Source organism: Erinaceus europaeus, chromosome 8 (genome assembly GCF_950295315.1).
Source record: "Erinaceus europaeus chromosome 8, mEriEur2.1, whole genome shotgun sequence".
In the NCBI taxonomy this organism is placed as follows: Eukaryota; Metazoa; Chordata; class Mammalia; order Eulipotyphla; family Erinaceidae; genus Erinaceus; species Erinaceus europaeus.
The window spans coordinates 81,934,922-82,007,010 of NC_080169.1; the positions used below are offsets into that span (position 1 = coordinate 81,934,922).

The 72,089-nt window shown below is 36.3% G+C and overlaps 2 protein-coding genes and 1 long non-coding RNA gene across 7 annotated transcripts; 1 reads left to right on the forward strand and 2 right to left on the reverse strand.

Moving 5' to 3' along the window:
* Positions 1-23,931: 23,931 nt before the first annotated feature.
* GPR85 (G protein-coupled receptor 85) lies at positions 23,932-29,353 on the reverse strand. Of its 4 annotated transcripts, XR_009551209.1 has the most exons (4): positions 27,904-29,277; positions 27,449-27,574; positions 26,446-26,535; positions 23,932-25,334 (listed from the first exon to the last, which is right to left on the reverse strand). XR_009551209.1 is itself a non-coding variant. In XM_060196443.1 (3 exons), the coding sequence occupies exon 3, from the start codon at positions 26,363-26,365 to the stop codon at positions 25,253-25,255; it is 1,113 nt and encodes a 370-aa protein (XP_060052426.1). In that variant the 5' UTR covers positions 26,366-26,535; positions 27,449-27,574; positions 27,904-29,353; the 3' UTR covers positions 23,932-25,252. The 4 variants fall into 4 exon arrangements, 3 of the variants coding, with proteins under 3 accessions (XP_060052426.1, XP_060052427.1, XP_007516203.1); XM_060196443.1 differs by having other exon boundaries at positions 23,932-26,535; positions 27,904-29,353; XM_060196444.1 differs by lacking the exon at positions 27,449-27,574 and having other exon boundaries at positions 23,932-26,535; positions 27,904-29,353.
* Positions 28,094-42,742, forward strand: LOC132539919 (uncharacterized). Its single transcript, XR_009551210.1, has 5 exons — positions 28,094-28,231; positions 30,943-31,081; positions 37,044-37,098; positions 39,819-39,935; positions 42,640-42,742. It is a non-coding gene; the product is annotated as an uncharacterized LOC132539919 (long non-coding RNA).
* Positions 42,743-54,581: 11,839 nt separating this feature from the next.
* On the reverse strand, positions 54,582-56,330 carry SMIM30 (small integral membrane protein 30). 2 transcript variants are annotated; one of them, XM_060196445.1, is made up of 3 exons: positions 56,258-56,330; positions 55,833-55,927; positions 54,582-55,467 (listed from the first exon to the last, which is right to left on the reverse strand). In XM_060196445.1, the coding sequence occupies exon 3, from the start codon at positions 55,423-55,425 to the stop codon at positions 55,249-55,251; it is 177 nt and encodes a 58-aa protein (XP_060052428.1). In that variant the 5' UTR covers positions 55,426-55,467; positions 55,833-55,927; positions 56,258-56,330; the 3' UTR covers positions 54,582-55,248. The 2 variants fall into 2 exon arrangements, with proteins under 2 accessions (XP_060052428.1, XP_060052429.1); XM_060196446.1 differs by having other exon boundaries at positions 56,263-56,285.
* Between the last annotated feature and the right edge of the window lie 15,759 nt (positions 56,331-72,089).

The window sequence follows — 72,089 nt, forward strand, 5'->3', positions numbered from 1 at the left end:
TTTAGTTTCCCTTTCAGATCTTCTTACTCAACTTCTGTTGATGAGTGGGATCATCCCATACTCATCTTTATCTTTCTGACTTAGCTCACTTAACATAATTCCTTCTAGCTCTGTCCAAGATAGGTCAGAGAAGGTGGGTTCATTGTTCTTGATAGCTGCATAGTATTCCATTGTGTATATATACCACAGCTTTCTCAGTCACTCATCTGGTGTTGGGCACCTGGGTTGCTTCCAGGTTTTAGCTATTATGAATTGTGCTGCTATGAACATAGGAGTACACACCTCTTTTTGGTTGGGTGTTATGGAGTCCTTGGGGTATAACCCCAGGAGAGGAATTACTGGATCATATGAAAGGTCCATGTCTAGCCTTCTGAGAGTTTTCCAGACTACTCTCCACAGAGGCTGTACCAATTTACATTCCCACCAGCAATGTAAAAGGGTTCCTCTGTCCCCACATCCTCTCCAGCATTTGTTGCTGCTATCCTTTTTGATGTATGCCATTCTTACAGGAGTGAGGTGGTATCTTAGTTTTGTCTTAATTTGCATTTCTCTGACAATCAGTGACCTAGAGCAGTTTTTCATATGTTTGTTAGCCTTTTGGATCTCCTCTGTAGTGAATGTTTTGTTCATATCCTCTGCCCATTTTTGGATGGGGTCATTTGCTTTTTTGGTGCTAAGTTTGCTGAGCTCTTTATATATTTTGGTGATTAGTTTCTTATCTGATGTATGGCATGTGAAGATCTTCTCCCATTCTGTGAGGGGTCTCTTTGTTTGTTTAATAGTTTCTTTGGATGTGCAGAAGCTTTCCAACTTGATGTAGTCCCATTGGTTTGTTTCTGCTTTAGTCTTCCTTGCAATTGGGTTTGATTCATCAAAGATGTCCTTGAGGTGTAGGTGGGGACTTTTATCTTTTCTAACATTGCAATGCATGTTTAATGGACAGTTTTTATATAATTACAGATACTACAATATGAGGATGATTTAAAAATAAAGATAAAAAAAATCAAGGCAAATTCTTTCCTGTCATCTTCCATGTATACTTGCAACAAGTTTCAGAAATCATTTTATATAGAAATTCACTATTAGAGGGTTGGGGGGGTAGTGCAGAGGGTTAAGCACACATGGCATGAAATGCAAGGATCCCAGTTCGAGCCCCCAGCTCCCCACCTGCAGGGAGGTTGCTTGTCTCATAAGCAGTGAAACAGATCTGCAGGTGTCCATCTTTCTCTTCCCCTCTCTGTCTTTTCTTCCTCTCTCAATTTCTCCCTTACCTATCTAATAACAACAGCAGTGATAACAATGATAAACAACAATGGCAACAAAAGGGAAAAAATAGCCTCTAGGAGCAGTGGATTTGCAGTGTAGGCTCTGAGCCCTACAGATAACCCTGGAAGAGGAAGAAAGAAAGAAAGAAAGAAAGAAAGAAAGAAAGAAAGAAAGAAAGAAAGAGAGAGAGAGAGATAGAGAGAGAGAGAGAAATTATCGTACTAAATGGCAAGACTTGGATCTTGGATATCTTTTGAGAGATTTCTTGGAAAATCAGACACAAAAGATGAATATATTTCTGGATTGCTAAAAACCTTTATTCTTTGACTGTTGCCAGTTTTTACTGAAGGATTATTATATACTAAGATCTTTCCAAAATCTATTCCTGGTCTCTTAGCTCTATCATTTATTCTACTTTTGAGAAATGTCTTCAATAAAAGACCATTTTTCTTGAATAACTTTTAAATCTTGACATGTTTTAATTGTGGTTCATCATCCTAATATTGATTATCTGTGGCCTGAGATTGAATTTCTTTTTCAGTTTTGCAGAGAAAATGCCAAGGTAAATTCACCAGAGAATGTTTGTTTTTCATATTATCATATTATAATTTTGCCGTCTTTGCATTATTCTCATTTCTAAACTTTGCACTTGAGTGACTTGTATACAGTCAATTTTGCAGACAGCTATATGAAAATAGGTTATGTTTCTGAATATATGGATGTCTAAGCATATGGACAAAAGGTTAATACTTCAGTCAATTATCCAAAGGCTTTTATTTGTACAAAATTAATCATGGCAGAAGTTGGCTTTCACTTGCTTCTTCCCTACTGTTGGAAGCTATGAGAAGTCCAAATATAGTTGCTAGGGTAGTGGTTCTCACAGCACCAATTCAACTATCATTTTGTATTTAGTCCATCACTTAGACACATCATTTCTGAGATATTTTTATGAATTTCTAGGGTGGCCTTTCCCTGTTTAACTTAGCTCTACGATTGTCTTCTAATTATTTTGTTGTAACTTCTGCCTCATTCTTGTTGCCTACTTTAGGTGAAAGATGGAAGCAGAGTAATTACAAATGAATTTGTTTGGAGTGACTTATTTGAATTTTTTACAGTTTTGAGCCAAATATTGTTGGCTTCAAAAGACTGTTCACTGGTTACTGGTGAATATAGCATGTACTTTTTAATGTCTTTTAAAATTTTTATTTATAAAATGGAAATATTGGCAAAACCATAGGATAAGAGGGGTACACTTCCACACAATGCCCACCCTCAGAGCTCTATATCTAGAAATATTTTCTATTTATCTCTCTGGGAATATAGACCCAGGATCATTATGGGGTGCAGAAGGTGGTAATTGCTTCCCTGCTGAACATGGGTGTTGTCAGGTTGATCTATACTTTCGTCCTGTCTCTCTCTTTCTCTAATGGGGCAGGGCTCTGGAGAGATGGGGCTCCAGGACAAATTGGTGGGATCATCTTCCCAGGGAAGTCAGGTTGGCATCATGTTAGCATCTGGAACGTGGTGGCTGAGAAAGAGTTAAGATATAATGCAGAAAAAATTGTTGACTAACCATAAACCTAAAGGCAAGAATACTGTAGGTGAAGATTTGGGGTCTTCATTTTGGAAAAAGCTAGTATGTCTATTTTAGGTATATTCCAGAGGTCCCATGACTTTACTAATTTTTGCCTGACTTTAGCAACTAAAATACAGGTGAACTCAAGGTATTATCTGGGGAGATAGTGTCATAGTTGGATAAAGAACTACAAAGCTGCATCAGGGAAGACAGTAGCTCCCCAAAATTTGGAAAGTATATAAATATTGTTAAGTGTAAACCCCACCAATTTGATCTGGGGCTTATATTTAGCACAGGAGCCCTGGCCCATTAGAGAAAGAGACAGGCTGAAAGTATAGATCAACCTGACAACACCCATGCATTCCTGTAGGTCTGAGCTGGCATTCTGTGGTCACAGCTAGAAACATTGTAGGCTACACTAATTTCAGGACCCATTTTTCTCTAGTGGTAGAGTATATTGTCCAACCTTCTTTGGAGAACGGAACATTCCCTATCATTGTTGATCTACATTGAAGGCAAGGTCCTATATGGGCCCACAAAGGGGTCCATTCTGTTGTTCTTGGTAGAGATGACCAGTGACAGTGCTAGAGGTCTAGGCCCATCATGTCTGTGTGGGAACCCTTACCACTTATCCCCAGTAACTCTGAGCAAATTTCTTAACCTTTTTTAGTGTCAATTTTCTTATTTTTGTAAATAAGATAACATTTACTTTAAGACTGAAAAAATAATATTGTATGTAAAGTAGATAGCACAGTCTGGGACATAGTGTTTAATAAATGCTAGATATTATTTTGTTCCTTTTTAAGTAGACTTATGTTCAATTACATGCAACATTATGTTCAGGTAGAGAGCACAGCAAGTTACACAATGAATGTTTGTCACTGAGACTTGGAGGTCCCAGAACTAATTCCCAGAACCACCATTAATAAGAGCTGTTAAGTTCTCTGGTCAAAAAGGATATAACACAAACAAACAAACAAATACTTAAATATCACAAGTTTCATTGCCCCTAAAATTTTATAATACTGACAATTTGTCAATATGAATCAACCTTACTTTATGTTTGCTCTATTATTTTGCCTTCTCCCTTCCTACTTCTGTTAGTTTGTTGTTGCTGTTGCTTGCCACCAAGATACCTCTGAGACTTAGTGCCAGCATGATGCCTCAACCTTTTTCCCCTTTTATTCTGATAAAGATCATATAGGGAGAGAGATCAGTGGAAAGAGCTGTAGAAAGAGACACATGTAGTACTGTTCCACTGCTCATAAAGCTTTCCTTCCCGACTCCCACAGTGGGGAGATTGAGGATTGATCGTTGCTGGGTTCTTACACAGGGTAAATTGTGCACTCTATTGGGTGCATTACTACCTGATCTCTATTTTGTTTTCAGATAAAACAAATGGAAAGTTAAATCATTGAAGAAACCAACTATGCAAAAAAGTTAACATTTACACCTGGTTACTACCTAAAAACATTGGAAATTTCAAATAGAATCAGTGTTACTATTTTTGGATCATACTGAATTGCTACATCATTTGAATACTAGAAATTATCTTTTGCATTAAGAAATAAATTAATTCATATAACACATCACTTAAGGAATAGGAAAGGAAATATTCATATGATGACATCAATAGATGGACAGGAAAACCTTTGACAAGATTCAATATCAATTTATAATATTCTCAATAGATGGGACTAGAATGAACATGTTTTCACATAGTAAAAGCTGTATAGAACAGGGACTAGGTGATGGTACACTGGGTTAAGTGCACATGTTATAGTGCACAAAGGTTCATACCCCAGGTCTCCACTTGCAAGGGAAAAGCTTCACAAGTAGTAAAGCAGGTCTGTAGATGTCTCTGTCTCTGTCCCTCTTTATCTGCCTCTCCCCTCTCAATTTTTCTCTGTCTCTATCCAAACAAATAAATAAATAATAAATAAAGTATAATAAATCTAATGAAATATTTAAATAAATAAATAAAAGATTTTTAAAAAGCAAGAAAAATATGTATAAAAGAAACCAACGGTTAACATCATACTCAATACTGAAAAACTGAAAGCTTCCCCTCTATGATCTGGAATATGACAAGGATGCCCAATCACACCACTATTACTCCACATAATATTGGGAGTTTTAAGCACAGTAATTAGACAACAAGAAAAAACAATATGGATCCCATCTGAAAGAGAAGTAAAACTATCACTGTTTTCAAATATATATGACAATATAGGGCTGGAGAAACAGCACAGTGATCTACACAGCAGAATTTCATGTAAGACATCAGAAGGCCAGTGTTTAATTCCTGGCACTATCATGAGTCAAACTTAGCTGTGCTCTGGATTTTTATTTTAAAAAAGACTATAAATATATAAAACTATAGAAATTGAACTAAAGAACTATAAAACTATAAAACTATAGAAATTGAACTAAAGAACTCTTAGAAATAATAAATCAATATAGAAAACTCTTGGGCTACAAAATCGATTTACAAAAATATATCATCTTTGTATAAGTAAGCAATGAGCTAAAATAATGAAAACAACTCCATAATTACATAATATATAATTAAAGTGAGATAACTATACAGTGAAGACTATAAGCTACCGATAAAATAAATAGAAGACAGAAGATAATAGATATTTCTTGCTTACTGATTAGTATATATTGACAAAAAGATCACTTTACCCAAAACAATATACAGACTCAATATAGTCCCTATAAAAACTCCTACATTCTTCAAAATATAGAACAAGATTTAGTAAAATATGGAACCACAGAAATACATGAATTATTATAGTAACTCTGAGATAAAAGAGCAAGAATCAAGATCTAATTCTGTCACTTAAAACAACACTGCAAAACACTAGTAATCAACAAAATTTTCTATTGGTATGAAACGAGACGCAGAGTTCAATGGACTAGAATGAGAGCTAAGAAAGGTAGGATATATATATATATATATATATATATATATATGCATATGTCTCACTATCTCACACCACATACAAAGATTAGCTCAAAGTAGATTAAAGACTCTAATGTTTCACCCAAGACCATCGATGGGATTTACAGTCAACAATATTTATACACCTTTTCCGTATTTGGGAGTTACTCTCTTCCCTGATCCAGCTTTCTGGTCCTTTTTCCAGTCATGCCATCATCTCCCCAGACAATAACTTGGATCCACCTGCATATCAGATGTCAGGCTCAGAAAAAAAGAAAAAAAAAAAAACCTAGTATAGTCATGGGCTTTTTGGATTATAACTAAAATAGGACTACTAACTATCTATAAAACAGAGGACCCCCCCCCCCAACTCTTCATATAAACTATTCCAGCCTTTAGGTTCATGATTAGTCAACAATTTGTTTGGCTCTATATGTTAACCCTTTTTTCAGCCACCAAATTCCAGACGTTAACATGATGCCAACTGGACTTCCCTGGACAGACAACCCCACCAATGTGTCCTGGAGCCCACTTTCCCAGAACCCTGACCCACTAGGGAAAGAGAAAGACAGGCTGGGAGTTTGAATCAACCTGTCAACTCTCATGTTCAGTGGGGAAGCAATTACAGAAGCCAGACCTTCCACCTTCTGCACCCCATAATGTCCCTTGGTCCATACTCCCGGAGGTTTAAAGAATAGGAAAGCTATCATGGGAGGCGATGGGATAGGGAGGTCTGGTGGTGGGAATTGTGTGTAGTTGTACCCCTCTTATTCTATGTTTTTTTGTGAGTGTTTCTTTTTTATAAATAATATATATATATATATATGTAGTAATGCAACTTCTCTCATAGCAGTCTTGATTCTAATTCAGACTAAGTACATTAACATTGAATTATCTCCTTACAAAACAGGAAGAGTTGCTTCTGACTATCTTGAGAAAAATCTTAAGTGTCAGAACCTGTTTTTCTAGGTGACTGATGTTATAAAATTTTCAAGAAAAGGTTTTCATTTGTTACCAATAAAGTTTATAAAGGACATCTAATAGTGGATACTATTGATTCAACACTTCTTCTTCTAGCGTTTCCCTTCTTCCGTAGCCAGTCAACAGTGTCAGGTTGAGCCTGATGTAAAGTTTCGAGACCTCCTTAAAAGTATCAACAGATTTACTGATGTTTTATACTTTCATTTTCAGAACAATGTTATAGAGTCAGATTATTTTTAAATGTTCCAAAACTGAACATGAATTTTAATGTTATGGCTATAGAAACATTTAGCCAGATCACCAGGTTGATTGATTATTCATATTTATGATACTATTTCTGTGAGAATGAATGTACAATGTTTTTCTGTTTTCTTATTGCCTCTTTAATTATGAGGGCATCTGAGACTGTGTATACCAGCCACACTTTTTATTTAAAAATTTAGTTGGCCATTGTTTTGTAAATTTATAATTATATCTGTGCATCTAATTAAATAATTCTAATTCTTTCTAAAGATCTATTTATCTATTCTCTAGCAGAGTATTTAATATGACACAGCCTATCACATTATTCTTCTCTCTTTTTAAGATTTTATTTATTTATTAGTGAGAAAGATAGGAGAGAGAGAGAGAGGAAAAAGAACCAGACATCACTCTGGTACATGTGCACCAGGGATTGAACTCAAGACCTCATGCTTGAGAGTCCAGTGCCTTAGCCATTGCGCCACCTCCCAGACCACTATTGTTCTCTTAAAAATAGACTCTAAGTACTGGAAAATTTCTTATTTTTCCCAACAGAAGTTCATTTAATCATAAGGACTCTGTGGTTAACTTGCTAGAATTAAGTGTTACTAGCTAGTTATAACAAAAAACTGCTGATTCCATGCATGCTGAGATCATGAACAGAAGCTATAAAATCTGCTTTAGATAAGAATCAGTGAATTTAGTACCCATGAATGATGCCAGATTGACAACCTTTGAATTATGCCATATGAACATGAGAGCTTTTATTTTGTTTAATGAACAGAAAAGAGAAGCAGATGCTACAGGACTACTTTACGGTGTCAGGTGTGGTGGTGGGGTAGGAGAGCATCATTGACTTCTATTTCCATTCTAATATACTTACTTGCTTAGAAGCAACTAAAGACCAGGTATTGAAGGAAAGGACTGAATGATCACCAATTGAGAAATCATGTGATCATATTTGTTAACTTAAGTATGACTATGTTGTAGTAGGCTCACAACTAGTATTTCTATATTCAGATACTTAACATATTATAACAGTTAAATCAGTTATGATCGCATAACTATTTAGAACTGAAAAGAATTTTAGCAATCCACTGTTCCAGCACCTTATATTTACAGATGAGACAAAAAAGTCCAAAAGAAGTAAGATTATTTTCCCCAAACTGGACAATTAATTAGGGGTACACTCATAACTCATTGCTAATATCTGACTTTGAATTTTATTGCCCTTGCCACTATACTATATTGTTTAACTCTGAATAAGAGGGAGAATAAAAATATAAGCTAACCGTGTCAAAGTAAGGACTACAAAAGCTGAATGGGGGCAAGAGACTGGCATACTTTAAAGATGACTTTTTAAAAAATTATTTTCCCTTTTGTTGCCCTTGTTTTTTATTTTCATGTAGTTATTATTTTTGTTATTGATGTTGTTGTTAGATAGGACAGAGAGAAATGGAGAGAGGATGGGAAAATAGAGAAGGGGAGAGAAAGATAGACACCTGCAGACCTGATTCTCCTGCTTGTGAAGTGACCCGCCTGCAAGTGGGGAGCCAGGGGTTTAAATCGAGTTCCTTACGTCAGTCCTTGTCCTTTGCGTCATGTGTGCTTAACCCACTGCACTACCGCCGACTCCCATGATGACTCTTTAGTCACAACCAGGCAACCCCATCACCTGGGGCCCTAGTCAGGGAGCGCTGGGCTTCCCACACAGACATGATGGGCCTAGACCTTTAACAAATCCCTCTCACCACTGTCACTGGTCAACTTAATGGACCCCTTTGAGGGCCCATGTAGGTCCTTGCCCTCAGTGTGGATCAATAATGGTAGGGAATGTTCCATTCTCTGAAGGGAGGTTGGGCAACATACTGTACCTACTACAAGAGGAAGATGGGTCCTGAAATTAGTGCAGCCTGGAATGTTCCTAGCTGTGACCACAGAATGTGAGCCCAGACCTACAGGGATGCAGAGGTTACATAGGCTCCTGTGCTGAATATGGGCTCTAGATCAAATTGATGGGGTTTACAATTAACAATATTATATACTTTCCCAATATTTGGGAGCTATTCTCTTCCCTAGTCCAGCTTTCTAGACCTTTTTAAAACTATAATACCATACCCCCAGACAATAGCTTAGGTCACCTGCATACTGGTTGTCAGGCACTGATCATTTATTCTAGGATGGTGATTTTCAATAAGTATTTTGAGAATATCTCGCTAATCTTTTGAACTGTCAAGACAGAAAAAGGAGAAGTGAGGTTAAAAGTATCAACTCTAATGAAGACTCTTTAGTCACCAACAAGCCACCCCTATCATCTGGGGCACTAGTCAGAAAGCCCTGGGGTTAACACACAGACTTGATGGGCCTAGACCTCTAACAGATCCCTCTCACCACTGTTGCTGGTCATTCCCATCAGGAACAGAACAACACAATGGAGCCCTCTATGGGCCCTTATCAGACCTGGCCCTCAATGTGAATCACATATGGTGGGGAATGTTCCATTCTCCAAAGGGAGGTCGGATAGCATACTCTGCCTATCACCTGAGGATAAGTCCTGAAATTGGCTCAGCCTGGAATGTTCCTAGCCATGACCACAGAATGTGAGCTCAGACCTACAGGGATACAGAGGTTACATAGGCTCCTGTGCTGAATATGGGCCCCAAATCATATTGGTGGGGTTCACAGTTAACAATATTTATATACTTTTCCCATATTTGGGAACTATTCTCTTCCCTGATCTAGCTTTCTAGTCCTTTATCCAACTATGACACCACCTCCCCAGACAATAACCTGGGTCTACCTGCATGTTAGCTGTCAAACTAAAGCAAAAACTAATAAAGTCATGGGCCCTCTGGAATATACTTAAAACAGACCTACTAGCTTTTTCCAAAACAGAGACCTTAAATCTTCATCTATAATATTCTTGCCTTTAGGTTCATGATTAGTCAACACTTTGCTCTGCATTTTATCTTAACTTTTTCAGCTGCCAGGTTCCAGATGATACCATGTTCCCAACCCAACTTCCTTGCGCAGAGGATCCCATCAGGTGTCTTATAGCCCTGCCTCCTCAGATCCTTGCCCTACTAGGGAAAGAGAGAGGCAGGCTGGAGTATGGATAGAACTGCCAATTCCCATGTTCAGTGGAGAAGCAGTTACAGAATTCATACCTTCTACCTTCTGCACCCCACAATAATCCTGGGTCCATATTCCCAGAGGGATAAAGAATAGGGAAGTTATCAAGGGAGGGGACTGGATATGGAACTCTGGGGGTGGGCAATGTGTGGAAATGTACCTTTCTTATTTTATTGTCTTCTCAATCTTATAGGTAAAATAATAATTAAAAATTATATATAATCTACTGACTCTCCCACTTTTGAAATGGGTCATTTGATTTTTTTGTTGCTAAGTTTGGTGAGCTCTTTATATATTGTGGTTATTGGTCTCTTGTCTGATGAGTAGCATGTAAAGATCCTCTCCCCTTCCATCCCGTAAGGAGTTTCTTTGTTGGGGTGGTGGTTTCTTTTGCTGTGCAGAAGCTTTTCAGTTTGATGTAGTCCCATTTTTGCTCCAAGTCAGAGAAATGCAAATAAAGACAACAATGATTGTGTGGAGTTGTACCCCTCTTATCCTATGGTTTTGTCAGTGTTTCCTTTATATAAATAAATACATAAATAAATAAATAGTATAGGTGGAATTTGGGTCGCACTGTAGTCATGAATAAGATCTATGTTAATAAATCTATGAAGTGTTTTTAACTGATAACATATAATGAGATAGCATGACATTATGGAAATACTTTCAGAGAAAGCTTTTAGGATGAAAAAAAAGGGATCCATCTGATTCCCTGAAATGTCTAAACAACGACTATTTCTATTTCAGTAAAACAATGTGATGTGCTATAAGAATTCACTCTTATCTTCATCACACATCTAAAGATTAAATGACAGTAGTTCTCTTCAGAGTCTTCTGGCTCTTTTTTTTAATTAACTGATCCCAGATGTGGCATATCTCAGAAATAGCTTCTATTTACAGACACTGAAGCAATTATTTGTATTGATCATCTCACAATATCATTATTTGTTGGGCTGCACCATGGAAGATAGAGGAGATCTAGAGGGAAGAGGGAACACAAATCTTTATTCACACGGGCACCTCAGAGTTGGGAGAGAGCGCAGTGGTTCGGACCATGTGGAGCTAGCAAAAATGGCCGCCTTGTGCAGCACCCTTCCCTGTGTCTAATCACTGAGGTGAAAAACAGGAGAGAGAGAGAGGCGGAAGTAGGAGGGATTTATAGGGCAAAAAACAGGAGTGACGAGTTGGGACAGGATTGGTTGGGAAAGGCACTCCGAGAATATCATATTAACTCTCGTGGGAACTGGCAATAGCCTGAGGGGACAACATGGTGACTGTGACTGCATCTGCATAATTTCCCAGCATCTCCCCTTTCCTTTTATCTAATGGCCACAGTACAGGAAATTTAGAGAGGAGCAGGCTTAAGTGTTTTTAAGGAATGACATGCTCAGGTGGGAAGATGTAAGATGTTTTTGTGGGGGAGGTAAGACTTACATGGCTGCCAACCTTATGAGATTTATGTGTCCCCCCTGTGCTCAACCCCTCTGTAAAGAGAGACTTACCTGGAGGGATTCATTTCATAGGTTAAGCTCTGCCAGGCTCCACCATCTCATAATTTTTCTACAAAATCTATCTTTCTATCTAGTCATCGCATTAAGATAGGTCAATGTCAGTAAAAGACTCCATCGGTGACAGAGGAATAGTAGTGTAGGGGTGAGCAGAAACCTTTTGGGCATAAACCTGAATGCTATAACAAAACAGGAAGGGACAAGTAGGGGAGCAGTAAGAGCCAGTGTGATGCCAAGGGAAGGCTGTTGGGCAAGGGGCCGTTTCCTGTCTCTGGGGGTGTCTCCTGCATCTGGGGGCATCTCATGCCTCTGGGGGTAGGGCCTAGTAATGGGTGGGGGAATTTCTTGCCTCAAAGGACAGGACTTGCAGGTGGGAGGGCGTGGCCTGCCAAGAGGAGGGGCTGTTTGGCTGGCGTTGTATAGTCCTCAAGGCAACAGGCTGCAACAGGCTCCATGAACTACTGCGGGTCAGTCTTTGAAAAACCAGCAGCGTGAAGGGAAGGAAGCTGCTGTAAAATTGTGTAAAGTGTCCAAAGTGTATACCAGCAAGTCTGATAGAAGTCTCAGTCCAAAGTAGGCGACTAGGGGAAGAAATGCCAGGGGATGAAACACTGCATGTCTATCTCTATGGGGAAGAATCATATCCTATTACTGCTGATACATACATTCGGTAGTAACATGACAGAATCAGACTGGTATTGGTCTTTAGCCCTATTATGAAAGAATTTCAGGTGAATTGTAAAGTATTGGGGCAGAGAGAACACTAGAAAAATGAGTGCTTATACATATTTTCATCCTAAAGTGTCCAGTTTCTTCATTATCTCATTTCTGCTTCACTGTTGTTTATGTTTTAAAATTTAGAACAAACCTGTTAAGGACTGAAGCTACCAGTGGGTCATTCTCCACCTTCCAAGGGTCACACTGTTGAACCATAGTACACGCACTCTTGCTATGTTGATGAAACTTGACTTTTACCAAGAAACCTTAAGATCTGGCCAAGCAAAATGGATTCATTGTATTAAAGCACAAAATCATGTATCCTCCTGTTGAAAACCACTGTAAACTTAAATGCTAATAATGGTCTTTCTCCCCAGCAGTGTGTGTTATCTGTGAAATTGAGTTTTATGATATAACTGATTTTACTGGATTTAAGACCCTCAGGATTTTATCCTTTTTGATAGGATAGAGCATTTACTTTCGTAATTTGGCAGACAAGCTCTTTCAGATATGAATCTGTAAGATATTTTTGCTTTATTTAATCATTAAAGTTTAAAAGTATGGGTAAGATCATAGCAATACTTTTTAAATGTTAAAATACTTTTTGGAGTTGTGATAATTAGTTGCTTAGATTAATAAAATATGAACAATAGCTATGTAAATCATAACCATTCAATAAAGTGGAAAAAAACTTTGTATGAAGTGGATATTGTGTCTGGTTCACAATTGTTTCATTGTATGAATGCCGTAGAACATAGTAGGTAGTACATAAATATTTGTTAAATGAGAGAATTCTTTTGGAAATTAATTTATCAATTAAACAACCTATTTTATGATCCTTCTTCAAAAAAGAAACCACGTGGTCTGGGAAGTGGCGCAGTGGATAAAGTGCTGGACTCTCAAGCGTGAGGTCCTGAGTTCAAACCCTGGCAGCACATGTACAATAGTGATGTCTGGTTCTTTCTCTCCTCCTATCTTTCTCATCAATAAATAAATAAAATCTTAAAAAAAAAAGAAACCACAAGTCAAATGTAGTTAGTTGAATAAAGTTATTAGCAATAGTCTTTATGGATTATTAAAGATAAAGGGTTGTATAATTATTTGTTTCCGACTCTTCAGTTATTCAGTTCCCAGAAGAACCTTTGAACTGAAGCTTTCAGTCTTAAAATATCTATTAGTTGTAGAAAGGGACTTACGTAGATGTACACTCACGTTTTATTTTCCTAAAATAAAATCTAGAAATCTAACCATCAAGTTTTGTCACTAATAAATACTTAAGATGTTCATTTCTCTGACAAACTAATGGACTTTTATTGTGCCTTACTTGTGTCCAACTAATACCCAAACTGTCCCCATTTGTTTTGATTTAAAATAACAATGATCATCATAATAATAATTTAATAAAGGGCCTTCATATGTCAAACTCAACAGAATTTATGTTAACAGTCTATAATACACTGAAATGAAACAAAATCATTATAAACTTTGATACATATTAAAAATTCATTTGATATTGGATTAATATTCTTAGGATACAAAAACAGAATATAAACTTATAGGATTTATTTTAAATTGCGTTTTAGAGAAATGCTTAATTGCTGCATTTGAATTAGCTGATAAAAGCTCGGTTATTCTAGAATTTATTTTACAATTTTATTTTAGCTATTGGGAAAATATACAGATTTATAGCAACAAAAAAGTTCTTGTTCTTGGTCTTAGTAATGTAAATGAATGTGCCTTTAAAAAAACTCTAATACTCTTTAACTGATTTCAAAGTGATTTTTCAAAGCTGTCATGAGTAATCTATTAAAGTCTAATTTAAGCCTTATTAAAGCATATATTTGAAATATATATCAATATTCTTTATTAATGCACCCACTTTTTAATATTATTGAATGCTAAGAATATTCCAAAAATACGTGTATTTAATATTTAAACAGTGACTTTCAATATTATTTAGTATGTTTACATTAAAATTGCAGAGCTATTATAAATAAAATGTCACACAGTCTGTTTTATTATGTAGGCCATTTACCTTAAGTTGATCACAAGGAAACCAGGTGAGAAAGTGTGAAGAATTAAGAATTCGTCATCACTAAAGAAAACTTTAAAGTTCATTTGCCTATGAGTGAGATCATCCAGAATCAGTCTTTCTCTTTTTATATGTATTATAAATATTATTACAGATGTAATAATAATAACATCATAATATATCACAGATGTAATAATATTTGTAATGCATATATGTAAAACTATATTTCTAATATATATTTATACATGTGTGCATTGGGTTCATTTGCCACTGAAATATTAGTAGACTATTCATTTAGAAAGGCAAGATTATACAAGTTTTAATAAGATTGTTTTTCTCTGCGCATTTTGAAATAATATTTAAACAAACAGCTCAACTGAGATAAAGGCAAAGAAATGTTGAGTAAAAAAAATGCAACAGGGACTGGGTGGTGGTGCACCTGGTTGAGCACACATGTTACACTGCTCAAGGACCTGGGTTCAAGCCCCCGGTCCCCACCTTCAGAGGGAAAGCTTCGTAAGTGGTGAAGCAGGGCTGCAGGTGTCTCTCTTTCTCTCTCCCTCTCTATCTCCCCTACCCTCTCAATTTATGGCTGTCTCTATCCAATAAATAAATAATTAAAAAAATTTAAAAATGCAACAGGTGATCAGACTTCTTAAACAATTTTGCTCTTCTGTTCTTTTATGTAAATACTATTTCTATTAGTTACCTATTTATCACCTAGTAGTTATCAAGAGTACTTAGGTATAGAAAATTAGATGAACAGTAAGGTCCATGATTTAACAATCTTACTAGTGACATCAGACAATTAGAAAACACCATTGTATAATCTAAAGTCACATGGAGATTACATGTAACTAGATATATAGAAAAACTGAGATGTTAAGGTTGAACAAAGCAAAGATAAAATTTAAGAGGGCCTATGGTTTTAGCTGTATAATTTGAGGGAAAGAAATGTGTGTCTGTATGTTGGTGGAGGTGTGTGTGGTGTTAATAATGAATACAAAATAATGAAAGATAAATTTGGATAGATGAGGATAATGTATGTCACCAAAGGTCTTTACAGTGATTTTAAATTTAATCTCATGGACAGAATAGACATCATAAGTTTGATCATGAGATCAAACTCTCAACCATTTAAAATATTGAGAAATAAAATAGTCTCCATCCTTTTTTCTTATAACTAAAACTTTTTGAAAACTCTCCTATAAGTCATCATTATATACTGTTACTGTTTGACATAACTGGAATAATCTTCCATTTTGTCATTTCTTATATGTCCTGCTATATCTTGACTGTACTACTAATATGATTAAATGAATTTAATAGCAATTTATGTGTCTTCTGTCATAAATTAAGTAAGAAGCTGGGTCTTCAGTTTTCTCTATATTCCCTTTGTTTATTATGATAAACACTCTATAATTGATCATGGCTATCAATACAAATATAATTTTAATTGGTTGGAAATCTTATTTAATAGTTATGAGGATATATTTTGTTATGTACATAAAATATAATTTTTTTTTGTAAAATATAACATAGAACAATTCCTCTGTAAGAGAACACAGTACGAATAGTAGAAAATGTTTTTTTCTCTCCTAGTTTTTCTTCCTGCAAATGACAGGTTTTTTGTGTCTATGATGGAAATACAAAACACTAGAGCTCTGGAACTGCAGAAAATGCTCAAGACTTTCCAGGCATAACAAATAACAGCACCACAGAGAAGAACACAGATTCTTTCTGCATCATGGAACTGAATGGAATTATATGTAAAAGCATCGATGCAACAATTGTACAAAATTCTCAGTTCACTGGTGATATATCAGAACCTTCTAAAAGTTACAACATTTGTTTTGAATTAGGAATTTTAGGATATATGAATATTTTCCCATTCTACCCTATTAACTTCTTTATTGCTAAGAAGTTACTGTCATAATAAGAATAATATATTTTCCACTTCACCCACTTAAAGGTCAGTAATCCACTAGAGTTACAATGTAAAAGAACATTATTTTATAATAACTAGTCATGTTGCTTATATAAATCAGATATTGTAAACAAAATTTACTAGCAACTAAAGTCATTTCAATCTAAACCTTGAATCCATTAAACATAGTATTGGGTTGAAGGTAAGAGCTAATGCTTTCATGAATAGAAGACACAGAAGAGCCAGCTACAAAATTAAATTAGATATATTTTCATTTTGCAAATCTTTCAGACTTAATTTTTTCAGCCAATACCAGGTTCAATTAAAAGATTTGTCAAGTGCTTACTATAATTCTTCATAAACTGTAAGCACTTATTAAGTATTTGTTGAAAGATATATCCTGTTTTTTTCCAATCATAGAGGTACTAAAATGTTTCTAAATCTTGTATTTCATATCTAGGAAATATGAACTTGAAACAAGTTTGGTGCCCTCTAAGAGAAATCTTTTAATTATAAATGAGGATATAACATCAAGAGGAATAACAGGCACACACATTTATAATTTGTTCATTTGAAATGGAGGAAGAGCATCAAATCTGTGATTAAAATTAAAAATGCCATTATGAAGTTAGTGAATGAATAAGCTAAAAGACCAGTGGACGCATAGTTTAATGTGCACTACATATTCTCCAGTGTTATCAACAAGTTGGGGTCAGCAATTACTTAGGTGGGCACTTAGCTGAAACATTGTTCATAGGAAGCAGATTTCAGTGAACCAGGGATGCACTGGATCGACCTTCTCGTGGTGCATCCTGTGAGTACCCATTCATTGGGGAAACTGACGATCCTTCCTAGTCGACTGAATCCACATGGATCCCAGTCACTTTCAAAGCCAGCAACAAGCGGCTCCTGACAGCTTTCAACCTGACGCTGTTGACTGGCTATGGAAGAAGGGCAAATGCTAGAAGAAGAAGTGAACCAGTTTCTACTTATTAGCAATCGCTATGCTGTTGATGCCCTGGGGACATTGATGGCCCACATGAGCACACCATAGATTTTTCCAAGCTGCAGGAACTTTAAAGATCAATACCTCTGTTATATATTTGAGGAAACTATGAGGTTAAGTTTATTGAGCATAACCTATATCTGGTCAGCAGCTCAGCTTCTGACAGCCAGGCTAGGATCCTTTCCATAGTGTACAGGGAGAATAAATAGAAAACAGAAACCAGATTTACTGAGATTAGCAAACTAGGGCTGAGGGTATGGCAAGTGATTGACACTAAAAAATGGAACTTGTTTGTACAATTAGTAGAAAAGGTCAAATTGGGATAAATATAGTAGGGTGGGATTAGTTAAGACAGAGCAGCAACAGCTTTAGAAATGTGTAAAGTAAGTTATTTTTTTCATTTTCTATTTTTATTTATTGGATAGAGACAGCCAGAAATTGAGAGGGAAGGGGGTGATAGAGAAGGGAAAGAGACAAGACACACCTGCAACACTACATCACCACTCATGAAACTTTCCCCTTGCAGGTGGGGACCAGGGACTCAAACCCAGGTCTTTGCACACTGTAATATGTGTGCCCAATCACGTGTGCCACCACCCAGCCCTAAGTGAATCCTTTAAAGGGACCTAGAGCTAAAGGAATGAACACCAAACAAGTGGATGCTAGAACTACAAGGCTTTAGAGAGATTTCAGAGTAAGAATATATGTTTGTAGTTATGATATGATTGAGAATGGTAATACTAAATAGTAGACCTTTAAAGGGAAACTTGAAAATACACTCCATGAAAAGATTTTATCCAGATTATGATACTTACCCATTAAAGACAAAATTGGAGGCCAGATAATATATCTCAGTTAGGAAGGTATACACTTCAGTTTCAAAATTAGCCTAATGGTACCTGAAGAAACTTCAGTGATTTGAGGCCTCTGCTTCACTGTCTATCTGAAAAAAAGTCATCTCAGATCACTGATATCCTGTAGCAGCAACAAAAGCAGAATTGAACATTTTAGCCATGATCTTGTTGCATACATACATGTTCATTTTCAATGATGCATGTCTGAAGTTTATATAACAATACAATGCTATTTCAATAAAAATTTAAATAAAATCTCCACTTTACATAGAATGTGATACAACTGATTTAGGAATATGAACTAGATCCTGCTTTGTCATGCACACATTCAGGAGTGAGATTCACTCCCACCTGATCAGAGGAAGCTCCATGCTATGGTATGTTTCTCTCTCTCCTTCTCCCTCTCCCTCTCCATCTCTCACTCTCTCTCTGTTCCTGACTTTCCATATGAAAAAGCTGGCTTGGAACAGTGAAACTCCAGCTGTGAAAAAAAGAGATAGTAACAGTAGCTGCAGTAGCAAGAATAAGAATAGCCAACATTTATTCAATTTTTATTCTGGGCAGAGTGCTGTATTAAGTGCTAAGTTTATATCAAGTTTTGCTTACTACTGGTTTGTGTGGGCTACTTCTCTTTGCTTTAGTCTTTTCATTTGTAAAGCACAGATAATAATACTAACTACTTAATGTGATAATCAAATGAGTCAGTATATAAAAAGTAAAATGGTCTTTGGCATAATATATTTAATAGTTTTATTATTTCATTTAATTTCTAAAGCAAGTTCTTAAAAGTAGTAGTTAATCCTACTTATTTTTCCATTTACAGGTAGATAAATTGTGACTTGAAAAGTTTAAGTAACCTGTTCAGAGTTATCAACAGACTTGAGGTCTTAAGCTTTCAACTCTTACATTTTTAAACCTTGAAGTTACGTAGGCCCTCTTCCTTCTGGTACCTAAGCCCGGTCACATTACGTTAAAACTTTTTTTAAAAATTCTTTTATTAACTTTATTGGATAGAGACAGAAATTGAGAGAAAGGGAGATACAGAGAGGGAGAGAGACAGAAAGACACCTGCAACCCTGCTTCACCACTCGCAAAGCTTTCCCCCTGCAGGTGGGGTCCGGGGGCTTGAACCTGGGTCCTTGTGCATTGCAACATGCTCGTTCAACCAGGTGTGCCACCGCCCGGCCCCTGTTCAGTGGATTCTATGTCGAACACATCATGAGTTTTCACATGCATTTTCCTTTTGCTCATTTTATTATTTCATCTAAAACGGCTTTCCTAACTTTGTCATAGAGATAAAATTAAAATAATTCTCCAGGACTGAGCTGCCACCTTTTCTATCTCACCTTCCTTTCCCATCTTCACAGAGTTAATTGCTTGTCTGTGTTTCTTTAACACTTATCTCACATATCTCCCTTACAGCACTTATCACATTGCCTCATAATTTGTTTGTGTGTATGCTGCTAGATGGTGAGCTAAGAGAAAGCCAATAAACTTTAAGATGCCAGACTCTTCTCCAAGGGGCTCCAAGGATGCACTGATGCAGTCCTATCAAATAACCTATGGCATATGCACTATTATGGTCACCATTGTATCCATGAAGTAAAGAAAGGTTAACTAACTTGCCCAGGGTCATACAGTAGACACACAGTAAATGACTATCGAATTATACCTACCTAAAATGTTTATTAAAATTATAAAAAATGCCCTCTTTTCCACTGGAGAGAATGAAGTATCTCAATTCAACACTGTTTTTGATGTAAGAGAAAAGAACAAATTCCTCTTTTATCTTTTTATTCAGAATTTTACTTGTTTAAAAGTATGAAAAGAAACAACTGATTATTACTTGGTCAAAATTCAATTCAGCTTTACATCTTTTTGTTTTGTTATAATCAATTCCCCATTATATAAGGAATGTATTTCTTCTTGAATCCAGTGTCTTGAACATCCATGTAAGTTAAAACTTACTTTATTGTCTACTCAGAAGCCCATAAACCAGGACGTGCACTGCAGTATCAATTTTAATATCTGTATAAGAGGTTTTTTAAATTTCTTTCACACCAAATTTGAGAACCTATGTCTTCCTGCAGATGACATTATTCCATGGCACCAGAAAGAATGACCATGAATAATTTGAAACCCAAGCCACTTGTGCTATCTGAGGCCTTTTCCTTCAATCACTCAGAGAGAAGCAATGCTTTCTTTCCTTTCCTCTAGGGATCTTTCAGGGCTTCAGTTCTCATATAAACTGCCTGATTTGGTGGGAGGAAAAAAAAATGGTTTGAAAAGCTTTGTAATCCAGAGGGTCTGAGAAGTTAATGGACATCATCCCTTTGGCAAAAGAAAATGTTATAAAATTTGTCCTAAAAAACTAGGTCTTATTTACATAATCCTTTTGCAAAGTGGAAGTCTCATGTTTTTAATGTATATTACTGAGCCTTTTACAGTGTAACGTGAGGCAAAAAGGGGGCCACCAAATGATTAAAAAATAAGTAAACAAATCTACCCTCATTTACTCTGGTTTTCATTATGCCTTAAACTTATTTGACTATATGATCCAATAACAAAAATAATGCACCCCCTATAGATCTTATCTTTCTTCTAGTTACTAAATGGAGTAGTTAAATTGTTTCTCAGACTTGAGCAACTCTATCATTTTTATATGGTATGAACACATTCCTAAGGGAATTAGAGAAACTCAGATAACACTAGAATACCCAGCATGGAGAACAAAAATGTTTAAATGTCAGCATTGAAGAGATCTTAGTAAGCCTTAAAATTTCTATTCAAGACATTTATTAAGAACATTTTAACAAAGATTAAAGTGATGTGTGTATGTATATAAAAACTGACAAGATTTGGGGACAATAAATCATCCACAATGTTGGTAACCACCTACCTTTTTATATTTAGAAAGTATTTAAAATATCAGTTTATCATCTCATCTTCTTTCTTTTTAATAGGGAATTAATGTAATTTTTGACAATACAGTCTATGTCATAAGTGGAATAAAATAAAGAATGGAACATAGTAAATTTATCTGATGATGAAAACACAGAATTAAAATTTTTTTGGTTCTGCTTTTTACTGTCTCACAGTAACTAACAACGCTTACATGGCTTGGTTGCAAAGGCATATAGTTATACAGATCAAACAAACTTGTCAGCTGGTAGGAAGTTAGGGACTTTTGTTGTAGCTTCAATAATAGGCAAAAACACTTAAAAACACTGAAGAAGTGGTATGCTTACATGAAAAAAAATGTCTACCTGTTTCACAAGTTTTTCCTATTTTTGCTTGCACCTCATGGGAAGTCAGCACAAGTCTGAGATGCACACAGTTAACTGCTCCCTTTGATTACATTTTATCAGTTACTCTCATCTTAAGTTGCAGGAAAACGTGAGAAAAAACTTTTCCAAGTCTCTCAAAGGGATTTGAATATCTCTCGTGAGAAAGAGTATAGAGAAAAAACAGGAGAACTTTGACACTCAAATTTCATTATTATTTTGTATAGAGCACTAATAACAGGGGAACTCAGTTTTAAAATACCACACTGTGATTCATCTAAATCAAATATGGGTGAAAGGTGCTTGATACTATGAAGAGATTTGGATGTTCCTCCAAACTGAGGGAGCAGTGTATATAAAATAACCCAAGAAATACTTGAGACAGAGAGGAGATAAGGCACTGAATGGATAATGGAGAACAGTTCATTTATGATCATTAATACTTAGTCTATCTTAGAAATGTTTACTATCACACTAGTAACACATTCTTACTATACATTTGTTTGTTTTTCCATCTTGACTAAGAAAACTCCATGACTATTCTAATTTGTTTTCCACTGTACTTCCAGCACCAAGTTCATAATCCAACATTTGATATGAACTGATAAATCAGTGAATTAAAAAGCAGCTCAAATATAGAGGTAAGTAGGTATAGGTTACATTCATAATTGATAATGGTAAGCCAATTAACATCTATGAAAAATGCTGGTGGTGAAATCCAACTGGTTAACATTTGAAAAGATAATTCAGTAAATTATCCAAAAATATTAATCTTAAGTTAATCATAATGTTTATTTTTTTTTCTTTAAATGAGGTGTCTGTGGGAAACTGCAAGTTACTCACCTCTTTCTGCCTCACTTACTATCTGCATAGGATTCCACAGTCATAGACTTGAATGCCTAACTTCAGCCAAGTGACTCAAAAATAAATCCACTGTGCACAAAAGGAGCCAGATGGAATAATATACCCTACGTAAGCACACAAAATAATTTACTACTCAGCTCAGATGTAATTAGTCCAATAGGGACACATTATTATTGATAATAGGTCTTTCTCAAAGGGAAGTTAAGACTCTCCACTGAGCATGCATTTTATGGATTGAAGATTAGTAATATTTTCAAGTTGAATTAGCTAATGACTATCTTTAAATATTGAATATTGGAATAGGTGTCAGAATAGATCATGTGATTTAATCATTGAGAGACTGTATCAGTCTTTTATATGGTTACTAAGATTACTCTCTAATGTACAAATGGCACAGATTATTGGAGATAAAGCTCATCCAGTGTTAGCATCTTGACCTGCAAATGCATGTTAGTCTGGAATAGGTTTAAACAAAAGATACCACAGTTTAATATTACTCAATGAGTACTCATTAAAGCTTTTGCATATAATAATTCAAATATCTAAGTGAAGTTAGGCAATCTCACTTGGCTATTGCTCTTGATTTCTCAGTCTTCTACTCTCAATTCGTGTCTTGATTTACTTGCCTAGTATGGAGTGTAGTGCCACTAAAACCTGATCTTTCTAGACTAAAAACAATTTCCACATTTTATGCTGTTTAATGGTAATATTGAACCTCAAAGCACAGTTTTCTCTAAGCATAATCATTGTAATTATATCTCAACGGTGATTTTTAAAGTTGAAAACATGTTATCAGAATGCCTTTTGATAACATTTCCTTTATTGCACTTAATAATGACTTGAATACTAACAAGGGCCCCTGTTTACTAGATTCAGCTCACTGTTGTACATTAAACATTGTCTTAGATCCAATCAACTTTGGTGTAAGTAAAAATGTAGTTAGAGTGCTCTCTGAATCATGACTTGAGTTGTCCTGACAAGAGCAAAACTGACTAAGTACAAATATCATTTGAAACATTACAGTAACTTTTTTTCAGATTTATATTTGTAGTTTCTTTTCAAAAGTACTGTTGTAAAAAAATAAGAAAAAACCTGTTCCAATAGATTTCAAATCTAATGTTTTAAGCATTAGGAAAAAACCAAACAAAACTAAAGGAAAACAAATAAAAGCAATATCAACTTTTTCTGGTTTGTTATAACATAATTTTAAACATCAGTATTTCTACAGATTATATTTTCAGAACCTCAGATTTCTACTAATCTTCTAATTAAAATATGATATTTATATCAAAATTCTGAACTAGTCAACTAAGATGGTATACATCAGATTTTCATATATCGATATATTCTTACAATACTCTTGGCTTGTAAGAACTAGTCGAGGGTTACTTATGGTAAGCTAAAAAATAATACTATTTGTTAGCTTTATACTTCCTATCATTCATTCCTTTCAGTTCCAGAATAAGTAGCTACAAATTAAAAAAAAAAACTATGGTAATGTTAATTGTTCTAGTTTGTGCTTGTATCCCATGTTAAAAAATTACTAAGTGCCAAAAAATGTAAAATTTATTCCAAGGAAAGTAACAGGCTACACAGGTGAATTTTGGCAAATGCAACTTTATATTGAAATTCACACATCTGTATCTTAAAGAATGAGACTCACAGACTCTAATGTATTTCTAAAATACCAGAAATCATAGTATAAGTTATCACAAGTTAAAACTGAAATAATTTAAATGACCAATACACCGGATGTGCAGAAAGTATAAACAAGACTGTGCCTTCATAGAGTAAATGCTTCACAGATTGTGCAGGATGTCATACTAAGGCTGTGGTCTCCCCTTTAACAGCTGGCTTAAAATATGAACATACATCAACTGCCTGTTTCTTTGAACACACTTACTGGGTAGCACACCTCTGAAGAAAAATCTCATTATCTCAGTGATGTGTACCTTAATTTTCAAACCACGTGAGGAAAAAAAGGAGTATTAAATGATCGCCCATGCACTTCCAGATGCATGACCATGACCAGTGACTGATTTTATTTCCCTTGTTTATTTGCTTCAATGCTAAATAAGATGAGATACTAGATAACCTTTTAAGGCAACATGTGTTTATTCTGCATTATTAGAACTGTTCAATTTGTGACAGGTTGTTACCATCAATGTTGCCTCCCAGACCAGTATCTAGCATTCATAAAATAGAAAGGAATTGGAAAAACTTTATATAAGAAATCAACAAAAACCACATAATACAGCTCAATGCTAGCAATTTCACTAGTAGATAAGGAAATTGGTATTTAGAAATAGTAATGTACTGATACAAAAAAAAAGTAAATTCTAGTTGGAACCAATATACTGCTTTGGAATGCTCCCCAAACTTACAAGGCGTGATAATCCAATAATTCATGGCACATCTTTAGTGATTACAGTACTTTAAGTCCCCAAGTATTTTAGTCTTTGCAAAACAATAATAGTATGAAATGTTTTAAAGTCTTCAAACCTCTAAAATTAGTTTTTATCAACATATTTACTTCATGTCAACTTAATTTATTAAGATGTCCAATGCTAATTGTGTTTTTGATGTTTGTTTTTTTCATATGTAGTGGTATACACAGCATTTAGCACTGAAACTTAGCACCTGCTACTTTCATTATCTAGTTTTCAACCACATAAAGAAACTGAGGACAGTGGTTCAGTTCTTTCATAATTACAAACCTTCACTGGCAGTCAGCAGGATCACTCTGAGATTTAAAATAGGATTATAGGTGAACTATTGCAAAGACTGCAGAATGTTGCCCAAATCCCTATAACCGTTGATCCCATTCTTGATTTTCTTCTCAAGTTATGGCTACAGGCCACAATTGCTTAGCAGAGAAGGTTAGTGTTTCACAAGGCTAAAGATTTACAGATGCTCCTTCATATAACACAGTAAGGTTCCCTTGGTAACCTGGATTTTCTGCAGTAAAGAAGGGTTGTGCTGAAACAGCGCCTCAGCTCCCTGTTGGAGAAAATGCAGACAAAAGGATTGATTCCTGCTTGGGCAAAACTCATCCATACAGCGGCTGTTAGAAATCCCCCTGGTACTACAGGCCCTCTTGCAAAGACTCTGCAATAACAGGCCACCAAGTAGGGACCCCACAAGGTTAGGAAGAGAAAAGTCATTATATAGAACATCCTGCTGATTCTTTTCTCCATTTTGAACTCATCTAAAACCAACAGCCTTCTTCTGCCTGTGGTGTTTGCATTTTGCCTGATGCCCAACAAGGTGGGTGGTGTGGGACCCCTTCCAAATCCTGCTAGCCAATTGGCAGCTGCCTGGCCACTGGCTCCCGGGCCATGAAAAGTCCAGTTCTGGCTGACTGCTGCTACAAACTGGACTGGCTTCATTTTCCTTCGATCATGGACAAAAAATATCAGCTTGAGGTAGACAAGCTGTGTGGCTAGGAGGATGAGAGCAAGGAGCAGCATAAATCCTAAGGAATCATTAGCTCTGAAGGAGCGGTGTTGGAAGGTGCATTGATCTTCCTCTCTAATGAATGAGTAAGTGCCCACATCTAAAACTGGGGGGAATGCCATGGCCACAGACAGAGTCCACACCATGCAGATCACAGCCAGACACGTCCAAAAGGTCAGCCTCTTTGTATAGAAGCGATGATGGGCGATAGCTAAGTATCTGGTGACACTGATGCAGAAGAGCATGAAAGCAGTGTGGAAACAGGACAAAACCCCCAGAAAGGCAATCACTTTGCAAGTCAGAGTCCCATAAGTCCAGGTGGAGCCATTTTTGACAGAGTTGAATACAAATGGGAAGCAAATTGCAGATCTGAGGATATCTGAACAGCAAAGATCCAACAGGAAGTAGTAAGGTGCTCTATGCAAGGTCTTATCTTTCACTAGCAAAATGGAGATCAGAAGGTTGCCCACCACACTGACTCCTATTATGAAACCCAAGGAAGTCAGTTTCAGAAAGGCTGTTAGAGGAGAGAGATTTTGCAAAATGTTGTCAGCTGCATGGCTATAGTTCGCCATAGATGGATGGAAAATAAAGATACAGCCTCAGTCAAGTCTCATGATCTAGATATAAGAACAAGGAAAAGATAGATCCATACATTTTACTGAAAATGTAATCCACAAAGAGAACTGATCCCATCTGTAGTCATGCTTCCTCTTTTCTTCCATTTGATTTGCCATCAGAATATCTAGGGGGGGGGGTGGTGGTAAAAAAAGAGCTATCAGTTCTTAAGTTAACAAGCAATTATATCAGGTAGTACTAACACAAAATTGTTAATTTGTGGAAAAACAACTGGAGTGTTAATTTTGAATACTACTACTATTTGACTTAGCAAGCATTTTTGCTTGAGATTTCAGAAATTGGCTTATTTAGTTCTCTGAGCTTGATGAATTCTTTTTTTAAAGTCCTCATTTGGAGGACTTGATCAGGTACCTTTAGGACAGAAGGAAGACAATGTTCCACAGTCATAAAACATGCTAGCCCAGGAATTAATCACCAGAGTTGCAAAGGAATCTACAAGATTATTACTAAGAGCGAAAAAGGAGACTACCTACATCTATTTGAGGTCTGTTAGTATCGGTCAGTGTTTTACAGGCAGCTTTTTTTTGGTGATAGGCTTTTTAACTCAAGTACCACTATTCATGCTGCATACTATAAGCATATTTGGTGGTTCACCTTAAAGCATAATTCAATATTAGACTTTGAAATTAATAGAGCTTGTCACCGAATTTGATGTGATTTAATCTTTTGTCTTTCCCTCCTCACCCCACCCCCATTTTGGCATATCTTTTTATCTGTTAAGCTCACATACTAATTAAAAAATGGCTAATGTAAATATTGGTCAGGGAAACACACCCAGAGGAATAATAACACTTCCATTTGTAAATCTTGGGTGCTTGGAGTCAGATGAGTTTAACATGAAGCTTCATTGCTTGGGCAATCAGTAGCCTTCCCCATTACACTGACAATCTTTGTTGCAAATTGCAAGTGGCTTCATTTTAAAACAAAATGCACAGTGTCTCTTAGGTGCCTAAGAGCTAAACCAGGGGAATCAGATCATCTGTTATTCCCACAAAGCATGTTTCCCAGCCACTTCTTACTTGCCAGAATATGCTGATAGAAGATCAGGAAAACTGTGTCCGATGATTTTAATTTCCCCACCGGCACATCTCCGGGTAAATACCGATCTCATCATACAACATTACGAAACCTGAAATCCACCACCCCTGGATTTACAATGGGGGTGGTGGAGGGGGAGGGGGAGAGAGAGACATGCATTACATACGCGAAGATGGGAAGAGAGATTGCTTCTGTGCTGCAAGGGAACTGTTCCCGGTGATTCCCAGTCTGATATTCCTCAGTCTTGCAATGCTTTTCAAAAATGGAGCTCTCAATAAGCCCTACTGAAGATGCATTGTCTGAATGTACTTCCATTATGCAGTTTATTGTTAAAAAACAAAACAAAACAAAGAGAGCTTTTTCCCGGTGAACCTGCAGTTTCATCAACACTGTGCTCCCCCTCCCCCAAAACTTAATCCAGCGTATATCCTCCTACCTGTTGGTGTTGGATATCCCGACAGACTATAGCTTCTTCTTTCTATAAATTGCTGATTTTTTTTTTTTTTCTGCCTTAGTGCCTTGACGGAGCATCCAGGCAGGGCTGGCGGCGCCTGCGCGCTGGAGCCTCCTTGAGCTCCAGCCGCGTCCTCCCCTGTCGCAGCGGCACCGTCTCCCTCAGTAACGCAGGGGCCGCGGCGGCTACGAGGGCGGCGGCGGCGAGGGCGGCGGCGGGAGCTGTCGTTGCCACCGTGGAGCCAACAGGAACCCCGAATTCGTTTCCAGAACTGATAGGGGTCTATTGCGTGTCCTGTCCAGTCCAACTGGTAAAATTAGGCTTTTGTCTCTTGTGGCACTTCTGAACTTTTCCCTCCCCGCAGCTGGAGTGCAAGCTCCCCGGGGCTCTTGCAAGACCTCAGGCAGGCCCGCCGCGGCCCGTAGGGCAGTGCACTGGCGAAGCCCCACCGAGAAAGGCTGCAATTCCCACAACTTCCCGGAACGCTCGCCTTCCGCCAGTATTTTCTTCCTTTCTCTTTTTTAGGGCGGTCCAAAGCATTGGAAGCGTTCTTTCTTTCTTTCTTTTTTTTTTTTTAAGATTAATTTTTTTAATGATTTTTCTCGACTGACCTTTGAATTTGCATGTTAATTGGAACACGGTGGAGAAAAAGAAAGTGGAAGGGGGAAAAAAAGAAAGAAAAGCGCAGTCAAGAAAAAAATTTGTCAATGGGGAAGAAGGGAAAAGCAGGTTAGGGCAGCCCTCCCTGTCTTTGTCATCTACTATTCTGGAATTCATGCAAATATGCATAAAGTAGGAAGAAGCTAAGTTCAGAGGACAGCTGCAGAATTATTCACATCTGTTCTGCCTTCACAAAAATAACAAACGAATTGGGCTTTACATTTTTAATGGCTTTTCCTCGTGTTCCATCCCGCTAAATAGCTTTTCTTTTGCCTTCTTGCAAGTATGACTGGAAATGTCAAATCAGTTGTGTTATGTCAGTTTCCTTTTCCTCCTCTTTGTTATTAGGGAAGAAAAAAAAACTGTTAGGAATATAACAAAAATTCTTAAAACTTACACCCGTCCAAAAGGTCCGATGATACTACAAGGCACCTAGGTGCTTAGGGATGTCTCTGGAATCATGCATTTCCTTATTTTACCATTTCCGAAGAGTGAGTTTGTGGGGGTGGTATAAGATCTTGAACAATACCCACCTGGAGAGGGAAAAAACCCTAGAAGACATTCTTTCATTAATTTCCAATGTAAAACGTCTGCTTCTCTTCCTGTATACTTATTGCTTTATAATAATCTGTTAATGAAACAGAAAAAATAAAGATCTTCTCTACAGTAATAATTTGATCTCCAGACAGCAAGCAGTAAAATACCTCATTGCTGGGTGGTGAGATTGTGACATTCAGGGGAACTCAAACCAATCAGCATACAGATAATGTGGTCTAATTTGCATATTGTATTTCTATTGGACACGCCAAAAGTATAAGGCTTTCACTGTATAAAGCTTTAAAGTGAATATTTCACTATCATGATGTCACAATCATTACACAACGCTCTATGTTAACAATACTTGAAATGATGTTATCTATCTTTGATAGATTTTTGGATGTCCTAAAACGCTTTAGAAATAATGATTTGCTTTACAAAAAAAACAAAACAAAACTAAGAATACATAATACATAAGGCACCTAACTTTAGTATTCTTCTAAGGGAGAGAAATCAGTCCCACAGCTGTACTGGAAGTAAGTTGAAGGTATTTCCATTCAAGTGAAATATTTCACTTTTTTGAAAAAACAAGTTCAGAAAAACTCAAAACCATATGATGGTCTGCAACTTCTAAGTGAAATGTCAGCTTCCTTTTTACTACCTATCAGTTCATAAGTCTTTACTTTGCAATTAATGTCTCAGTGCACGTTGCAAAGAGTTGTTATTTCTAGAATTTTCACAACTAAAAAAAGATCTATGAAATAAAAGACATAAATTAGTTTGTGGAAGATTCATGATGGCTGAATCATAGATGATATGGATTAAAGAAAAGCTATTTAAAAGTAAATTAAAAGGGTGTCTGCACTGCCAGGTCATGAAGCAATAATTTACTCTGCCAGAAGGTAAAGGACCAAGATTAAAAAGGTTTAAATAGCTTTATACTTTAAGAAGCAGGTATTGATTCCTCAAAGAATAAAATAAAGGAGGGTATATTTGTGGGTCTAAAACATTCTTACATATCCATAAGTCAGAGTACCTTGTTATTTTCCTTTCCAATTGAGTGCAGTTCCATGCAATAGTTATTCAGTTTTTCCAGCTGTTTGATGAGAATGTCATTTTCTTCCTTCACAAGAAGGGTTAAAAAAATTAATGAGATTTTTTTTGTTTATTTCATTATCTCTACTGGAGAAAGAATGAAGTCAATATCTTCCATCAATAAGAGATTTAAAAAAATGAGCAACAAAAAATATTTTCATATATAAATTCTCACTCATAAAGTTATTGTTTCAAACCTTTCACATCACAACCAATCACACTCTGGGCCTGATGTCCTTAAGATTTGAAGGATTTTAAAGGTTTTAAGCTCTGGTTATGTTACTTTTTTCAGACATATAATTTGCTTAAATTTGGTTCTTGTAATAAATATATATAATTTTATTTAAAGCACCACCAATTACTTTCTGTCAAAATTAATCAGATACTTTACATGTTTGCCCAATAATGCACTCTTTCATGATAGGTAAGTGCAGTGTTTTGTCCAATGCATTGTTTATGTGAAAACTTGTGTCAGAAACTGAATAATCCTTTTGAAATGCATGCAATGACAAGCTAGGATAAAATGTTCTAAAAAGTTTCCCAATTATGTAAAGTGATATCTTTACTGTTTAAAGCTTGTCATTAAAACTTTAAAATTATTATATACATGGTATCTTTAATGCAACAAAATCTAAAGTTACATATTGTGAAGAGACTATAAAAATATTTTGGAAGCTAGCTTAGTAAAAAAATTTCCTAACAAGAACTTTTTTCTTCTTTATTTAACAGGACAGTGAGAAATTGAGAAAGAGACAGAGAGACAGAGACAGAGAGACATCTGCAGTAGTTGCTTCATGGCTCATGAAGCTTCCACCCTGCTGGTGAAAGGAGTGTGGATTCAAACGAAGGCCCTTGTATATGATAACAGGTATGCGTAACCAGGTATACCACCCTCTCACCCTGCCCCCAAGAAGAACCTTTGTATGGGAACAATTTAAAATAGGTTATTTTAAAAATCACTAAAATGGAATAGGTGATAAACAAACAAACAAATTATGCATTTGTATTTATAATGACTTTCATTTCTTGGTGGCAGAAAGTGGCCATTTTTGCAGTGACATCTAAAGAACTGAATGTTTCTAGTACTATGGTTTATAGAAACCATTCCCCCTCCCTTCCTCTCCACCTCCCCTTACTCTTTTGATAGAGACAGTAAAAACTGAGAGGGTTGGGTAGAAAGGAAGAAAGAGACATTTGCAGCACTGCTTCACCATTCATGAAGTATCTGCCTTGCAGGTAGGGACTGGGAACTTGAACCCAGATCTTTGTGCAAGGTATTGTGTGGGACTTACAGGGTGTGTCCCCCCATTTTTAAAAATCAAGTGATTAGATAAGAGTAGCAAAAGAGGCTGAGGAGTAAGAATTGACGCTGAAGTTGGAAGCTCGGATAGCTGGGGTGACAGGAGACAGTGTTAAACATGAATAGCAGAAGTTAGAGAAAACTGACTTGTTGAGGAATCCATTACCTTTATTGTAGAAATAGTGAATGTGAAATGTTGTGGGAACAGTCAAAAAGTAATGTCTGAAATACAATTAGAAGTGAAGAGCCTAAGTTCAAAGTGCTAGTGGATGATTTTAGCACTAGGTTAACTATTGTGTGAAATTACTAAGGAACAAATTGTTGAGTGGGAAGTTCAATGTTAAGCAAATAAACATGTCCACTTCCTTCCTTATGGGCACACTGAAAACCTAGGAGAATGCCTGCTTTGAGGAAACAGAAAGGAACATGTAAGAACCAGAGATAGAACCAACTAAAAAGGAAGGAGGGACACCACTGCCAATAAGCCCCCAGTGAGGAGAGAATTTCCAGGAGTCCAAATCAGTGTTAGTTGTAACTAGGAAGTGTAGAAGGATGAAGGATAGAAATATCACTGAATCTGGTGAGGAGGAAATCATTAGCAACTTTTGAGAAAGCAGTTTCAGAAGAGAAAGTCAGACTGCAAGGGATTAACAACTGAGGGGCACAGGCTTAAAGGCTTATAAGGTCAGGTTGAAAAACTATTTTGCTACTAATGACAGCACTGTCTTGGTGATAAAGGTTTGAATGAATTCTCTTGATGATTTATGAACAAAGTATATTTAAATAAATATAACATTCTTTCTTCTTCTGGAAATCTTTAGAATTGTCTCACATTATTTCAGTGACCCTGTGAATGAAAACAAATATGTTTTCCTATAGCTTTGTATCATTTTTAAAGCATTGAGCAAAAGCCCTTGGTCCATGAAAATACTCTAAGGTCTCTCATTCCTCTTTGTCTTTATCTTTAAAGACTAATTCATGAATTAGTCTTAACCATGGAAAAAGAAGAAAGTGACCTACTTGGGTGTGACATATAAGAAACTGCAAGAGAGAGACTATATGTGTTGGAAAGGTGGATGAGAAAGGAAAGCAAGTGTTGGTAAAATAAAGAAATGGTAACTTTAATATTCAAATTAATAGAAAGCAATTCATGCCTTATATAAATCATAAATTTTCATAGGATAGTAATTCAACAGATTTTTTTAAAACTCCAGAGTTGTGTATTATTTTTTCTTTGATTTTCAGATATTTTGATGCTACTGTAAATTAAGAACATTGTAAGGAGCATCAGTTAATATGACAATATATACAGATACTTAGGCTTTGTGATGCTTAGTTTTTGATAAATGAGGAGAATTAAAACATGACTGAGAGTGGGATGGGGGTAGAGAGCATAATGGTTATGCAAAGAGGCTCTCATGCCTGAGGCTCCAAAGTCTCAGGTTCAATCCCCCGCACCACCACAAACCAGAATTGAGCAGTGCTCTGGTAAAACAAACAATAACAACAAAACATGACAGAGTAGAGGACATTACTTTAGAGTCTTACTTAACAGCTTCTCACATTGACTGTCCAGTCATGCATTCTCATTTTCTGATTAGTCCTTCCACTTCCACTTCTCTTCTGATTTTTTTCAGATTTCCCATTTATTTGACAGGACAGAGAAATTGAAATGGGAGGAGGAAAGAAACAACTACAGCATTGCTTTACTGCTTGGTGAAGGTTCCTCCCTGCATGTAGGGATCAGAAGCTTGAGTTTTGGGCAGTATGGACCACTGCCCGGGCCTCTCACCTGCATTTTTAAAGCTTGCTTGCTTGCTTGCTTTATTTATTTATTTATCTTTTTACACACTAACACCACAATAAAACAAACAAGACCAAAAGTTCTATGCCTCATGAGTATGGTTACTACTTTAATTAAGTTTTAAAATAAAAGTGTGGTATTTCTTTCCAATTTTACATTAAAAAATTCATAAGAGGGAATTGGGCAGTAGCACATAGGGTTAAGTGCATGCTGTGCAAAGCTCAAGGACTGGTGTAAGGGTGTAAGAATCCTGGTTCGAGCCCCAGGCTCCCCACCTGCAGGGGAGTCGCTTCACAAACCGTGAAGCAGGTCTGCAGGTGTCTGTCTTTCTCTCCCCCTCTCTGTCTTCCCCTCCTCTCTCCATTTCTCTCTGTCCTATCCAACACTGACGACATCAGTAATAATTACTACAACAATAAAACAACAAGGGCAACAAAAAAGGGAATAAATAAAATAAAATAAAATTCATAAGAATATATATTGGGGCACTGTTAGTTTATTGATTCAACAAATACAGTCTCCATGAGAATGCGAATTCTGTGCGATTATAGACATTATGATATTTTTGCCTTATTTCTGGTGCCAAAGAGTTCACACATTTTTGTTGAAAGGGTTATTATGAACCTATTATATTACATAAACAGCAATGTAGGCTCCAACTGAGTTCTGTCTTTTTCTTTTTCTATTCCACCAGTGTTATCACTGGAGATTGGTGCCTGCACAATGACTCCACCACTCTTAGCAGCCATTCTTTTTCCTTTCTCTTCATTTTTTTCTTATATTAGAGACAGAAGTAGAGAAGGAGAATGGGAGGGAGGAGGGAGAGAGAAGATGAAAGAAGAGGGGAGATGATAGGGGGAGGGGAGAGGAGGAGGGAGGAGAGGAGAGGGGAGAGGTGAGAGGAGAGAGGAAGGAGGAGAGGAGATGAGTTCTTTGCAACAGGATTCCACTGCTAGTGAAGCTTCCTCTCTGCAAGTGGGAGCCAGGGGCTTGAACCCTGGTCCTTGTGCATGGTAATATGTGCAGTCTACTGGATGTGCCACTTCCCTGCCCCACTCTATGTTTTACTTACTTTAATACAATTTGGGTAACTTTTATCTCATGAGCAGAATCTTTTCCCCCCCTGGGAGGATTTACTCTGGATTTGGTGGGATTTTGTTTGCTTTTTTACCCTTTACATTAATAGTTACCTGTTTCAGAGTTTGCCTTACTACTTATTAATTTCAGATCATTTACCATTTTCCTGTAGGATATGAATCATGAACACATATATTTGAACTCCTATTCCAGTTTGAACATACACTACAAAATATATGAACTTTCACCTGTTTTTCAACTTATAATCATTAATTTTTATAGCCCAAAGGGTGGTTTATCCTCAGAACAAAATTAAACCTGACGTATCAAAACAGAATTAAAAAGCTTAAGCACAGACATTCTAACATATGGATTATTCATAATCACCTATAAGACAGAACAAAAAGGAATTAAAGCAGAAATTGATTGTTTAGTTGTGCCTTTCCTCTTTATTTGATCTTAAAACAGGACATCCTGCATTGGCATTTAGGATGTTTAGCTGTTTACTGGCATAGTGTTGTCAGTGGATCATTCATTAATCATGTCCATGGGGTATAAGGAATATTGTTGCATACATTCATTTGAGAAAAATGTGTATTATTTATTGACATTCAAAATACTAAAAGCCTTAACCTCTAGAAATTCTATAACCTGTTCTTTAACCTGTTACCCATCATCTCATTGAATGTCATCACGTAGAGATATAGGCACATGAACAGACTGAGAAGACAGAAGTGGAAATGCTCCCATGCCAAGAGTTCCAATATTTTAATTTCTTTTTAATCTCAGAAATGGGAATGAATTGAATGTCTTGTACATGTACAATACCACTAAATGGCCTCCCTGACCCAATATGTTCTGCATACTTAGAGAGTGGAAGAAAGAAGAGGAAGAGACAGACTGAGTGAGAGCAGAGAGAAACTAAAGCACTGCTTCACCATCAGTTAACCTGTCCATGGTGCTTCCATGTGGCATCATGCCTCAAATACAAGGTAGGGATTCACGCCTAGTAAGGTGTGCTCTACCCATTAAGATATTCCTTGGTATAGGGAGTCAGGCGGTAGCACAGTGCGTTAAGCGCATGTGGCGCAAAGTGCAAGGACCAGAGAAAGATCCTGGTTGGAGCCCCCGGCTCCCCACCTGCAGGCGGGTTGCTTCACAGGCTATCCATCTATCTTTCACCCTCTGTCTTCCCCTCTTCTCTCTGTTTCTCTCTGTCATATCTAACAATGACAACAACAGAATAATAACTACAACAATAAAAAACATATTCCTTGGTATCAGCAATGTTTTTTTAATTATATATTTTATATAACTTAGTCCCAATTAAAACTATAAAGTAATTATCAGGGAAATAACCCAGTTGACAGAGTGCAATACTTGCATGTCCAAGGCTACACAGGTGGTGAAGCAGGTTTGTAGGTGTCTATCTTTGTCTTCCCCTCCTCTCTCGATTTTTCTCTATCCTATCCAATAACAACAGCAACAAAGTAGAAAAATGGCCTCCAGGAGTAGTGGATTCGTAGTTTGATAATCCTGGAGGCATTATATATATAAAATAAACTATTGATCCAGGGAGGTATCTTCCTTTAGAAAGCTTTTGAGTTAGTTTCTGGCACTTTATAGGAGAGAGAGAGAGAGAGAGAGAGAGAGATCACTTGCCTTAATTAAGAATTTAGTATATTTTTCATATATGCGGCACTTCAAAATAAATAATCTCTTCCTACCCTTCAGTAATTATACACTATATTATGGCTGAAATCTTCTCATAATATGTCCAAGTAGTTCTAAAGTATAATAAGCTGTAGAAAAGTATCAATAACAAGTGCCTATTACATGCATTTATACACAAATTGGAAGTAAAGTGGTCATCAACCCTGAACTTTTTTTTTTTTTTTTACTTTTTAGTAAAAGGCCATTTTGAAAATAGTCTATAATAGAACAAAGTTTGTGCAGTAGACCAATATATTGACCCTATGGTAGAGAAGTATGAAAAATTAACTCATATTTACCTTTGGAGCAATTACATTTTGTAATGACCATTAGTGTTGCATAGAAGTAATGACTTCTTGTGATGAATAGTTGCTAATGTTTACGTAGTTTTTATGGTAAAAAATATTTTAAAGTTCATTATTTTCCTAGATCCTATCTTCTTCCTGTGAAGCATAATTTTTCTTTCAGTATAATAAACATAATTTCAGAGATATGAATGAATAATAGTTTTATAGCATTTAAAAGGTGACAGTTGTTCCTTTTCATTTATTAACTTATTTAATTTTCACAAATTCTTATAAGGTGGGTTCTATGATTCATTTACTTTGAGGTACCTGGTGTTAAGCTCAATACAGTTGGAATTTATGTTAAGTACATTATCTCAGCAAAAGATAACACTATAAATTTCATTCACTATATAATGTTATCTGTAGAATAATTTGTATGAATTTTATGTAAACTAATGTAATGACATATTAAGTCAGTGCATTATTGTCAATAATTAAAACAAGCTTATGAATAACAAAGAAGTGGCTTACTGTCAGAATGGCAACTAATAAGTTAGGAAATTTGTATAGAAGGCATACGTTAGGAGACAGAAAGAAGGAAAGATATTTGCAGCACTGCTCCACTGATCATGAAACTTCTCCCCTGCAGATGTGAACTGGTTGACTACAAGTCATAGGGTATGAGAATATGTCTGCTGTATTGGGTGAGCCACAACCAGTCCCTTCTACCTTTTATTTTTTGAGTCCTGTCATTTGAGTATATTAATATGTATGCTCCCTTATCAGGTGTGTATAGGGGTGGAGGAAAAGAGTAGGAGCACTGTCATTCATTTAACAAAGTACTATAACTATTTCATGACAATGTTGTCTGAAATATGAAAGAGAAAAGCAAATTGGCAAATCATCTTAGTAAAAATCATGCAGTTTTTTCCATGCTTTGATTTTATATTTTTATGGTAATATGACTAATTTGAATTTTATTTTGATTCTACTTTATTTTTGTCAGACTACCAAAATAGATTCCATTTTTTATATGAAATCCTTAATTATGTTGTTTAAATCATTTGGGTTTTTTTCCCTGTGGACTTAAATTCTTTTATTCATATTTATTTATTTATTTGCTAAAAAGACTATCACTGTGACTTAGTCCCTGCACTTCAAATCAACCATTCCCTGCAGCCATTTTTCCTTTTCTTTCTCTCTTTCTTTCTTTCTTTCTTTCTTTCTTTCTTTCTTTCTTTCTTTCTCTTTCTTTCTTCCTTCCTTCCTTCCTTCCTTCCTTCCTTCCCATCTATCTATTTCCTGTCTCTCTCTCTCTCTCACACACACACACACACACACACACACACACACACACACACACACACACATACTCACTCACTCACTCACTCACTCACAAACTCACTTTTACTTGATAGGACTAGAAAAATTGAGAGCGGAGCCGAAGATAGATAGGGAGAGAGCAAGTGAGACACTTACAACACTGTTTCACCACTAGTGAAGCTTCCCTGCAGCTGGTGACCAGAGGCTTGAACCCAGTCCTTGTGCACAGTAACATGTGTGTCACCATCTGGTCCTGAACTTAGTTCTTGAGTCAGTCTACAGATTTTTATTGCGTATCCAGTTTATTTATGCCTCACCTTGGTTGTTCAAAGATAATGCAAAACGAAAAAGCAAGCTTTCTGCTTTTAAAGTTTTGCTGAAAATTTGACATGATGTAATAGATTATAAGCAAAACCAAAAAAGGTCTTCTAATGAGGATAATCTGTTGTACCACTGTATAATTGTCATTTTCGATGGAGAGCAATGAGCACTCCAGACTCATTTTCATTTTTGGTAACCTTCTCCTTCATCTCTCCATTTGGCCCCAGTTCTAAAATAAAATTCCAATATGGAGTTCCATTTTGAGATTCTTGTTCTAAATCTAAAGTGCAAACCTCAGGTCAGAAGAACATTCAACAGAGGAAGTCAGAAAACCCTTAGTCCTATAAGACCCAGAAAAAGACAACAAGCAAAACAAAATTAAAAAACAAAGCAAAATAAACAAACAAAACATTAGAAATGATAGAATTACAAGGCTCACAAAAATTACTGATGAGTGTTTAGAACACAGACATTTCAGTGATTTAATTTTTTTGTGAAATATTTTCCTTAAATAATACCATCTGTTAAGAAACCACTTTTTGAAACCACTTTTTGCCTTTTTATAAGGTTAGCGCTTCCTTCTGCATGTCCTGTGCTCTAAGACTTTCCTACACCTTGCACATCCCTATCAAAGAAGTTTTTTTTAATTGAAGTGCCTGTCAGTCAAATAAGTGTTTTCAGTCTATCATTTCTTTTCATTAATATCACGAGACCCACAAAAGATTGTGATTTGCCAAGTCCCTGTAGTTTGTTTGCAGTGTAGCCAGAAGTACAATCCTTATATCTTTGACTTATCTTTTAGTGGTTTTTTTTGTTTGTTTGTTTTTGCCTCCAGGGTCATCGCTGGGGTTCATTGCTTGCACTATGAATCCTCTGCTCCTGGTGGCCTTTTTTCCATTTTCTGTTGCCCTTGTTATTTCTGTTGTTGTTGTTGTTGTTATTGGGTAGGACAGAGAGAAATTGAAAGAAGAAAGGAAGACAGAGATGGGGGAGAAGGGCAACTGCAGACCTGCTTCACCACCTGTGAAGTGACCCCCGCCCTGCAAGTGAGGAGCTATTGGCTCCAACTGGAGTCCTTGCTGTCCTTTAGCGCCATGTGAGCTACCACCCATCCCCCTCTTTTTGTGCTTTAAAAAAATATTTCACACAGCCTTTCAGATCCACAAACTTCTGTTATTTAATGCTAGCACTGAGGAGATAAAACACTTCACTGTGAAGTCTGACATTACTCTTTCAATAATAATCAAAATAATAGCCTTCCTCCATCCCTTTCCCTATCTTTGTTTCACCACCAGATTTATTGCTGGAACTCAGTGCCTGCATAACAAATTCACTGCACTTGGTGCTAACCTCCTTTTTTTTTTACATAGAGACACAGAGAAGTATAGATAGGGTGGGGAGACAGAGGGAGAGAGAAATAAAAACATCTGCAGCACTGCTTCTCCACTCATGAAACTTTCCGCCATGCCTCTTTCTACAAGTGGAGACAAGGGCTTGAACCTTGGTCCCTGAGCATGGCAATGTGTGCACTCTTGGCTGTACCAACACGTGGGCCACAATAACATTTCTTTATAGCTATCATTATCATCATCATTATTATGGACCACTAACAATTATATATGTAGCTATCAGTGGAGAAGTAATGTCTGACTTTAAGTAGGAGTAAAATAATAATGTTGAAAATGAATATTTAAAAACCCATGATGATTTTTCTTTTCAAACAAGTCTTTTATTGTTAAGTTTTATTTGTTTCAATTTTATTTATTTGTTCATGAGAAAGATAGGAGGAGAAAAAGAACCAGACATCACTCTGGTACACGTGCTGCCGGGGATTGAACTCAAGACCTCATGGTTGAGAATCCAATGCTTTATCTACTGCGCCACCTCCCGGACCACTGTAAGTTTTTTCATAGAATGCTTATAGTAGAAGTGTTTGGGATCGTGTACAGGCATGACTTCATCACTCCCAGGTTTCTTTTTCATTCAGATACAGAGATAGGGTGTGAGGGAAAGAGATTCTATAGCCTTAGAGACTCCCCTAGTGCCACACATCATTCCTGTGGTGCCACAGCTTAAAACCTGGGCCATGACTGGGGGAAGTAGGGGTTCTATAGTGGAGATGTGAGGTTCCTGCGTCTTAGGGTTCAAAAAGACAATTGATAGTTAATGTTATCATCACATTATTTGTTAATTGGGTTAACTTTGAAAAGTCCTTTTGTTATGGTTTGCTGTACAGTATCCAGTATCTTGTATATAGCTGTGCTATTGGATGCTTGGATAGGGCCCAGTTTCCCGTATGCATCTCCCAATCCAAACCAAATAATATTGCATCCGCCGATCACAACCTAACCAACGCAACGATTGCCACCTCAACATCCTTCACCTCAGACTGTGTCCAGAAACTTCACGTGTGGAATGACAACCCTTCAGCTTCATTACTCGGGTGAGATCTTTCCTTTTATAGTACACTCTAATTTCATCTCAGGTAGTTCACTTTCTAACAAAGTCCCATAACCTAGATATACACCAGTTTCTGTGAGAGAGAGCTTATGTTCACACGTATCCATAAACTACTGCAAAATATATACCTGAAAGCAGAAGTACACTAGAGTTTGCAGTGAGTACCTCCCTAACACTTCCTCTCCACTATTCCAAGCTTGGGATCCATGATTGCTCAACAATTTGTTTGGCTTCGTATGTTAGCTCTCTTTTCAATCACCAGGTTCCAGATGCCACCAGGATGCTGGCCAGGCTTCCCTGGATTGAAGACCCCACCAATGTGTCCTGGAGCTCAGCTTCCCCAGAGACACACCTTACTAGGGAAAGATAGAGGCAGACTGGGAGTATGGACCGACCAGTCAACGCCCATGTTCAGCAGGGAAGCAATTACAGAAGCCAGACTTTCTACCTTCTGCAACCCTCAACGACCCTGGGTCCTTGCTCCCAGAGGGCTAGAGAATGGGAAAGCTATCATGGGAGGGGGTGGGTTATGGAGATTGGGTGGTGGGAATTGCGTGGAGTTGTACCCCTCCTACCTTATGGTTTTGTTCATTAATCCTTTCTTAAATAAAAAATTTTTAAAAAAAAACCTGGGCCATGTGCATGGCAAAGTCTGTGCTTTATATCTGGGAAGCTATCTCTCTGCAACTGAACCTTTCTAATAGGATTTTTTTAATCCACTCTACCTGGAGGGGAGAAATATCTCTATGTAAATCTAGCTATCTAAAGTATTTTATAAACCCAGATATCTACCTTTTCTGACAGAATTGTATATAGTGGCCCAAATTAGTCTCCATTTTGGAAAGCATGGCTTTTTAAAAAGACTGGGAAAGCAGACACTTTGTGTGTATGTATTTATGCTTGCTGACTTAAACTCTAAAATTTAATATTAAAGTAGTCAGTTTTTAGACTGTAAACGCAGGATCATATAATATGAATGTCTATCTGGTACTTGGTAAGAATTGTCTATTTTGTTTATTATAGCATAGTGCTATCAATAATGGCAGGCTGTCTAGTATTATTGAAACAAAAGATGTTACATGTGATGGGAAAATATGGGATGCAATACTAATGTATTGTTAAAACAACCACTAAATACTTTAATTCTGAATAACAACAACAAAAAACAAAATGTATGTATGCTCTACTGCAATTTCTTTAAATTCATGCATGTAGGGAGTCAGGCTGCAGCACGGTGGGTTAAGTGCAGGTGGCGCAAAGCACAAGGACTGGCATAAGGATCCCAGTTCGAGCCCTGGCTCCCCACCTGCAGGAGAGTCACTTCACAGTGGAGAAGCAGGTCTGCAGGTGTCTATCTTTCTCTCCCCTTCTCTGTCTTCCCCCTCCTCTCTCCATCTTTCTCTGTCCTATTTAACAACAACAACAACAATAATAACTACAACAATAAAACAAGGGCAACAAAAGGGAATACATAAAATAAATATTAAAAAAATTCATGCACATATAAAGTAGTATGGGATAGTGAAAATACTTTTACTGAGAAAAGGTAAGATATGAGTTTTTTGTTATAATGTGTTATTATTTAAAGGTTTCATATATAAACATATATATATATATATTGAAAATAATACACCACATAGTGATAAATAATACACCAGTCAATATGGTTTTCGGGTTGCAGGTTTTTTTTACTTTGAAATCAATTGTTTATTCATTTTCTCAATCTGTGCAACTTTTTACTTCTACAAGTAACTTAATCTTTCCAATTCTGAATATCTTCATTTATTAAACATGAGTGTATAAAGCTTATATTTGACTTGAGAATTATTTCTCTGAGTAGTTGTTCTATTTCTGTCTACTTACCTTATTCAGGTAGGTGCAAGACCTAAGTGTAGGACTTAGTACTGAGCTACCCAGCTCATTCCAAAAACCAAAAACTCAATAATGAGATTTCCTTTTATCAAGGGGTGAGGGGTACATACAATAGCCCAAATAAAATGTTAAATATGCCTTGATTTGAGAGAAAGGTAAAAATATGGAGGTATAATATTCCCTGACATGAAATTACAATAAAAGTAATGTTAATAAAAAGTGTGGTATTAAAACATAAAATGATCATTTTAATGGCAGAGAATTGACAGTGTTTTTATAATCCAAAAGTGGGAAGAAGATATTTACAGAATACTTAACAAAGAAGAAATCCAAAGGACCAACAGACATAAGAAAAAATGTTCAGTCACTATCAGAAAACTGCAAATAAAGACAATAAGAGACCATTTCACTCTGAAGATTGTCATGTATTAGGAAGGACAGTAATAATACATGTTGGAGAGGTTGTGGGTGTTAAGAAACCTTCTATACTGTTTGTGAGAATGTAAGTTGGTTTAATACTTGTGGAAAGCATTCTGGAGAATTTTTAGGAAGCTAGTAATAGACCTTCCTTATGACCCTGAAATTCCTCTCCTGGGGATGCATCCTAAGGAACCCAACACACCCATCCAAAAAGATCTGTATGTACCTATGTTCATAGTAGTACAATTTGTAATAGTGAAAACCTGGAAGCAACCCAGGTATCCCACAGTAGACGTGTGGCTGAGTAAGTTGTGGAATATAAACACAACGGAATACTACTCAACTGTTAAGAATGATGAAATCAGGAGAGTCAGGCGGTAGCACAGCAGGTTAAGTTCAGGTGGCAAAAAGTGCAAGGACCTGCGTAAAGATCCCAGCTGGCATAAATCCACCACCTTCCCACCTGCAGGGTAGTCGCTTCACAAGTGGTGAAGCAGGTCTGCAGGTATCTATCTTTTTCTCTCCCTCTTTGTCTTCCCCTCCTCTCTCGACTTCTCTCTGTCCTATCCAACAACGACATCAATAATAACTACAACAACAATAATAAAAAAAGAATGATGTAGTCACCTTCTTCACCTTATTTTGGATGGAGTTGAAGGAAGTGTTGAGATATTGAATCTGAGATAAATATGGGATGATCTCACTTGTAGGCCCAACTTAAGAAACAAGAACAGAAAGAGAAAATACAAAGTAAAACTTGGACTGGGTTGGGAGTATTGCACAAAAGCAAACGATTCTGGGGAAGGAGGGCAGGGAGGGGACTGGAGTTAGGAGAGATCCTGATAGAGGATGGTTCAAAAGGACACAGGCTAGAGGTTAGAGTGTCTTGTGGACTATTGTAACGGTGAGATGAGAATTTTTTCCCCACAGCTAACAACTGTAATGTAAAACATTCAGCTTCCAATAAAATGATTTATTTTATTTTATTTTATTTTTGCCTCCAGGGTTATTGCTGGGACTCAGTGCCTGCACTACGAATCCACTACTCCTGGAGGCTATTTTTTCCTTTTTGTTACGCTTGTTGTTTATTGTTATTATTGTTGCTGTCTTTGTTTTTGGATACAACAGAGAGAAATTGACAGAGATGGGGAAAGCAGAGAGGGAAGAGAAAGACACCTGCAGACCTACTTCACTGCTTGTGAAGCAAACTCCCTGCAGGTGGGGAACCTGGGGCTTGAAACAGGAATATTTATTTATTTATTTATTTATAAAAAAAGAAATACTAACAAAACCATAGGATAAGAGGGGTACAATTCCACACAATTCCCACCACCAGAACTCTGTATCCCATCCTCTCCCCCAATAGCTTCCCTATTTAACCCTCTGGGAGTATGGACCCAAGGTCATTGTGGGATGCAGAAGGTGGAAGGTCTGGCTTCTATAATTGCTTCCCTGCTCAACATGGGTGTCGACAGGTTGATCCATACTCCCAGCCTGCCTCTCTCTTTCCCTAGTGGGGAAGGGTTCTGGGGAAGCAGAGCTCCAGGTCACATTGGTGGGGTCGTCTGTCCAGGGAAGTCTAGTTGGCATTATGGTAGCATCTGGATCCTGGCGGCTGAAAAGAGAGTTGACATATAAAGCCAAACAAGTTGTTGACTAATCATGAACATAAAGGCTTGAGTAGTGCAGATGAAGAGTTGGCGGGGGGAGGGGTCTTCTGTTCTGTAGATAGCTAGTAGGCCTATTTTAGTTATATTCCAAAGGGCCTGTGGCTATACTAGTGTTTTTTTTTTTTCCTTGACCTGAAATCTGATATGCAGGTGGATCCAAGTCATTGTCTCAGGAGATGATGTCATAGCTGGAAAAAAGACCAGAAAGCTAGATCAGGGAAGAGAGTAGCTCCCTAATATGGGAAACGTGTATAAATATTGTTGACTGTAAACCGTATCAATATGATGTGGTTTGGGGCCCACATTCAGCTCAGGAACCTATGTGAACTCTGCATCCCTGTAGATCTGAGCTCACATTCTGTGGTCATGATTAGGAACATTCCAAGCTGCCCCAATGTCAGGACCCATCTTCCTCAGGTATAGCAGAGTTATGTTGTCCAGCCTCCCTTCAGAGGATGGAACATTCTCTACCATTGTTGATCCAAGTTGAGGGCAAGGTCCTATGGGGGTCCACAAAAGGGTCTGTTTTGTTGTTCCTGATAGAGATGACCGGTAACAATGGAGAGAGGGATTTATTTGTGGTCTAGGCCCATCATATCTGTTTGGGAATCTTAGGACTCCCTGACTATGGCCCCAGCTGATGGGGTAGCCTGATAGTGACTAAAGAGTCATCATTAAAGTATGCCAGTCTCTTGCCTTTATTCAGCTTTTGCAGTCCTTGCTTTGATAAGGATAGCTTGGGAATGAGTGAGGGAAGTATAATAGGAATTAGGTGAGGAGGATATCTAAGTCTAAGTAGAAACAATTTCATTTTGAACTTTATACTGACTCACTGCAGACTGTTGTGTTCTTTTGCTTTCAGGTATATATTTTGCCCTAATTTATGGATACATGTGAACATATGCCTTATCTCATGGGACCTACTCTATATCTAGGTTTTGAGACTTTGTTCGGAAGTTAACCACCTGGAATGGAATTAGTGAATCCTATGAAAGGAAAGGTCTCACCAGAGTAATGAGGCTGAAGGGTTGACATTCCACGCCTGAGGTCTCTGGACACAGTCTGAAGTGAAGCATGCTCAGGTGGTACTCGTTGTATTGATTAGGTTGGGATCGGCAGATGCAATATCATTTGGTATGAAATGAGAGAAGCATGCAGGAAAGTGAGCCCCACCCTAGAGATTCCAGGACTGGGGAAATATAGGCTCTATAGCGGAAGTGGGAGGTTCCTCCTGGCTTAGGGTTTAAGAAGGCAATACATAGTTATTGCTATAATCATATTATTTGGCAATTGGGTTAACTTTGAAAAATCCTTTTGTTAGGATTTGCTGTGTCATACACAACATCACCATAATTTATGTCCTTTGACATTATTTGTATATAGCTGTGCCCCCACTTGCTTCTGTTCTCCCTGATCTAAGCTTTTAAGGGAGTCAACATATCAAAGACTCAGCCTATGGTCTGTGCATTAAAAAGTTTGAGACATCAATCAATTTTCCCCTCTCATATTAAGTAGTGATTTATATAACTACAAATTGATAGGGATTTACATAAACACCATTCCTACCACCAAAAGACTGTGTCCCACCCCCCCCCCCACATGAAGCCAAACATAAACCCTCACCCTTAACCCAGGGTTTTTACTTTGGTGCCCTACTCTAAATTCAGTCAAATTCTGCTTTGAGTTTCCCTCTCTGTTCTTTCTCAACTTCTGTTTATGAGTGGGATCATCCCATATACTGTGAGGGAGAGCAAGGTTCCATGAATCTTTTCAAATCTGTATGGTCTCTCAGAAAATGATGTCTGCCAGTTGAATCACAACTGATACTGCTGGAAAATAATGATCACATGAAGCTGCTAGTTGACTTATTCCTGTATATTGGTGGGTCAACATCAATTAGTGTGGGCTATTGGCTGAGTGAGAGTGGCAGTGTGACATTACAGTTTGTTTTTTACTCTTTCTTCTTGAGGCAATCCTTAATCATGCTTGTTCAGTGTAAAAAAAGGGTGCTGGCTCCACTTCACTAATTTGAAATCCAAAAATGTACCCAATAGTCATTGGTTACTGTTTTAACTGAGAAAATCAAAGAGGAAATCAGATCCTCATTCTGCTCACTGAAAATGGGTAATTACAATACTTTTTCTTTGTATATAGTAGATTTATTGTTTTTGAAATTAATAAAACTTTATAGAGATTTAAGATTTAGTTATTCAAGTGCCTTTTAGAGATTATTAACAATTTTATAGATAAAAATATGGAAGTATTATTGACTTAATAATTTTTTCCCAAATTGTACTATTGGTGATTACTGCAATTTAATGATGACTAAATAACTGGCAAAATATACAAATGTCATCATAGGATCAATAAAATTATTTGTATTATATACTCTGACAATTTTTTTCTGGTAGAATGAAAGGGAGGTTCTAATAGGTCATCTAAAATAGAATATGGTATAAATTCTACTTTTGATTATGCCTGTTTCTAAAGTCTCTTAGGTGACTTGTGCACATTTATACAGAGTATAATTATCTTGATTAATATTGAGAAATATGGTATTTATAATTCCAGTATTTAACAAAGTGCTACATGATTAGCTCTTTAAAATAATTAACCATTTTGTATATAAAATTCTTTAATTTCATTTTAGATTGTAAAGTATAAGTAATATTTCCAACCTTTTAATCACCAATATATAATGGGTAAAGTGAATATATTTATGAAAGGGTATGCAAAATTAAAGCACACTTTAGCTTTTTGTATCAATCATAAATTTCTCTGCCTTTTTTGTATTCCAGTGTTGGATAAATTATTTAATGAGACAGAAGCTTTAGAAAAATGGTTACTAAAAAGGTAGAAAACAATTTGAATTAAGTTACTCTCCACATACATACTTACTGATCTAACTCTATTTTATCCTAGAAGTTCGACTAGGGATTAGTAAATCCAAGCTTAGGCTTTCTTTCCTCTGTAAGAAACAAACATTAGATAAATATTATATTGCTCATTGCTTATATTTTTATGATTTCTAGTGAGGTGAAATTTGTCAAAGTATTTTTCCTGGTGGAACATGGACCAGGTTTCCATTTTCCTGAATAAACAGAACTCTGATTCCTTGCATCTCTTGGGAGTGGCTTTTAAGCTTTTATTATTATTTTTTCTTTCTATTCTCCACCCCATCTCATTTAGGAAAGGCAAACAACTGAACATACTAGGAACTACTAAAAAAATTTATTGTCTTTTTTTATTATTATTTATATTTCTCAAGAGACTCAGGCACAAATAAGAAGGCTTGGCAGAACTTAACTGCACTCAAATTTCCAAGTTTCATAATTTATTATCTTATAATAGTTGTGCTTGTGAGATAACTATGATAAGCAAAATAAACACTCAGGGAACATGTTAAAGTAGAGATATCACAAACTTCTTACTAAAGAATTTACCTATATAACTTTTTAAAGACAAACTGACCATTTATAAATCTAAAATTGATGCAGTCGTTTTTTTCTCCCCCGAATCTAGGAAATAACTATATATACCAGTGAAACTAATAACATTTAGTCTCTTACATATTTCATGTATCTATTATCTACCTACTATTATTATGTCGATTTGACAGATACAGAAAAAACTTGCTCAAAGCTCACTTTTTTTTTTAAAGATTATTTATTTATTTATTAATGAGAAAGATACGAGGAGAGAGAAAGAACCAGACATCACTCTGGCACATGTGCTGCCAGTGATCAAACTCAGGACCTCATGCTTGAGAGTCCAAAGCATTATCACTGCGCCACCTCCCGGACCACTAAAAGCTCACTTTTTAAGTGGATTGTTGAATTCTAGAGATTGGGATCTTCTACTATTATTAATACTTAGATCTCTTTGAAGGACAGGGTTTCTATTCAGAGAAATATTTTCCCTCAGTTCTGTAATGCAAACTATATAGGATAAAGACACATGGGACGCAGTTTCAGAGATATTTTGAGACTGGCTAATTCATTCACTTAGTATACTGGTTTTACATCAGTATTTTGTTGTTTTTTAATAAAGAAATTGTAGGGGGGTCAGAGGTGGTGCATCTGGTTAAGCTCACATAGTACTATGCTCAAGGACCTGCGCAAAGATCAGGCTTCTAGCTCAGGGCTCTCCACCTGCAGGAGGGTGTGGGGGGGCCGTCTCACAAGAGTTGGGTGTAACCGGCTTGCAGGTGTCTATCTTTCTCTTTTCCTCCCTAATTCCCTGCCCTCTCTCAATTTCTCTTTATTCTATCAAATAAAATGTTATTAGCACTGTCACTATGGAAACACAATATGGATGTAGCTCATTATGTAAAACTTCATTTGAATCCTGCATGTTTGTTAGTCATGCTCTTTAGCTGTGCATAGTGGGTAAAGGCAAAAATAAACAACAGACTAGATGGGCCATCTTCAGAGGTGAGAGATCACATGACAGAGATATATGCATGAGATACTTTGAAATGATTATTAGAGTTTTACTTTACCTATTCAAAAAATTCACTTTTATAATATGCACTGAGGGAGCACTTACTTCTAGGAAGATGTAGTAGATATCCTTTTTTCTACTTCTGTTACTAAATTTGCTAACATTATGGATATGATGAATTAGAGAGATTTTTTTTCAAAACAGTAGAAAGATGTAGACTAGCTATCAACTTCCAGAGGAACTACACAGAGAATTCTCTGGGATTTCTTCACCTTATACTTTTCTGACTAGGTACTAGAGAAACTAGCAACCTAGAAATCCCATTAGGCTCAGACATGGCTATGGACTAGTGGTAACCATGTGGGGAGTTTAGGCTTCCTGCCTATTCAGCACCTCCAAGTTACCACACCCACAGTGTTAGTGATGGTCACATGGGGAACGATAATGATGTGCTTGCTGGGCTTCTGTCTCCATCTACCAGTAATGAGGAAGCATTTACTCTTCCCCTAAAGGAAGAGTTTCAGAGGTCTACTAAAATACAAGATTAAAAAGGATTTCAATTGTTTTTTATTTTTTTATTTATAATAAGGAAACATTGACAAAACCATAGGATAAGAGGAGTACAACTCCACACAATTCCCACCAGATCTCTGTATCCCATCCCTATCCCCTCAAATTTTAAGAATATTATTCCCAAATAGTCAGCCATCAGTAAACCACTCATAATACAGGCTAGAAAGATCTTAAGTGAAGAAAGATAATAGTTACCAATAATGAAATGAAATGACATAGATATTTGAACTACATGAATGGAATTTTTATTCAGTCATCATAAACAAACTTTCAGTCAACAACTTACAAATGCACTTGAAATAAATGTTTAAAATAAGAACTCTAAGAAATACTAGATGCAAAAAAAAAAGTCTAAATGAAAATTTAAAACTTGAAACTACAGTAGGAATTGGGAGATAGCTCATCTGATAGAGCATGTGTTTTACCAAGTCTGAGTGCCTGAGTTTGAGCCCCAGCATCAAGGAAGCACTATGGACAGTACTAGGAGGGCACCCGGGGCTGGGTGCAATGATGCTGAAGAATATCTCCCTCTCTCTTCTCAATCTTTCTCTCTCTCTCTCTCTCTCTGAATGTCTCTCTTTAAAATGAAGAAAAAAAAAAAGGAGTCGGGCTGTAGCGCAGCGGGTTAAGCGCAGTTGGCGCTAAGCTCAAGGACCGGCGTCAGGATCCCGGTTCGAGCCCCCGGCTCCCCACCTGCAGGCAAGTCCTTTCACAGGCGGTGAAGCAGGTTTGCAGGTGTCTGTCTTTCTCTCCCCCTCTCTGTCTTCCCCTCCTCTCTCCATTTCTCTCTGTCCTATCCAACAACAACGACATTAATAATAACTACAACAATAAAAACAACAAGGGCAACAAAAGGGAATAAATTAATAAAATAAAATAAAATAAAATGAAAAAAAATGGAGGAAACTCAGTAGTCTATGTCACATAAAGGAAGTCCTGGGTATATTTCCTAGTTATATAAGAAACAAATCACCATCAAAATTAGTGATGGTGTGTGTCTGTGTTAAGGGGATGTGGAGACTGGGGCTAGCCCACTGTAAATTACCCAATTTGAATAACAGAGAAAAAAAATTGAAGAAAACAATCCATAAGGACAAGCTAGACTACAAGTAGAATTAGAAAAAAATATAACATTTAGTCATTGAAGTTCCAAAGAGAAAGAAATAACAGAGACAGTTAAAAAACAAACATATATGTTTTTCAAATATATAGCTGATCATCTCCTAAAAATGTGAAAATGACATAGGGCTGACGAAACAGTTCACTTAGTGTACTGCTTTGCTATGTGGGGGCCAGACTTGAGTTTGGCTCCCACCACAGTAAGGGGAGCTTTGGTGTTGTGGTCTCTTTTAAATTCATTCATATTCTCCCTACCTCTCTCCTCCACACCCCCTTCTCCTGTCCACCTGCTTGTTTCTGTCCAAGAGAGTAAAAAAAAAAGTACAAAGACGCAAACCTACTGATTTTATAAGTTGAGCAAATTCCAAGCAGGATACACCTATTCATCACAATATAAATCATAGTAAAAATTCTGAAATTAAAGGGTGAATAAAACAATCTTGCAGGCAGCCAAAGAGAAATGAGCAGAGAATGCATATATTTATATGAAAATAGAATAGGCTGGTTTTCAGAAAGTTATAAAAACTAAAAGCGGTGGTCTGGATGGTGGTGCAATGGATAAAGTGTTAGACTCTCAAGCATGAGGTCTTGAGTTTGATCCCCAGCAGCACATGTACCAGAGTGATAGCTGGTTCTCTCTCCTCCAATCCCTCTCATAAATAAATAAATATTTAAAAATACATATTATAAAAAAAGAAATTATTTAAAAGAAAAACTGAAAGTGTTAGCAGTGGCAGGGACTTAAATGATGATTCACTTATTGATTTCAACTATTAGGCTGACTTTTTTTAAAATTTATTTTTTATTTAAGAAAGAATAAATTAACAAAACCATAGGGTAGGAGGGGTACAACTCCACACAATTCTCACCACCCAATCTCCATATCCCATCCCCTTCCCTGATAACTTTCCCATTCTCTATCCCTCTGGGAGGATGGAACCAGGGTCGTTGTAGGCTGACTTTTTAACGAACTCATCCAAGTTACTTAATCAATGCTACTCGACCATGTACAGAGCATAAGACAGCAAATTTTTCTGGGGGCAGGAGTCGGGTGGTGGGGTATTGGATTAAGTGCATTTTAACCTTAAGCCTAAGGATCCCGGTTGGAGACCATACTACCCACCTGCAGAGGTGTTGTTCCACAAGCAGTGAAGCAGGTCTGCAGGTGTTTTTCTTTCTCTCTCCTCTCTGTCTTCCCTCCTCTCTTGATTTCTGTATATCCTATCCAACAATAACAAAATGGGAAAAAAAAAAAATGGCTGCCAGAAGCAATGGATTCATAGTGTAGGCACCAAGCCCCAGCAATAACCCTGGAAGCAAAAAACAAAACAACAAACAAACCCCAAATTCTTCTGGGCACCTAGAGGGCACTTGCCATTTCCTTTCTTCCTATAACTTCTGCATAGCAGGTGCTACCCCCTCAAACAAATAAAAAAATAATTCCAAGATTGAAAAGAATCTCAAAACAAAAACAAACAACAACCATACTCCCCCCACCCCAATTCAGGAAATTCAAGAGCAGGAACTTGCAATTTGAATTCTGGATAGACTCTGTGAATTCCCTAAAACTAATGAAAGTGGTTGCATGAATGTGCATATTACTTACCGAAAAAAATGTAGTGTCCATGAGATTCTCAAAGCAGTTATTTGCCCCCTAATGTTAATAGCTACTATAAAAGCCTTTTTTCCCCAGACAAGAAATTACAATCCAATCTAGACGGATGAGAACTATGACTATTATTAGAAGTGCTTCACATAATATCCATTCAAATTTCTAAATCCCTTTTCATAATTCTTTACTGTAAAGAGAAAAATATCAGTTTTCTAATTTCCTGTATGCATTTACAAAAATATCCTTGGGATTCAGGTGGTGGGACACCTGGCTAAGTGCACATGTTACAATGCTCAAAGACCCTGGATTAATTAAGCTCCTTGAGCCCACCTGAAGGAAGCTTCAGGAGCAGTGAATCAATACTGTAGATGTCTCTCTTGTTTCCTCTCCCTTCTAACAAATAAAAAACAAAACACCCCAGAAATAGTCTTGATTAAAAATGTTTGTTGCTAGTCTTATTTTCAACATTTTGAAAATAGTGCCTGGAGGTAACTACTGTAATTTAGACTGTAATTTAGTTTTGACTCCTTTCAATGCCAATGAAAAGACCATATGAAAAAGGGAAAAGCAAGTCTGCCCTATCAGCACCAATCAGCTGGCTTGTAAGAGTGAGGTCTACAGCCCACAATCTGTGTTCCTTTTTACATCTTTCAGAACAACAACAAAAAGGATGGAATTCAACTTTCATTATTTACACAGTAATGTCCCCTAACGCAATGTTGTGTTTTCTTTGGTGAATAAACAAATTTAGGGAAAAAGCATATCTAGTCAAATCCTCTATCTTTACAACTTTCCTCCTTCATCACTAATTGTTGTACCCTTTATCTAGCTTTTGTGCATTATGCCAGGTCAGCTCACACATAGAGAAATGCACTCTAGACAGGCTATTAGAATGTCACTATCCATTTTCTGGTAGAAATTAAGGCTCCCAATATTGTCTGGACAGTTTAGGTTTTATTATTTTAGGAAAAAAAATTGACTACTTGCTTCCAGTAAGACCCTAAATTAGTTTGACTTACCCAGCCCATTCTATGTCAGCTGTATGTATAGAATCCAAACAACCACTGTGGGCCCTTGTTAAACAGAGTTCTAATTTTAGGTTCTAATTTAAGATTACTACAACACAACCAGGAGGACCTGGTAATCTGAAAATTTCACTCAATGTCTGGCATTATTCTTGAGCTCCAAAAATTAAGAGCTATTGTAAATTTTAGTATGTACACACACTACTCTAGGCTCTAGAAGTAAAAACTAAATTCCTAATAAACTGGTCTGCGTGGGGTGGGTCATTCTGCATTGCTAACAAACTTGTTGGAATGTCACTAGTTTGAGGTTACAAAGTAGCTATTTGAGAAAGGATCAGTCTTTTTAAAAAAAATTTAAGAGAGAGGCAGACTGGGAGTATGGACCGACCAGTCAATGCCCATGTTCAGCGGGGAAGCAATTACAGAAGCCAGACCTTCCACCTTCTGCAACCCACAACGACCCTGGGTCCATGCTCCCAGAGGGATAGAGAATGGGAAAGCTATCAGGGGAGGGGGTGGGATATGGAGATTGGGTGGTGGGAATTGTGTGGAGTTGTACCCCTCCTACCCTATGGATTTGTTAATTTATCCTTTCTTAAATAAAATAATAGTTCCTTTTGTTGCCCTTGCTGTTTTATTTTGTTGTTATTGATGTCGTCGTTGTTGGATAGGACAGAGAGAAATGGAGAGAGGAGGGGAGGATAGAGAGGTAGAAAGAAATATAACTGCAGACCTGCTTTAGTGCTTTACTGCTTGTGAAGACCCTCCTGTAGGTGGGAAGCTGGGGGCTCAAACCGGGATCCTTACTCCAGTCCTTTGTGCCTGCCACCTGCCCACTACTGCCCAACTCCCTGAGAAAGGGTTAGTCTTAACCCACTTGGTGTATACTTTAGTAAAGGCCATTACATTTTCCTTTTGTATCTGTGGATTCTTTACTAGGGGCTTCTCCCACTTCAGTGTTGCCTGTTCTCTTTTATGACTGATTGCCTCTTTAAGATAATGTTATCAGTTAAACGGAAAGCATCTCAATTCTCCACTTAGCTTATATGAAACTCTAAACAATGTAAAAGAAAAGACAAGTTAAATCATAAATAAAACTGTCCTGTATATGCAGATCTGAGGATACTAGAGTTGGGAATATAACAAGGCTAAAAGGTGCCCATGCCCTATGGTGGAGAGTTGCACTGGTGGAAAGAGTGGCACTATGGTAGAGGGCTGGGTGTACTAACATTTATTATGGGAGTATGCCACATTGTACCCCAGAGAACAACAGTTTGATCAGAACAGCAGTGTCTGATTTTTTTTTTTCAAATAAGATAAGTCTTATTCAAACAGAAACTGACAACACATATTGATAACATAATGGATCTATATTTTAATATAGTACTTATCACCATCTTGGAATATTAATTAATACAAAGGCTTTTTTAACACTGAATCTCTTCATTTCAATATCAATATAAAGAATCCTTTTAAACTAAGCTTTTGTTCATCTTAATATTACATTGTTTCTACCCCCTTGCACCCCCAAGAAATAAGCTTTAATTTTTGAACAGTTAGTTGTATTTGATATAGTAATACAGTATTAACATGGGGGACATAACAAAACAAAAATCCAGTAAAAAATATAGAGAAAAGTCTTCTGAACAATGCAGGAGGCAGTGATTAGAACAGTGATACATTCCTAGGGCTCTCACTGAGTTATATTCTTCCTATTTGATGTACTTTCAAAATTCTGTAACTATGAAACATTACTTATGTAAATTTTTGCTAACTTATATCTTTAGCATTCTTGTTAACTTGAAAATACAGATTACAGGCCACACTTTTAGTGCATTATTTGTTGTGCAGGAACCATTTTTTAAAAATGTATTTTTTTTTCCCTATTTGTAGGAAACAACTATGTGAAACTGCCCTTTTTGCTGTTTCTTGGGACCATTTTAGACACCAAAACTCATTTTTAATCTTAATAGCACAAAGGTTTTCAGGGCAAGTTTGATTCAAGAGGTTCTTAAATCATATCTGTCCATTTCTCTTTCGTGCATATACCCCCAAACAAGCACAAATGCCTGTAATGCTGAGAACCACACCCAACAAGAGGGCGATTGCATCTCCAGCTTCTACTGCTTCAACAACAGGCAGCACCAAAAGCAGTGAAATGAGGACTACGAACAGTTGTGTTGAAACTGTCATGATGAGATTTTGAAGTGTCTGGATCTTGAGGGTTGAAGGTTTCTAGAAATCAAACAGAAGAAGATGGAACCATTAAAAATTCCTAAGGAAAAAAAAATCCTACCTTTTCAAATTCTCCTGCAGATACCTGACAAATAACTGTACCCAACCTTTCAAATTAATTCCCAGACGTTAGCCCTTATACATGCGCTAAAAGCCAGTACCATCTGAGTCAGCCAAAGAGAATCTTAACCCAATGTAACAGAAAAAAAAAAAAAAAAAGGACAAAATACCCACTTGAAATTTTAAAATAGCCCAGTGAGTAAGAACTACATTTTCTGAGGTTCTCTTTCATTTCGGAAATACAAACAAATCAGGCAAAAACAACACAACAGAAAACCCTGTGAAGTTTTGGGAAACAGACTTACCAAAGAAACCGGATATTTATATTTTTATCTGACTGGAAATACACTCCTTTCTGGAACTTCGGATGCTGAAATTAAGAGGTTACACGTGACAGCGCCTTTTACCAGAAGAAGGAAAGGATTTAAAAAATTAGTCAACATCCTCATCATTACAAAGAGGCAGTTATAGTGCACAGCGTTGAAGTGGACTGCAAGGGAGTGAACCGAGTTAAAAAACAGTTTGTTCACGTGGGAACTTAAAAGTTGATCAGTTCTCCCACAGAGCAAAAGATAAAAAAAAAATAAACGTAACCGACACAAGCTCGTTAGAGGTCTTGGTATTAACATTTAAAAAAGAATATCTACTTGGGTCCAGCAAGACGCAAATTTGTTCTATTCTTTACAAAGGCACTGGAGCATTCTAATTATCCTATGGAGACAGTACGTACATTACCTCCCAGGAAGCAGCCATTACAGGAATGGCGAGGAGGGCATAGCAGCGAAACTACATTGCCCACAATTCCTGCGGCCCACGACTCCCAGGATGCACTGTCCCGCTCTCCCGGATCTGGGTTACTGAGTGGAGGCGTGGCGGTTTTACTCTACGCGGGAGATAGAGGGGGTTGTTCGCAATACTTTCCCATATGTTTTGATAACGTGATAGTGTTTGTAATGCAAAGACTGAAAAATAAGCTCAACAAAGGACAAGTGATTTTATCCTGTTCAAGGTTTCAACAAACAAACGTAGTTTTGCCTCATTTTTATAACAACACGAAGTTATCACCTGGAGCAAAGTTCTCTGCTTAAAATGCTTTTAATCTAGGAACTTCCAATAGAGTTGAGGCAGAAAATTCCCAGGCACCATCTTCCAAACGTGCATCACAACCTTTGTTTATTCTTTTTAGCTAGTGAGGGAGGGCATGTTTAGTAACACATTTTGAAAAACAGTTAAAACCCATTTGTGGAACAAAACTAAAATTAGGAAGAGTGGTTTATGTACTATCATATCCTTATGTTACAGGTTCTAGAATTTTTCTATTCAGAAATGTAGTATGCAATACTACTTAAGTGACATTTTTTCTCAATTACGTTTTTATAATATCCACCCTAACTACTCCCATGTATTTGTGGGGGACAAAAAAAAAGTAAAATGATTAGTTTTAAATAAGGCAGGCATAACTTAAAAGTCTTCGTCGTTTCTAAAAGATTCTTGAAGTCTTACTGTTAGGTCCTGTTTAGTTACCTAGTTTTCTGTACTCATATTTATTTGGTACTTTATTTTTTAAAAATTTTATTATCTATTGGATATATATGTATGTACAGAAATCAAGTGAGAGTGAAGGGGGAGTTAGATGGATAGATAGAGAGAAGGAGGGAGAAATGGAGTGAGAAACATCTGGAGCACTGCTTCAGGACACGTCTTCTTCTGCAAGTGGGGACTGGTATAGGGCAATTACTTAATCCCTTTGAAATTTAGTTTCTTTTTAAAAACGTATTATCTGAAGATTAAAAATGAACTGTTTCTGAGATGACAAAAAAAAATACCAAAACTGAATGGTTGCTTTTATTTGTATTTCTGTTCCCCTGGTTAGTGGTTAAACGTTAGACTCTCTGGGTTCAAATTTCTTGGTTAAAGTTCTAGATCTGCTGCGTACTTACTGTATGACCCTAAATAAATTGCTGAGATTTTAAGATATACTTTATCCATATATATACGTACACACATATATGTGTGTGTGGATATAGTAATGCCTATTTCATATGTTGAGAATTAAGTAATTAATTTCTGAAATTCATGACTGGTATGTGGTAAGCATCTAATATTATTATTGTTATAATTTTCTATTTATCTAATCCATGAAACATGGTATCTTCAGTATGTGTTTTCTCTCTGTTATCAATGTACTCTTCTGTAGACATACACACATGGTAAATAAAACTATCTGTGGAACCCTTGGGTCTAAGTAGAAGCATTTAAGTCTTCATAGCTTTTGGCCGAGTAACATCTGGAATACATTGTTCTATTCTGTAAAGATGTGGTAGTTATGGCAGAAAACTATACCACAGTTCTTGCCATGATGAGACTATTATTAAACTATTTCATACCCATGCATGCTTACATTTATGTTTAATATGTATTCCTCATTCATCTAATTTAAGATTATTTTGGATCAAAATATACTGGGTCAATAAGTTTTAAAAATATGTTTGAGAGAGTCTTGTTATAGATGCATAGCTTTAAGAAATCATTTACCTAGAATAATCTCTAATGTCACTTTAACACAACCCAACAAAGAAACAGTTTTAATTTCTTTTTCATTCTATTTCTTATTAAGCAACTAGTATGTACCTTTGCTCTGTTTTATCCTGTAATTGTAGGAAGTAAAATAAAAAATAAAAGTATATTACAGTGAGACTATGACTTCTTAGAGATTGAGATATAACTACTATATAGCCATCAATTCATATATAAAATGTAGTGTTTGATGTTTATATGTATTGTGAAATGATTACCACAATAAATCTAATTAGCATCTATCAGTACAAAATTATACATGCGAACTTTTAAGATTTTTTTTCTTGCAATGAGAACTTTTAAGATTCTTTTAGCAATCTTTAAATATACTATAAAGTACTATTAACTGTAGGTACAATGTTGTACATTACACTTCCTAGATTTAGTTATTTTATTTTATTTTTTGAATACTTGTGCCTTTAAAAATTTTTTTTATTATATTTATTTAATTATTGGATAGATATAGACAGAAATTGAGAGAGAAGGGGGAGATAGGGAGAGAGACACCTGCCGCTCTGCTTCACCACTTGTGAAGCTTTTCCCCTGCAGGTGGGGACCGGTGCCCTGTAACTTGTGCACTCAACCAGGTGCACCACCACCTGGCCCTGATTTAGTTATTTTATGGCTTCAAGTTAGCACCTTTTGTTTCCCTTTACCCATTTTGTCCCTTCTATTTCCTCCTACCTCTGGCAATACCCAAGCTACATCTACAAGTGCCTTTTGTTTCTGTTTTTAGATTCATTACACAAGTCAGATTTTATAGTATTTGCCTTTCACTGTCTTATTCATTTCACTTTGCACTAGAATTGTATTAATTTTTATTGTATAAAATCATCAATTGCAGAACTTGTTTTGCATTCTTTCTGGTACAGTAGTACTCTTTTCTTTTCTTTCTTTCTTTCTTTTTTTTTTTTTAATTGGGAGCAGGGAGAGAGCAATAGATTATAGTATAGCAGTGACACATGGGTATAATTACTCATTTCTCTGTGACAGGATTCTGCAAAGCACTCTCATCCCCAACTTGGGTTCTTTTTCACTGTCATGCACCAGGAACCCAAAGCCACCTACTCCCCTATCATTCTTCTGAAGCAATAACAGATTCTATTTCCTCCCAGGCTGTGCAAATGCTTCTGCATATTTTCATGCTGTTCCTCATTTGTTATTATGTGCCAGAGATTATCCAGTTCAGATTTAGTCTTTTCCATAGGCCCCTCTCTCTATTTCTTTCATTCCACAAGGTCCTTCTCTTTGGTGCAATACACTATACTCAGTCCAACCCCATCAACAAGTCATTGCATGGTTTTGAATATTATATTGAGATCTTAACCTTTCTTTATACATTTAAGTAAGGCATAAACATTTTCCATATAGATAGATAGATAGATAGATAGATAGACAGACAGACAGATAGATATGCCTCATTTGCTTGTGATATATAGATGAAGTGACTATTTTACCAAGCAGGTTAAAATCATGTTTCTCTCTATCTCTCTTTGTTCTTAAGGCTTTTCTTTGACTTATAAATTTTGGGTCATGTTAATGGTTTTCATTAGTCTATGATTTATGCTCTGAGTGAATTGTCAGCCCAGGAATTCCTATTAAGTCATATAGAGCTAGGGGTTAAATTCTGGAATACAGTGGATATAATAATACCTTCTATTCTTTGTCTTGCAACTTAAAAAAATCTATCATGTCTTCAGTTCGTTCAACATTATGTTATGTTATATTATGTTATGTTACATTATATTGAGAGGACTAGGCTTGAACCTGGGTCATTAAGATGGCAAAGCAGTGCACCATTCAAGTGAACTACCTTGATGGCTTTGTCTGAAGGCCATTTTCATGTACTGTTATTTATTTGTAATTCAGATTAAGATAGTCTCTAAAGATTACTGACTAGGGCAGTCACTGCCATGTTATACATACATTGTTCCTTGTCTGAAAGAGAGTAATTTCCTTAGCAGTGTTAGAGATGGGAAGTTTCTTTTTTTCTTTTTTTTTTTTAAGTTTTTATTTATAAAAAGGAAATAATGGCAAAAGCCATAGGATAAGAGGGGTACAACTCCACACAATTCCCACCACCGGAACTCTGTATCCCATCCCCTCCCCTGATAGCTTTCCTATTCTTTATCTCTCTGGGAGTATGGACCCAAGGTCATTTTGGGGTGCAGAAGGTGGAAGGTCTGCTTTCTGTAATTGCTTCCCAGCTGAACATGGGCATTAACAGGTCGATCCATACTCCCAGCCTGTCTCAGATGAGAAGTTTCTGTTCTGAGTACCTGTGAATTTCAAGTGCTGTTTGTGAATATGTCTGGTACCAACATGAACTATCATTCTTTTGAAGCAATAACAGATCCCATTTCCTCCCAAGCTGTGTGAATGCTTTTCATGCTGTTCCTCATTTGTTATTATGTTCCAGAGATTATCCCGTTCACATTTAGTCTTTCAATTCAAATGCTAAGCCTATACTATCCTATACTAGAATAGAGATTAATGGTACCTAATAATATTCAGAAGCAAATGACATAATGTTACTACTCACTTATCTGAGCAATGGAGAACAAAATTTCCCAAGTCAGTTGTTACCAAGAAATGGCTTCAGAGAAAAAAAAAAAGAGAACTGATTTTTTTTTTTATTTTTCATAGCTGTTAGAAGTGACTCACTACTAAGCCCTGATTGAGGGAATCTACAAGGAGAGGTGGAGTAGGCTGACATGAGGATTTTGCAGTGACTACTGTGTGTCAGGGAATTCGTGAATTCAAGTCTTCCTCTTTAGCAATTAAGCAATACATGTGAGTGGTGACATTTTATTGGAGTGTTTCAATAATAGTGATAAAAACAACACCCATAGCTACTCAGTGTTTTTCACTAATAATAGGATATTCATTATAAAGATCATTGAATTTGAGCTAACTAATCATTGGGCTAACAGAATGGGATAAACCACACTTTCCAGAGCTATTTATCTGCTGAAGGAAAAACACCTGCTGAGACTAATACTCTACTTACAGAATTTTACAGAGAGCTGGCTAAAATGATAAAGCTCATTTAAAATATTTTACTTATTAATTATTATTTACGAATTTATAGAGACACATAGAGAGGGAAGGAGGAGAGAGAAAGAGAGATACTTGAAGCACCGCTTCACCACTTGTGAAGCTTTCCACCACCCCCACAGGTGGGAATTGAGACTTGAACCTGGATCCTTGAGCATGGTAACATAAGAGCTCAATGGATTGCACCAATTGCCTGGCCCAGCAAAGGTCATATTTGACATGGTTTAAAGCACCATCTAGTGCCTACTATGTATATAACCTAACTTCTACCAGTGGATTTCAGTAATCTCTGGCAATCTTTTACAAACATAAGCCTGTGGTTTCTATGGAAGTAGAGAGACCTATTCACAAAAACTCACAAATTCAAATTTTACTTAAATTGCTGGCCATTCAGATTAAGAATGCCTGGATAATACAGCCAGGAACTGGGGGTGGGGAAAGAGGGGGTTGAATGGGACTTGGGGTCAAATACTGGACTGAAGCAGGGAACCTAGTTTAGATGTGAGAATGGTGTGCAGAGACCTACTTTAGAAAGCTAAGACAACAACTATCTTGTAAATAATTTATCGAATAATAAAAAAAGTGTGTGAATAGGGCAACTCTGAAAAGTTATGAAATTATTTATCTATGATAAGAACATAGACTCTGGAGCTATCCTCAAATGATATAAAATTCATCTCTACTACTTACTGACTGATTTTGAGCAAATTGCCTAAAACCTTAAGCACTTGAGTTTTCTTATTTGCTATGAGAAAACTATCATTCTTCATAAGATTCTCAATACAGAGTAGATAAAGTGACATGTAGAAATGCCTAAGTGACATGTAGAAAGTGATGACTCAAAAGATCTTGAGGAAACTGAAATGTATACTTAAAGCTTTTTTAAAGATTTACATTGATTAATTGCATGTTACAGACAGAATTACATGGGACAAGTAAGAGAGGGAAATTTATATGAGAGAGAAACCGGAGTACCACTCTAATATAAAGTCACATGTAGAATTGCCTACAGTCCTGATTATTCAATAGTCAACTTAGAACTATCAGACTCCATACTAGTTGATAATATTTGATTTCTACTTAAGGAAATTTGAAGTCAAGATTATTTTTTATCATGATAGAGGTGACCATATATTTATTATGGGAAAAAATGTTTTCATTAGAAGACATGGTTTCATGCTATGTGAGATAAGAGCTTGATATTTACCAGCCAGTAACTATTCTACACATAAAAGTATGCCTTTTCACTTCATAAATTACATAATCCTATGAAGTTAATACTATTATTGTTTCATAATAGGAAAAAGGAGCAAATTGATACATAGGTAAGTACACAAGTCCACATCAATGGTAGAGTCAGGATGTGAATCCAACAAATTATATATTACCCACATAGTTTTATGTGGAAAATCTACACAGGATCAAGTAACATTTCTAAATCAAAGACAGACTTTCAACGTTTATATTCTTTCCTTAATGACCTAGCTTAGTGAATAACAATATTTCCTTAATGTGTCAATAGACTTGACTTATGTTTAATAAATATTTATAAAATAATGTTTCCAAATTTTGAAATGTATTTATCTTGTGTTGGGCAATAGCACACCCTTTTGAGCGCAAATATTACCATGGGCAAGGGCAAAGAACTGGGTTCAAACCTCCACCCCTACTTGCAGGGTGTGAATTCCTGAACGGTGAAGTGGTGCTCTAGGTGTGTCTCATTCTCTCTCCCTTTCTAGCTATCCATCTCCTTCCATTTTTTATCTGTTCTATCAAATAGTAAAAATAAAGTCTCTGGAAGTGATGGATTTCTTATGCAAGCACTGAGTCCCAGAGATAACTCTGTTGGCAAAGAAAAAAAAAGTATGTCTTATTATCAGAAGTATACTTATCTATCAATGGTCACAGGTGTCACATGTCAAAAAATAGGTTGTTGGTAAGTCTCAACAGTCAGGAAGCTTCAGAAATCCAACTAATGTATACAATTACAAATTATCAAGAGGGTCCTTTGAAAATCTATGCTTCAAGATCAAAAAATTAAAATAGTCACTGCAGAAGTATATAGATCTTAGTAACAATATTATGTGTAGTTCACAAGCAGATATCAAGTACTCTATATTTCAGGAGCTCATTATAATAGTTACTGTAGAGACAAATAGTATGTAAATTATAAAGTTAAAGTTTGCTAGATAGAAAAATGTAACTATCGGGAGTCGGGCGGTGGCGCAGCGGGTTAAGCGCACGTGGCGCAAATCGCCAGGACCTGCGTAAGGATCCCAGTTCGAGCCCCCGGCTCCCCACTTGCAGGGGAGTCGCTTCACAAGCGGTGAAGCAGGTCTGCAGGTGTCTGTCTTTCTCTCCTCCTCTCTGTCTTCCCCTCCTGTCTCCATTTCTCTCTGTCCTATCCAACAACAACGACATTAATAACCACAACAATGTTAAACAACAAGGGCAACAAAAAGGAAAATAAATAAATAAATAAATAAATAATAAAAAAGATACATTTAAAAAAAAAGAAAAATGTAACTATCATAGGGGAATTATATCAGCATTATCTTTATTTTCCTCAAATTTAAAGATTTGTGAAACTTCTATCTGTTCATTATCTTTGTAAAATCACTTATTTTTCAGACTCTGAATTTCCACTTTGGCTGTTCTGACATCCCAAATGTTCTGACTCTCAAAAATGTTCATAATACATTTTATCTTGTGTCAATTAGAATGTATAATTTGGGCTAGACTGTAGCTTAGCAATAGCTGGAAATGATGACTCAAATGATCTGAAGAAATGTATTCCTAAAGCTATTTTAAAGACTTATTTTGATTAATTTCATATTATATAGACAGAGTTTCATGAGATAAATGGGAGAGAGGAAGGGACAAGTAAGAAAGAAATGCATATGAGAGAGAAACCATAGTACCACTCTAATAAGTGGCACCAGATCTTAGATCTTGACTTAAGAGTCTCAGACATGAGAATCCTATACTCTCAGTTGAGCTATCTTCTTGGCCATTCCAGACCTTTCATGTAGACATTTGTTGTGACTTTTTAGTTGACATACTATGAGTGTTCATTTTTAGTGCTTTTTAAAATTATTGTTTTATGAGATTGTGAGGAGAGAGAACAATGGAATAACGCTTTGTCTTATGTGGTGGTGGGAGTTAATCTCAGGATCTCATTCTTGCAAATCCAAAGCATGATCACTATACCATCATCTCTTGGGCTGTACAGTTTCAGTTTTTAAATCTATTTCTTTTACTAAATTATATAAATTTTCCAGTGGAAAACTTTATGCTATAGCATCCCTTTCTTTGCCATGGAATGTTTTATTTCTCTGTGAAATGGTGAGCTGAAGAGCAACAGTAAAGTTTCTTTCCTTTTTTTTTTTAAATGTTTTTTTATTATCTCTATTTTTTTATAGGATAGAGATGGCCGGAAATCAAGACGGAAGGAGGGGGTAGAGAGGAAGAGAGACAGAGAGACATCTACAACACTGCATCACCACTTGTGAAGCTTTCCCCCTGCAGGTGGGGACCAGTAAAGTTTCTTTACTCATGCCTTTGAAATTTTGATTATGTACAAATCTGTTTCCTAAGTCCATTATGACAACAGAATGCTTCCCTATAGATATTATATAATGGTATAGTCAGAATTAAAAATCTTCATAAAAATAAAAATGTTGACAAAATGATTTATTGAATATTTTGTAAAGCAAGAGTTTTACTGTAGGATATTTCCTGATTTTGTGTCCAGAAAAAAATTATTTTAAAAATAGATTAGGTGATATTAAGAATGATTGCAACTAGTTCAATTGAGGGAAATGTTCCATACAGTGCTATTCACAGTTTCATTTCATTGTGATTTGGACTCACTTTTATACATTTTGAACTCTCATTTCTCAGGAGATTCAAAATAAGTAACTGACCTCAATCTGATATTCAGAATAAAGCACTTCTTTTATGAGCATGACTATCAGCATTAGGATGCATTAATGTCAATGTAGTGTTCTGTGTAAGAGAAGCAGCATAATCTTTTCATCTGCTCTGCTTTAGTAGAAACCTTACTAGTGCTCTACTTCCTCTTGGTCACAAGGCTTGAGAAGGGACCTAGAGAGACTATAGTGGGTCCAGCCAAAGTACAGATGATGCCCTGGTTGGAACCCTGGCACCGTATATCCTGGAACTGGTGCTCTGGCCTCTCTCTCTCTCTCTCTCTCTCTCTCCACAGATATACACACTAAAACACATACACACATCCTTAAATATGAAACTATTTTCCCTTTTTTATTGGAGGGTTTAATGGTTTACAATGAATAAAGTTGTTGAAACCTAGGTAAAATGTCTCATTTTACCATTTTGCAGACAGTCAAGTGTCTGCAAAAGCTCTCATCCCCAGCCTAAGTCCCCCTCCACCATCATGCACCAGGACCAGAAAGTCTGCCTTCCTCCCCTCCCCTCCCTAGAGTCCTTTGCTTCAGTGCAATACACTGAACCCAGGTTATGTTCTACTTTGTGTTTCCACTTTCTGTTCTTGTTTCTCAAGTTCTGTCTATGAGTAAGACCACTTAATATTCAACCTTAGTCCCTTTGGATTATTTTTGTTTTTATGTTCCCTGTGGTTGGACTTAAGTCATTGAAGATGCCACTAGAAATTAGAAAAGATTTCTGCTGATATTTTCCTCTAAAAATCTGATGATTTCTGTTCTAATATCTAAGTCCTTGAATTGATTTGGAATTTTCTTTCGTGTTGGTGAAATATAGCAGTTCAGTTTCGTTCTTCTGCATGTTTCAACCCAATTTTACCAGGAGCATTTCTTGAAGAGATGCTCCTTTCTCCATTTAATATAATGGCCCACCTTACTAAAAATTAGATGTTCACTCTATGACCCTGCAATTTCTCTCCTGGGAATATATCCTAAGGAACCCAACACACCCATCCAAAAAGATTTGTGTATACCTATGTTAATAGCAGCACACTTTGTAAATAGCCAAAACCTGGAAGCAATCCAGGTGTCCAACAATAGATGAATGGCTAAGTTGTGGTATATATACATAATGAAATACTCTCAGCTATTAAAAATGGTGAATTCACCTTCTTCACCCCATCTTTGATGGAACTTGAAGAAATAATGTTAAGTGAGATAAGTCAGAAACAAAAGGATGAATATGAGATGATCTCACTCATAGAAAGTAATTGGAAAACAAGATCATCAGGGAAAACACTAAGGAGAACTTGGACTGGAGTTGGTGTACTGCACCAAACTAGAGGCATATGAGGTGGGGTGGGGGAGGGTTCAGGTCCTGGATCATGATGACAGAGGAGGACATAGTGGGGGTTGAATTGCTATGTGAAAAAGTGGGAAAAACTATTGTATTTTACTGTCTACTATAAACCCTTGATTCCCCAGTAAAGAAATAAAAAAAAATTAGATGTCCACATGTTTGGAGGCCTATTTCTGGGCCTTCAATTCTATTCTACTGGTTAGTTTTTTTTTTTTTTCCTAGTACCAGCAAGTTTTTATTACAATGGCCCTGTAATATATAGTTTAATATCTAGGACAATAATGTCTTAAGTATTGTTCCTTTTTCTCAAGATTGCATTAGCAATTTTGGTAGTTTCTGGTTCCAGATAAATTTTTGTTCTATTCTTAGAAAAAAATTTTTTTTGGTGGGACCTTGATGAGGATTGCAGTAAATTTGTGGGTAGAATAGTCATTTTGACAATGTTATTTTTACCAATTCATGAACATGGGATAGCTTTCCATTTTTATCTTTTTCTATTTCCTTGAATAGTGACTCATAATTTTCAGTATACAAGTTTTCACTTCTTTAACTAGGTTTATTCATAGATATTTGATTGTTTTTGTTCCTGTAGTATATAGAGCTGATTTCTGAATTTCTTCTTATGATTCAGTAAAACATGAAAATTTATTAAAAAAAAAATCTTCAAGTCATTTATCCAATCTTAGGACCTTTGTCATTAGAACAAATACACTATTTGGAAAGAGTAGATGGTGGGCAACTGAGTAACTACTTTTAACTTAATTAATATTAAGCATCTAATGAGATCCAATTGAAATGATCTATATTGTTTTTATGGATCCCTTTAAAATTACCAAAGAAGTTAGAAACAAAGATATTTCTTGCTTCTTGTTATTATACCAAATAGCCTTTTTCTCACCAGTTCTTGCTTTGTACTCTTTTGTAGGACTTATTTTTATGTGTAAAACCATTATGATGATTTGTATTATTAGAAATGTAAACTGTCTCATATTTCAAGAAAAACAAACTATTTGTAGCACTAAAAGACTCTGAATAATACAATTCAAATAGTGCCTTTTAAAACAGAATACAGTTGTGAGTTTCATACAGTTACTTTTCTTTTGATAATGTATAGATTACATTAATTTGATTTTCATTTTCCTTCTAACACTACAAAATGGTACTTTCTTAAATCCTTATTCCACATGGTTTCCTCTTATATTTTTCTGTCAACGACTAGAATAAAGTATTATATGCAACTCACTGCATGTGATCAGATACTTGTGTGTTGCCAATATATAATTTTCTGGTGATTCAGTATTAAACAAGGACTGAATTTGTAAGGTTTTTGTACTTATCATTCCTAAACATTTCTTTTCTTGGTTGGTATATGGAAGGGAACTGGATAACCAGGAGTGCTGTTATTCTAAATTTCTGTCTATTGGCTGATTCATAAAGTTTGGAACTGAGACTAATAAGTAGGGAAATAATGATCCTATTTTGAAAACTGATTAACTGTAGTATGTGCTCTTGGTACATAGTCATAGCTGGATAAAGTGAAGTTGGGCTCAGGACGCCACTTGTAGTTATATTACAACTTTCCCTATGATGCTATTATTATACTATCTATATAACTATATCTTAGAAATTCTTACTGAGGGAGCCAGGTGGTGGTGCACTGGTTGAGTGCACATACTGCAATGCTCAAGAACCTGAGTTTTAGTTCCTGGTCTCCACCTGCAGAGGGAAATATTTGCAAGTGTTGAAGCAGGGCTGCAGGTGTCTCTCTCTTTCCCTCTCTGTCTTCCCCTTCTTCTCGACTTCTGGCTGTCTCTATCCAATAAATAAATAAAGATAATTAAAAAAAATATGGTGAAATCTTAACAACAAAGAAATTCTTACTGAGTAAAAACAACTGAAAATTCAACATTTTATTCAATATAAAGCTCATTTTGAGTCAATATATATGACATAACCATGAAAACAGTATCATCTTCACCTGGAGGAATAAATATGTATCATTTAGTATGGAAAAATAACTGTTTGATTTTTCTAGCTTGTATTATATACAGCATTACAATGTTACTTTTTTAAAAATGGATATTCTAATCTCAGATATTTATTAATAAACTTGATATTAACTGTGATTGTGATAAGACTAGAATCATTAATTGAAGGACATTGTTGAAAGAGTATAAGACTCAGTAAATCTGCCTGCCAATATTAAAAACTCATCTCACAAAGATTCCCTAGAGGAAATGAATTAAAGTTGTTCTGAGTGGATCAGTGAGGGAAAGCAAAAAAAGGCATGCTTTAACTCTATATAAAGAAAAGCTTTTTCATGTTCTAGAGGGAATTGACTGCTTTGGTGAGCAGGGAACTGTTGAACACTCAGTAGGTTGGCTTAATGAACACTTGGCTATGATTTGTAGAAAGGATTCAGACTTCAAAAGTATGATAGTCTTAGATGTCTTTGAAAATTATTTCTGAAGTTAACATTCTCTGATTCTCTTATGTCTTCTTCCTACCACTCCAAAATCTATACTACTAGTCTGGTGCTCATTACAAAAATTTGTTTCAAGTGTCTCTGAGGCACTGCTATTTGTCTTTTCAAATATTTTAGTTTATTATTATTATTTTAAAATATTTTATTTATTTAATTTATTTGGGTAGAAACAGAGAAATTGAGAAGGGGATGGTGAGATAGGGAGAGAGACAGAGAGACACCTGCAGCACTGCCTCACCATTTGTGAAGCTTTCCCCCTGCAGGTAGGAGTTGACTTGAATCTGGGTTCTTGTGCATTGTAGCATGTGTACTCAACCTGGTACACTCCTACTGGGCCTTCTCTTTTAAAATATTTTATTCTTAGTATTTACTAATTTTTTCCAAATTGGAAAGAAAAGTAACTTTTTTCTGTTTCCGAAAAGAAAACCTTTCATAATTTAATACTTACATACATAATTATGTATGGATATTTTCAGACTTTATTATCAATCTGAATAATTAATGATGTTTTATAAACTATTGTTTATAGTGAACAGTGGATTATGTATAGTTAGAATAGCAAAAGTTTGTGGTCTGGGAGGTGGCTCAGTAACAAAGCTTTGGACTCTCAAGCATGAGGTCTCCAGTTCTATCCCCGGCAGCACATGTGACAGAGTGATGTCTGGTTCTTTTTCTCTCCTCCTGTATTTCTCATAAATAATAAAAAAAAAAAGAATAGCAAAAGTTTATAATCTGATGATCATCATGTAGGTTTGATATTTTCTAAGTAATTCCTTGCAATTTGATGTTTATGTCAGAGACTTTTCTCCCTGGATTGCCAGGGAAATTGGAAAGAAAACATTCAGGTTTTCTGATAGTTACCTTCCCCTGGAAAATGAAACAATTTAAATTTGCTGATACCTGTGTACTAACACAGATATAGATTTACTGTAGAGTATGTACTTGTCAGCTTTACATTGCACACAAGTGAAGTAATTATGCAGTCTGTTAAGAGCTGAAGTCAACTATTATATCTATGTTTATTAATTCATTTTCAGCAGTTATTATAGAGTTTGTGTATCTGGCTAAGTGAATGAATAAATCTTTTTCTTATCTTTTCTCTTTCCTCTCTCTTGTCTCTTTATTATTTTTATTTTTTATCTTTTTTATCTTTTATTTTTATCTTGTCTTATTTTGTCTTTTATCTTATCTTCTTCCTCCTTCTTTGCCTTTCTGAATTTATGAATTATTTTGGGGAAGATATCTGACTCAGAGTGGACTCTCTATGTGTGTATCTCTGCTGTACTTCCCTTTCCCTCTTGTTACCCCTAGAATATACAGTGTGTAGTAGATCTGCATAACTGTCTATTCTTGCTATCCCTTCTTTCTTTTCTTTTTCTTCTACACTGGGATTTGGTTACTATTTTTTCACGGACTGGAGAAATTGTTTGGCCAAATGGTAGTGATTAAACTGCTTCAATACTTGCTTCAGTTGCTACTGTAATTCCTGAGGTTGGTGAGTGCAATTGTCATAAAGGTATTTAGTACAGTGTTACTTGTACTCAAGACACAACAACTGAGGTACAACAGAGCATAAAAATAAGAAACACATAAATCAAAAAAATGGGTAGATCAAAAACAAATAAAACTGCTACTCCAATGAATGAAGACAAGAGCCCAGAAGAAACTATAAATCAGCCAGAAGTAACCATAGATAAGAAAAGTGTGCAAGCAATAATAAACTTATTAATCACAGAAATGAAAACAACATTGGAGGAAAGGAATGGTAGTATTAGGGAAACAACAGTTGAGACCCCAAAGGAAAATACTGATTATCTTGAGGCAATTAGAGAACTGAAAGCTGAAATAGCTATAATGAAGAAAGAAGCTGAGGCAAGGGAAAGCAGAATAACAGAAGCAGAAAACAGAATTAGTCAGACAGAGGATGAGTTAGAGTAAACTAAGAAAGAGGTGAAAGAGTTTAAAAAGAGACTGAGAGACACTGAAAACAACAACAGAGACATATGGGATGATCTCTAAAGAAGTAACATTCGCATAATTGGCCTGCCAGAGGAAGAAAAGAGAGGAAGGGGAAACAAACATTCTAGAGGAAATGATAGAAGAAAACTTCCAGGACCTGAATAACAGAAAGAGGACATCAAGATTCAAGAGGCCCAGAGAGTTCCAAACAGAATCAACCCAGACCAAGACACATCATAGTCACAATGAGAAGAAGTAAGGATAAAGGAAGGATCCTAAAGGCTGCAAGAGAGAAACAAAATGTCACATACAGGGGAAAACCCATAAGATTATCTGCAGACTTCTCCACTCAAATCAAAAAGACAGAAGAGAATGGCAAGATATCTATCGATCCCTGATGAAAAAACATCACCCTGATACCAAAAGCTGATAGGGACAGAACAAAAAAGGAAAACTACAGACCAATATCTCTGATGAACATAGATGCCAAAATATTAAACAAGATCTTGGCCAACCAGATACAGCAACATATCAAAATGATTGCTCTTCAAAACCAAGTGGGATTCATCCCAGGAATGCAAGGCTGGTTCAACATTCATAAGTCAATCAATGTCATTCACCACATCAATAAAAGTAAAGCCAAAAACCACATGATTATCTCAATAGATGCAGAGAAAGACTTTGACAAAATCCAACACCCATTCATGCTCAAAACTCTACAAATGGGAATAGATGGGAAATTCCTCAAGACAGTGGATTCTATATATAGCAAACCTACAGCCAACATCATACTCAATGGACAGAAGCTGAAAGCATTCCCTTTCAGATCGGGGACTAGACAGGGCTGTCTACTGTCACCGTTATTCTTTAACATAGTATTGGAAGTTCTTGCTATAGCAATCAGGCAAGAGAAAGGAATCAAAGGAATACAGATTGGAAGGGAAGAAGTCAAGCTCTATTTGCAGATGATATGATAGTATACATAGAAAAACCTAAAGAATCCAGTAGAAAATTACTGGAAGTTACTAGGCAATATAGCAAGGTATCAGGGTACAAAATCAATGTACAAAAATCAGTGGTATTTCTTTATGCAAACACTAAATCTGAAGAAGAAGACATCCAGAAATCACTCCCATTTACTGTTTCAGCAAAATCAATCAAATACCTAGGAATAAAGTTGACCAAAGAAGCGAAAGACTTG

Bases quoted from the DNA above. Each gene is read 5' to 3' on its own strand.
- GPR85 (XM_060196444.1), bottom strand. From the start codon at position 26,365: ATGGCGAACTATAGCCATGCAGCTGACAACATTTTGCAAAATCTCTCT.
- SMIM30 (XM_060196445.1), bottom strand. From the start codon at position 55,425: ATGACAGTTTCAACACAACTGTTCGTAGTCCTCATTTCACTGCTTTTG.